General features: G+C 33.0%; 1 protein-coding gene and 1 pseudogene across 3 annotated transcripts; one reads left to right on the forward strand and one right to left on the reverse strand.

Annotated features, from left to right (window-relative positions):
- Positions 1-1,516: 1,516 nt before the first annotated feature.
- Positions 1,517-2,101, forward strand: LOC107841269 (annotated as a pseudogene).
- A 6,402-nt stretch (positions 2,102-8,503) lies between these two features.
- Positions 8,504-35,783, reverse strand: LOC107842363 (tRNA dimethylallyltransferase 9). 3 transcript variants are annotated; one of them, XR_007045164.1, is made up of 12 exons: positions 35,419-35,770; positions 34,916-34,969; positions 34,277-34,319; positions 33,395-33,503; positions 32,846-33,044; positions 32,052-32,274; positions 25,622-25,716; positions 25,451-25,545; positions 17,582-17,657; positions 12,203-12,272; positions 11,654-12,087; positions 9,128-9,238 (listed from the first exon to the last, which is right to left on the reverse strand). XR_007045164.1 is itself a non-coding variant. In XM_016686162.2 (11 exons), the coding sequence occupies exons 1-11, from the start codon at positions 35,680-35,682 to the stop codon at positions 8,933-8,935; spliced, it is 1,392 nt and encodes a 463-aa protein (XP_016541648.2). In that variant the 5' UTR covers positions 35,683-35,783; the 3' UTR covers positions 8,504-8,932. The 3 variants fall into 3 exon arrangements, 2 of the variants coding, with proteins under 2 accessions (XP_016541648.2, XP_047253057.1); XM_016686162.2 differs by lacking the exons at positions 11,654-12,087; positions 12,203-12,272 and adding an exon at positions 8,504-9,026 and having other exon boundaries at positions 9,099-9,238; positions 35,419-35,783; XM_047397101.1 differs by lacking the exons at positions 9,128-9,238; positions 11,654-12,087; positions 12,203-12,272 and adding an exon at positions 12,331-13,672 and having other exon boundaries at positions 35,419-35,768.
- Between the last annotated feature and the right edge of the window lie 36,306 nt (positions 35,784-72,089).

The following is a 72,089-nucleotide window of genomic DNA, read 5'->3' on the forward strand; positions in this document are numbered from 1 at the left end:
CTTTTCTATAGGCTAAACCCCACTAGTAGAAGCTGCTATCTTTTCTTACCTTTATTGTAAACACTGTTTGCAGATTACATACTAACAGCATTACTAATTGTTTAATTTCTCAAGTAAGGTGCAGATGTTTCATGGATGAACAAATGCGAAATATTCTATCTTATATGAAGAGTAATGACTTATAAGAAAGGATTGCATTGTATCATGTTACCAAAGAAATTTTTAGCATCATTGATGATTTTACGTGGATGGCAGTTCTCACATGGCCGGGCTTGTTCAGTTGCTCTTAAATCCAATGTTGCAGGGTCCTTGATTGAGGATTATGCTGCCTACTTAGAGTTGTAATCTGAAGAATGTCAAATCATAGAGGATTGCTGTGGAGATTCAGGTGTTCTCATACTATAAGTAAGTTCCTGGATGTATGACCTTAAGAATTGGAACATGAGAAATTTTACTCCAGCAATTGGAACATGAGAAATTTTACTCTCTAGTGCACAAAAAACAGACACTTACATAATCATATTGAATGGCAAACATTGTTTTTAGAATCCATAGAAAATAAAGCAAATATTTCAAAAATGAACTGAATAACACGAATTTTAAGTCCTTGCACTAAATTTTTTCTCCTGATCCGTAATGATTTTAGTTATGTATATTTGCTTTAGTAATGATGATGGGCCTCGTTATGCGTTTTATGTGTGTCCCTCTGTTGGTGCAAGTGATGGGGACTTCTGGAATTAATACTAGTCATTAGCCAGAGGGTGGTCATTTTTAGGCCCTCAAGTATCATGAACCATATCTTGAGGAAGAAGCTGCAGAGCAGGTCAAACCACTAGAATAATACTATAGAAAACAGAGAAAGCTCTTTTCTTGCCTATTTAAGTCCCCCCCCCCCCTTAGTACTCCTTAATGGTGTAGCTAAGTTCTGTTGCTTCTCTTGTATGACCAGTATTTGAGTTTTTTATTGGACAGATCGCGCTGCACCATCTATACCACAAGGGAGCAATGACAAGTTAGAGTCCACATAATATCTTATATTTAAGGAGACAAAATAAGTGAAAGATGTAATCCAAAATGAACACTACAGAGTGAGTTATGGAGAACCCTGAAAGTTAGTTTGTCTCCAAATACCTCCTGCAGTCACCTTCGTAGTATTAGAAAATCCTTCAATTTCTGCTACCTCTATATTAGTTGGAAAATGGTCATCTCTCTAAATAGGTGATCAGAAATGCAATTGTTTTACTCAAGATATTTGCGTTCTACTCTCTATGGATCTTTTTTTAAAGTACCTACAAAACTTTGTGCTAATTGAATGTGGTAAGTACAAGGTACGGATTATTCAATAATTTGAGAGTTCCAAGGAAAGGTTACTAATAATTGGGTGATAATTGAATGTTTGATTTGCCATTTCCTAGATCACGTTATCATATTTGGCTTTTTTTCTATTTTTATGCACTAATATGTTGGATTTATTCTTTTCTCAAACATCTTCAGATAGCAATTTGGTGATAGGCGAATGGCGTTAGTTTCTGGAGGAAGGTCAATACTGGATCCAAATGCACCTCTATTCATCCCATCTTATGTATAACAAGCGGAGGACTTTTCACCCGAATGGTGGAATTTGGTAACAACTGCAACATAGTTCTGTGACTACTGGACGAACCAACATCAGGATGAGGAAATTGGTGATGATGATTTCGGGTTCGCTGGAAATGATGTTGCTGATTTGCTTCCCGAAAATATTGATCTTGATGTCAATGAGGATATTGTGAACATGGAAGCTCAATTTGAAAAAAAAATTCAATCATCTATAAGTGAGGAACAAGGAATTAAGTCATCACTCTCTGGTGTCAATGGTACGTTTCAATTTGGTATACAAGAAGTTTTTTAGTCCATGATACTTGCGTCGTTGATCCTGACTATTATTTTGTACCATGATACCTACTAAATCACATTCTCTTTCTTGACGACAGGCTTACACAAGGGTTCTGAGGCACTCATAAGGACACAAAGCATGCCAAAGCCAAAATCTCCTATCGAGCCTCCAAAGTACTATGAGAAGCCAGCAAAGATCATTAGCCTAAAGAACAGCTTTATATAGTCAGTCCATTGAGTATTTGTAAAACACAAGGATGCTGAACCACATCACAAAGATATTCTTATTCTCATTTGATTGGACCATACGAAGCACTTAGTTCTTTCGAGACTGCCCAATTTTTTATCGAAGGAAGAAGGCCCAGAAAGTCATGGTTGAAGCTAAAACTCAATTAGATCGGTGGAACTTCTGAATTCCACACCAAAAGTCTTTATTTCTTCCAGGCCGATGTGTCATTTAGCCAGGTATCGTAATTGTCACATCTATGATATGAAGAGTACAGAAAGTTTGGAAATGGAATCGAATAACCTAGACTACTATGTATGATGAAAAGGTAGCAAGTGTCTTTCCCCAAATCCAAGACCCATTAATATTCATGAAAATCGTGTTCCAGGATGAGTTTAAACTTCAAATCATTAGCAAGATTGGATTCTTAACAAACTTATGTAGGTTCTAGATATAAATGTGATTGGTTAGTGTAAACGAGATTAAACAGATGACTATAGTATAAGGGACCAATTGATGTTCAAAACCCATATTTTATAATGAAAGGAGACCTTAAACAATAATATTATGAAAGTTTTCTAGCATTGTGCAGTCTGCAGGAACTGCAGCGGCAAAGAAAATTCCATCAACTTAAGGGACAAAATTGAGAAATTACATTGCACCAGCCACCTTAGTCCATGGAAGAGCTTGTCAATCCTAATCAATTGCATCCCAGCTCCACTTCTTCATATGGGTTGATATATCAATAGTGGATGAGTTAATGCAGCCACTGATGGATGAGGCAATGCTATCGGGTTACAGTTGCAGAGAAGAATGGATCCCAGCATGGTCACTTCACTATCGAGGAAAAACTTGATGTTATATATAATGGTGTACGAGGATGTAAGGAGCAAATTGAGAAGATACGAGAGGTGTTGTTGAGTTCTCATTCATCTGTTGTGTTTCAGATTTTGTTTTTCCCCTTTGGTTGGTTGACAAATTAGGTTGTGCTCCTTTTCTTGCTCAATTTGTCAAACTTGGAATTGATCCCCCTTAGGGTGTTTTCTGCTATGGTCTTCCTGGTACTGGGAAAACATTTCTTGCCAGAGCAGTTGCAAATCATATAGATGTATACTTTATTCGTGTTATTGGTAGTGAGTTTGTTCAGAAATATATTAGTGAGGGGGCTAGAATGGTTCGTGAACTATTCTAGTTTAGCTCTTTTTTTGGCTTCTGTCAATACCGAGAACACTTGTGTTTTCATCATAGTAGTAAAATATGGGTCTTCTTTTACAGGAGCAAGAATCAGTGTGTTATTCCCAACCATTCAGCAAATTCCTCACTTCTGGATAAGACGTGATTTGATTAGAAATTTTTTAGAGTACTTTGACGTGGTTGTTAGTGTTGCAAGATAGTATAATGACCGACATTGGGCAGATTTATTTGTTGTTGTTGGGAGATCGACTAAGTATGTAAAAGAATTATTCTTTAAATTGTACGTTACTACTGAATGAATTTTAACAAATAAGCAGCTTTGATCTATAGCAAAAACCTATTAGTTAGATCATAGATGGTAGAAACTTAATTTTGCTTGTGTCCAAGTCCATTAACAGCTAATTTGTCTCTATGTTTAGGCTATTTAAGGAATGCTTTCAAAGGATATGGTATTGTACTGTCGCTTGCTACATACTAGTAAGAGTTACAGCCTTACAAGCTTTCAGTTTCAAATTTCTTTCTGCAATTTTCATCTTGTCTTTGGCTACAAATTTTATATCTTCTCTAAGTTTCCCTTTCTTTAGGAGGGGTCCGAGTCTACTTTAGTTTGTCTGGCGAGCTTTGTGCAATATCTCTCAAGAAGTTATACCTTCGGATTTTTTTTACTTAACGTTCCCCTGGTATGATCCCAGGGGTGTGGGGTTGGATTACCGTCTGCAAGAATGTTAAAATAAGAAAATGATAACCTTTGTGTTATCAAATCAAAATATTGGTTCTGGAGGCCAATGAATAATGCACTTTGTTTCTAATGCTAGAAGATTGGTTGGCAACTTAAGAGATTAGGTATGAAAAAGTTCAGTATTTTATACTAATCAAAAGAAAATCTAAGACCAGATCTGCATCACTTATGGATCCATAGTGAAGTGAAGTCTTGCTACTTGTAAACTATCTCCTTGAGAATTCCAAATACTGGACAATCGATGGTTCTTTTCCAATAGAACTTACTATTTGCATTGTCATTTGTGTTATCATATCATTTCCTATGTCATATATGTCATTATGAAACACTTATGCCGTTGTGTTTCCAGCCATTTTTTATATCAAGACGGTGCTTGCTCATATGATGAATAGGTTTTCAAACTATACTGCTTTAAGTGCAGAAGTTAGTGCCAAAAATCAAACCTCTCTGCAAGAAGATAATACCTTCTGGTTTCTGAATAATTTCTAACTGCAGGTATTGCCTGAGTTTTTTCGGGTTGAAGTTTTCACAAAACTAAACAGTGCCAATGGCAAGGTATTGAGATGACTATTTTTCTCCTGATCTGTAATGATTTTAGTTCACTTCAACTTCACATTCACACAGTTAGATCAAGTCTTATTTTCTATAGCCATATCGATATACATTTCTATAATCATAAACAAGAATAGTCAAAGATTAATTTATACTTAGCTACAAAAAATTTCGTCGCAAATAGTTAAATTATCCCGCTATAAATTTGAACTCGTCACTATTTAACGATGACATATTTTGTGATAAAATTATGTCGTCACTGAATCACAAATTGATTAGAGATAATAAAATGCTCGTCACTAATTGCTTATAGTATTAGTGACAAAAACTGATGTCACAATTAAATATCAAATTTCGTAGCTAAAACTTATAATATTTAACTACAAATTCTAATTTGTTGCTATTGCAATAATTTATTTTTTATGACGAATTCTTTTTGATCTCTAAAATTATAACTAATTCAAGTAAAAAAATAATTTGTCACAAATTGGATCCATTATTAGCGATAAAAAAAAGGGTGTCACTGAAGACTTAAAATTCATCACTAATGACACTTAATAAAATGGTGTCAAAATATTTTTTGGTGGAAAACTTTAGAGGACAAAACTTTACTGCGAAATTTTATGTTTCGTCACTAAAAGTATGTGCTTCATGTATTTAGATACTAAATTTATTTTTCGTCATAAAAGGTGAGTAATTAGTGACGAATTTCATCTCGTAGGTAATAATTTCGTAGCTATATATCAATTTTGTTGTAGTGTGTATTGCCTCGGGTTTCCCTTGCCATCAAATTGTTGCAAGTTTGGTGGTTGATAGTTCGTTGGCATGGGTAGACAATCAGTTCAACTTGTGTAAGGTTTGGAGTAATACAGCGAACTCTGTGGTGCTCCGTCGTATTGAACCTTGATAGAGTTAGTTATCATGTCTTGCAACTGTTGAACAGACAGAGCTGCAACCGAAGTAGACTGCTTCTCTTTTTGAGATTTAGTCTTGATAGGTGACTCATCGACATTCTTATTTTGTAGAGTAAAGCTGGGTGGAGAAGCAGGATCGTGGCTCGATTCTCCAGGGGCGAAGGACTCCAATTTGTTGATCAGTTAAGCGATTAAAAGATCTTTATCCTCAACAGATTTCTTTAAAACTTCAATGATTTGTTCCATCATTGCAAACTTCTCATCCATATTAGTTGCCTCAAACATCAAGGCGTTGACCTTTGTTGAAACTAGAGAATCATTCGTATCTTTAGATTCACTAAAATTGACGCCATTCTAAGAGAATTCATCACATAGCAAGGGTGTCAAATTGCCCCCAGGAGTTGCAATTTTAGCCACCATATGAGAGTTACTCTTTTTTGCCTTTTCTATAGAAGTGAAGTATTCAGATCCGTCCCAACCACTGCTCTTAAACTTGCGCCGAGTGAGTAGACCAACATGGTTGAGCTCATCAGATGTGGCAGTAGTAGAGTTCTTGCATGAGACATCTTTAGTATTTTCGAATTCCATAGCAGTAGTTGGATTTAATTTACAGGAAGAAGAGATAAAGAGCAGAAATGGTCCTACTAGGCATGCCAAAATTTGTTCGCAATAAATTTTCGTGGTGCTAAAACTTAACTACAAGGAAAGATAACATAAACAAAATGAATAATTTTATTTAAATGAATTTTTTGGGTACAATTCTATTATTCTCTCGATTCTTCTCTCCTAAGCTTTTCCGTGATTCGAGGACCTTCTGTAGCATAATTTTTGAACTTTCGGATGATTTAAGCCTCCTAGAAATGCATTTGGATCTCCAGGAATTGTCGGACAGCACTTCGTCTTGTCGAGTTGATCTCCGGGCAGAACTCTATTAGTCAAATCCTTGAAGAGCTTAGTAGTCAATGCAGAAGCTTTCTTCAATGTTTGCAGGATGGCCTCAGAAAATTATGTAACCCTCCTATTTATTGTTGTAGGGGATAGGCAGTCCAAATGTAAATAATCTTTTCTGCCTCTTCTAATTGGTCCATTCAGTTCTCAAGCTTATCACAAATGTTGTGTGATAAGGTTTTGGCCACAAATATGTCATTTGGGATACTAGGCGATGTTTCATTGGTTGTTGAACTTGACTTGGCTTGCCACATTCTTGAACGGGTGGCCTCGTCTTGTTGGTCTTTAATTTGATTGGGATGCCACGTAACTTGACACGTGGCATGAGTTTGGGATTCAACGTGAGATGAACCTTGATGAGAAATAAAATGGGCTTACTATTTTTACAGCCCAAATAATTTTAGACTCAATAAAATATGAATCAAATTTAAATTTTATATGAATTTGATCTAATAAATTTTACGTGTCTATAGTGTCTTTATTAATTTTATTTTCAGCCCTCTTACAAACTCCCTTTTTCTTGACCTCTTTTGGGGGTTGAATTTGACTCGAGATGGTAGAAGAGAATAAGAAGAGGAAGGGAATATGATTAATAAATTTGAATTGCATGCAGCGAAAACAAGCAGATAACCATTGATACCAGAAAGATGCTGAGCCTTTTGCCTTTCGGTGTAAAGATTAGAACTTGGCCCGCAAGGGAAAGCATGCTCAACGATAAAGGAAAAAACATATGCTTCATTGTGATTGATAAAGAAAAAAGAATATGGTTCATTTGCTGGTGAACTAAGAATACATAAATGATGTACAAGAGCCAAAAGATGAAAATAAAAAAAGCGACTAAATTGTTATAGAAGCTACTGGAGCATGCGTTTGATAACGATTACAAGCGTGACTGCAATTCAATTTTATTGTATAAATAACATAAATACCAACCATTTTGAAAGTAATTACATTCTCTGTCACTTTATTTAATTACTTTACACTCTGTCCCTATTAATATATACAGTTTTTATTTCACAAATTTGTGGGCCCGATTCCTACACTTTGGGCATGATACATGAACTAAACCTTTGACTTGACCTCAATTGATACCAATGTCTTCCAACTTTAAGTGCGCACAAATAAACATTTAAACTATCATAAAGTTAAACAAGCAGATAACCACATCCGACATAGCAAATCTCACTCAATTTCACATGTAAGATGTGTGCATCTCACGTGTACCATGTACAACATGTGTGTTTACTAGTTCAACTTCATAATACTTGTGCCTACTTGTTCATACCAAAGTTGAAAAACATAAATGTCAGCTAATACCAAGTTAAAGACGCGTGTTCATATGTACTGTGCTTTCACGTTTTGGTACAAACTTTGAGTTCAACTTATGAAACAAAAAACAAAATCTCACACAACTTTATCACTGGTGTCGGATACAACGTGAAAATTTTCCGATATCTTATCTTGCTATGGCATTTACGAAGTGACATGGGGCGACCTGTTGGTCCTTGGTTTACCCGCTTACTCCAAAATATCTGCTAGCCAGCGAAATGCAAGTATTTCAATGGAGAAAATAAAAATAAAACCTTTAAGGGGTTTGATAGAATCTGCAAGAATAATATAAAATATGAAGTATTAGTAATATTTGTTTTAGTTATACTTGCATTAGTTATACTTATGTTTTTCTTATGCAATGTTTGATTTGTTGTACTAAAAATAACATGAATTACATAATTTCCAAAGAAAAATAATTTTACAAAAATATCCACCATATATATGTTAAAAAAAAATGCGAAAATTTTTTTGAGGGATGATTGTGTCTTTAGTCATCCTAATGCATGCATTAGATCCATTGCATTACTATTGCCATGGATTTGAGGTATTAGTAATACACATCTAAATACACAATAGAGTGTATAACTAATGCAAAATTAATTATACATAGGCTAAAAAATGTATCAAAAAAGATACTACTGATACCCCAGACTAATGCATGCATTTTTTTTAATACATTCTACCAAACGACGCCTAAGTGCATTATTATATAAAAATTCAACAAGCTGCAAATACATCTCACATATGGGTAGGCCAGCATGAATTTATGTGAGCGTCTGACTGAAAATGAATATACAGAGATCACTTCCTCTCCAAATTCTCACATATGGAAAATGTATGCTTCTCTGGTAAATAGTGTAATTGTATCGTCAAAAAGATATGTATATAGAGTTCTTGTACATAATCCTACATTTACAAAACTTCTCAGATGTAGCTCGATAAATGAAGCATCCCACTTCATGCACAATCAGGGCAAGGGCCGCATCCTAAGGGAGGGTAATGTAGTCAGGCTGCTCTGGCACAAGCAATTTCACAGCTCGAACCAAATCTAAATACTAAAGTTGTAATCATCTCCATAAGCTAACCTCGATAATAATGGGAACAACCTTTGGATGCTTTGACTTTAGACAACTAGAAGTCAAAGACAGCGTTCTAGGTGTTGGTTAACAAAGAGGCAGCCTTTTGGCCATAGATTTCCTTTATCCGGTCCAGAACATCCACGCAATCCTCACGTCCAATGAAATGCCTTCACATACAGAGAGACTTCAGCTGTGGAGAAAATGAGTGAAATCTTTGTTTCTATATGTCAAGTTCATACCTGTTTATTGTACGATAGGATTTCATTTCTTTGTATTGATGGAAGTTAACTTTATCTTTCGGCATACGAAGTGACTCAGGCACCTGGAGATGGCCATCCTGACAGTTATATGAATCACATATGAAGCTAAGCACCTTTTCCTGTAAACAACATTCTTAGATTTCAGCAGGAGAATATTCAAGAGCTTCATGGCTCATGCTATTGAGAGATAAGGCCTATCAAAAGATAAAATTAAATAATTTTTCATAGGCGAAAAAACAGGACTACCTCAGCATATGAAGGCAAAAGATAAAGATATTGTCCTTGATTAAAGGAAAAATATAAATTATCACATGCTTACTGTCGCTGCTTATATTTGCTATCAAGGCATGCTTTTGGAAAAAGAGAAGTCCCAGGCAAGAATAATTGTATAAAGGCGAAATGATCAGATGGACCTTTGTACTTGTTTAAGTTTGTAATATGGACACTTCTACCTACCTTTTTGTCATCTGAACCCTTAAACTCATCATAACATTTTAAATCCTCTTGACGCATATGTGACATTAAATTGCTGAGTTGGAAAAAACGCATATACGGTACACGCGTTTTAAAGAGAGTGAAATCAAAATTTTTTGCCTTGAAAATATTTTAAAAAATGAAAAACAGTAAATTTAAAAAAAAAAAGACAAAACATGGCTTCATTGACCCCTACCCCCTCCCCTCCCCTAACCCTACCCAGCACCAGCCAACCGTCCCCCTCCCCCCTCCCCCCTCCCCCTTCCTGCACCACAATATCGTCCAGCCAACGATTCCCTCCCGCCTCCCCCACCCAGCACCACCATCCCCCCAAACAAAAACCCACTTGGACGCCCTTGCCCCGCCAAATAAATCGCCAACTCCAATATCAATTCCTATAACACAACCACCTATTTTCTTTGTAAATTATGTTATTTCCATGAAAATAGATATATATGTAGAAAATAAATATTTTTTTTAAAATATGAAGGAATAATAATTTTATTTATCAATTGTTTTGATTATAAAATTGTTGTAGAAATTATTTCATCAATTATTTTAGATTAATGGTGGATGAATCTAAGTTATTTGGTTGAGAAAGTATTGTGAGAGGTTGAATGGATTGAGGGTGGGAGTATGAAGAAGACAAGAAAATGAGGGGGAGGAAGGGGGGAGTTTCTTTCGTTTTTTCTTTTATTTTTAAATATTATTTATATTTTATATATATTTTTAATATTTAATTTCTTACATGTCACTTAAAATGACGTGGCATGCTACGTGGAGTCGGTTGTATTACACCCATATTAATCTGATGAGAAAAGAATTTAAAATATTATGTTTTGATGGGTTTAAGGGTTCAGATGACAAAAAGGTAAGTAGAAGTGTCCACATTACAAACTCAGACAAGTACAAGGGTTTATTTGATCATTTCGCCCTACTTAGCCCTTTGTCATCTGAACCCCTCAAATTCATCAAAATACAACATTTTAAACCCTATTTAAGTGAGTGTAATACAACCGCCTCCCCTGTCATTTTTAAATATTGTGTTAAATTCCACATCAATTTTAACTGTCACATAAGAAATTACTTATTAAAATAAATTTAATTGAATAAAAGACTTCTAAAAATTGTAAAAAATTTCAATAATCATGTTATTGATATTTGCTCACAAATTGAACATGTTAAGGATGATTTCTGTTGGTCCCATAACAAGGCGGGTGAGGTATGGGAATCAGACTCAGAACCTGTGAAGAGTCATTTCTCTCCATATCCATCTGGTACAAGGCCTAGATCGAGTTGGAATTTCCAACATATACATATATCTCGTTTGACAAATGGAAAGACATTGAGCAAGTGATTAGGCCCTCCGACTCAATTTACACGTTTGAAGAAGTCCCAAGACTTTCGGAGTAAGGCTTTAACATCAATCAAAGCTGGTCTCTACCATGAGAAACATCAAAAGGCCAGTTTTCAAAACCTATAAGGCCTGATCCGAGTTCTAGGGATCGAAATCTTTGTTGTGATTTTCATGGGACACGTGGTTTATCAAAGGAGAGAATACACGTGCAGCCTACCAGGGGCTTGTAAACAAAGTGTTAGAAAAATAAAAGCAAGCTTCACAAGACCTAAAGTCATGCTTGTCAAGCCCACCATTGTTGATGTGAGAAATAATGGAGAAAAATATTATTGAATTGTGTGTCTACATAATTACATTGACACCCTATTTATAGACACTACATTAAAATTCTTTTCCAACTAGGATTTCGTATATTATTCCTATTCCTACTCATATTCTAACACTGTCCCTCAAGCTGGTGCATACAAGTCATATATACCAAGCTTGTTACAAATGTAGTTAATACGAGGACTGGTGAGGGACTTGGTGAAGATATCTGCAAGTTGATCACTCGACTTTACAAATTTTGTAACAATATCTCCCGAGAGTATCTTTTCTCTGACAAAGTGACAATCAATCTCTATGTGCTTAGTCCTCTCATGGAATGCTGGATTAGATGTAATATGAAGAGCTGCTTGATTATCACATACAAGTTTCATCTTACCAGTTTCTCCAAATTTTAGTTCTCACAGCAATTGCTTGATCCAAGTTGCTGCAGCCATTGCTCGGTATTCTGCTTCGGCACTAGATCGAGCATCCACACTCTGCTTCTTACTCTTCCAGGACACCAAATTACCCCCTACTAAAACACAATATCCAAATGTAGAACGTCTATCAGAGAGTAATCCTGCCCAATCAGCATCGTATATCCAATGATATGCTCATGGTCTCGATCCTCGAAGAGTAATCCTTTACTTGGAGATGACTTTATATATCGCAAAATACGAACAACTGCATCCCAATGACTATCACAAAGAGAAGTCATAAACTGACTTACAACACGCACGGGACAAGAGATGTCAGGTCTAGTCAATGTGAGATAATTCAACTTTCCAACCAACCTCCTATACATTCCAGGATCACTGAGTGGCTCCCCCCCTGTCGTGACAGAAGTTTAGCATTTGGATCCATAGGAGTGTCAACGGATTGACATCCCATATTCCTGTTTCCTCAAAAATGTCTAAAGCATACTTGTGTTGAAAAATAACAATACCTGATCTAGAATGAGCAACCTCAATACCTAGAAAGTATTTCAATCTGCCAAGGTCTTTAGTCTGGAAATGCTGAAAGAGATGTTGCTTCGAGTTAGTGATACCATCTTGATCATTGTCGGTAATAAAATATCGTCAACATAAACCACCAAATAAATACACAGATTTTGTTCAGAATGACGATAACACACTGAATGATCAGCTCTACTACGAATCACGCAAAACTCCTGAATAACTGTGCTAAACTTTCTGAATTAGGCTCGAGGGGACTGTTTCAAGCCATAGAGTGACTTGTGCAATCGACATACAATGCTACTAGACTCCCCCTGAGCAACAAAACCAGATGGTTGCTCCATATAGACTTTTTCCTCAAGATCACCATGCAAAAAAGCATTCTTAATGTCCAACTGATAAAGAGGCCAATGACGAAAGGCAGCCATAGAGAGAAAAAGACGTATTGAAGTTATTTTAGCAACAAGAGAGAAAGTGTCACTATAATCAAGCTCAAATATCTGTGTATATCCTTTGGCAACAAAGCAAGCCTTCAGCCGATCAACCTTACCATCTGAACCAACTTTGACTGTATAAACCCAACGACAACCAATAGTATTTACCTGCAGGACGGGAAACAAGCTCCCAAGTACCACTCATATGTAAAGCAGACATCTCATCAATCATAGTTTGTTTCCATCCTGAATGGGAAAGTGTTTCACCTGTAGTCTTAGGGATGGAAATAGAGGACAAAGATGATATAAAAGCATAATGGGGTGATGACAAACGATGATAACTCAAGAAAGTATAATGTAGGTTAGCATTACGAGTAGATCTTATACCTTTTTGAAGTGCAACTGATTGGCTAAGAAGAGGCAAGTCCGCGGTAGGGGAAGCGCATGACATGAATCATCTGGGACTGATGCTGGACATGGGCGGCGGTGATAAGTCAAAAGTGGTGGCACTGTAGCTGGAGATGGAGAAGTAATCGTAGGTTCCTCAAAGATTGGTGTAGGTAAGACTGGAGGTATAGGTAAAACCTCAGAGATACTAAGATGATCAGAAGATGTATAGTAAGGTTAAGATTAAAAGAATGTGACATCAGCGGACATAATGTAGAGACTCAGATCAGGTGAATAGCATCGATACCCTTTTTTAACTCAAGAGTAACCAAGGAAAACATATTTGAGCGCACGAGGGGCTAATTTATCTTTCCCTAGGGCTAAGTTATGAACAAAACATATGCTCCCAAAAACACGAGTATGTTTCCCAAGTTGACATGACTCGTAATCTAATGTGTATAGAATAGACAAACTAGGCACCGTCTTTTTTAACTTGGATAGACTCGGATGTCCCAAACGTTTATGAATAAGGTCCGGAGGGTCTATAGCGGAGCATGCTGTGAAGGAATTTAAGGAGGTAAGATGGTAAAGGCCTTTTCATTCATGTCCTATGCCAATTGTTTGTCCCGTTTTGCAGTCCTACATTATAAAAGAATCATCAAAAAAAGTTATACTATAATGAAAGGCACGTGTCAAACGACTAACAGATGCAAGACTAAAAGGACAACCAGGGACATAAAGAACAGAATCTAAAGTGACAGAAGATAGGGGTTTGGCTTGTCCAACTCATTTTGGCTCTGTTCGGATTCCATTGGCTAAAGTAATAGCAGGACGAGATTGTATATAAACAATATCAGATAGAAATGATTTGACACCAGAAATATGATCAGAAGCACCTGAGTCCACAACCTATGATCCAAAGGTAGGAAATTGTGCAGTGGTAGAGATAGAGATATATGCTTACTTGCTCGATACTAAAGATACTTATTATATTCTTTGTCGGATAAATACACCCATTGATCACCTATGGTGTTAGACTGAGCAATATGAGCATTTTTAGGTGGTCGACCATGCAAAGAATAGCATATTCCACGAGTATGTCCAAGCCTATTACAATAACTACACTTAGGTCAAGAAAAGCATACGCCACGAGTATGTCCAAGCCTTTTACAATAACTACACCTAGGTCGAGATCTTTCAAATCGATCTTCTCCTAGTTGATTCTTTATAAACTCTGACATCTGAGTTTCTAATCTCCTCATTAAGATTCAGATTTAATCAGGAAAAAGAAATATTGCCGGAATTTGGCTGGAAAAAGAAGGGTCACCGAATATAAAATCTGATATCTGAAAGTTGCTCGGAATCAACAATTAAGTATATGAGCAGCCTCATAACGATGAGGAAAGGCTACAAAAAGAAATTGCCGGAAGACACTGCACTGACGCACTGGCCGGAGAATATCTTCTGGCGGCGCGTGAGGGCTCGTGTGACGCCTATTCTCAGCGAGTCTGACTGGGCTTTGCTCGCCGAGAAGTTCCGAACATGATGGTGGTGTTGGTTTGTTTTGAAATACACCGACTAAATAGATTTATTTGGACAGTAGCTTCTGTCACCGAAAAATGAGGTATTGACGCCGGAATGATATTTTTCTCACGAATGCTCTGATACCATGTGAGAAATAATGGAGAAAAATATTATTGAATTGTGTGTCTACATAATTACATTGACACCCTATTTATAAACACAACATTACAATCCTTTTCCAAGTAGTATTTCGTATATTATTCCTATTCTTACTCATATTCTAACAGTTGCAAAGCCACATAATTGTGAACAACTTCATATGCAACTAGTCATAGCTAAGGACGCGGTAAGTGCCAAATTGGTCAAAGAAAACAAAGGTACACAATGTCCAAATTATTTTATTAGTAAAACTATAGTGAATACTGAAACTCAGTACTTGTGCCTGGAAAAATTAACCCTATTCCATGTAGAAACTGCTCGTAAGCTAAGGTGATATTACGAATGCCACCCCATAGCGGTGGCGATGGAATAACCTTCACAAAATGTCTTCCACAAATCTGAAATCTCAGGAAGATTGGCAAAATGGTTGTGGGGGTAAGTTAATTTGATACCGAGTATAACCGCCAAACTACTGTCAAATCTCAAGTCTCACCAGACTTTGTTGATTTCAATTCGGGGATGATTTCCCAAGTGGAAAAAGAGGCAATTCTTGTCTCTAAGAAACACATTCGACGTCCGAATTCTATTGTGGACTGTCAAAAGAAAGTGGGACCATACTTAGGGTAACTGTGATTACTCTAAACGATGAGAAATTAAGATGAGCTATAAACAGTATATCCTTTACTAACAATAAGGCCAAGTATTAGACCGTTTTGTGCAGGTATCAATATTAACTATTAACTAGGGGACACCACTTCGAGAACACTAAAATCGAAAGGAATCTTCAATTGGTGGTAGATTAGGTTCACTAGATCTATGAAGTAAAGGCGGTAGGATGTGTAGGTACTTGGGTAAATTTTGACATCCCCTTCTCGGTTGAAGAAGTGGAACCGGACGCCACAATCAATGTTAGATGCATCCGATTATGGAAACATAAGCACTAGCCAATCTATTTTGGTCGCCGGCTGGATTACCTAACCGAACATTGAAATCATTCTCAAAATTCTAGCTTTTTCAAAATTATTGCATCAACGGAAGGTTTTGGGGCCTCATCTTTAGTTTTTTTATTTTTCTGGCCACCACCGAAGAAAGAAGACTTGGGAAGAATCGGAGATAGAAGACATTGTTGGTGAAATCTGCAAAAGGATGAAGATAGGAAGTGATACAAGTGCAACAGGATAAGAAGTGGGATTCAAAAGTTAGTTCTGTTAAGTACCGTAGCACACTCTGTTTTTACTGTTGTAATAGAATTACTGTAGCAGAGTCCAAGAGTTAGTTAGGCGGTTATCAATCATTAGGCGGTTATCAATCAATGATTAGCTATAAATACTCATGTGTAATGATTCACGACAATTCAGAAAAATCATAATATAATTCTTCTTCTCTCTTATTTTTTCAACTTAGCTATTCTTCTCGGGTATACCCTGAACTTAGCTCTCTTCTTCCTCGAGGTTAACCTCCAGGAGAGATTTAGTTCTTCGAGGTGCATCAATTGGTATCAAAGCTCGTGATTCTCGGTTGAATAATCATGGTTGTGCATGACAAAAATGTGGATAAATCAACAGAAGAGGTCGATGGGAAATTGTCACAAATCCAAGATCAATTGCAGATCAATTGCAGAAATTGATGGACGGAATGTTGAGCATGAATGATTAAAATGCGCGTACAGATAAGGAATTAATGGAGATTAAACAAGCTTTGGGGAATTGGAATAAGAAGGAAAGAGATGTAAACGAAGGCAGGGTCGTACGAAAATCCCGTGAATAACAAGAGAATAATAGCTGACACGTGTATCGATAATTCTAGATGGAACATTTTTAGAGCTCAAGCGCAGCATTCTTATTGGCTGGTGCATTTCCTTTGCTGCCCATAAATAGTAATGTTCATTCACTTGTAAAGGGTCAGATTTAGACAATATTAAGGAATATATTAATATTCTTGTGCTCCAATTTTTCTATTATTTCACATTCATCACTGAGTCTTTTCTCTCAACACTGGCATTTATACCTTTGATTCTGGAACTCGCAGCACCGAAAGCAACAATATCTGATCATTTCTGTCTCCTTATTCCATTGCATTAGCATTCTTAATAAGCTTACTTAATAACATACACATTTTCTTAAAAATGAACTGACGAGTTAAATCAATCCGCGTGTCCTTGACCCCGTGACGAATTCAACTAATACCAATTTCTGGTTAAACCTTCTCGAACTAGTCTTTCATACTCACGGACTAACACCACACAGAAAATACCAACCATGGCATACAACAACAACAAGAAGAAGCCCAGTGTATTCCCAGTGTATTCCCACACAGTGGGGTCTGAGGAGGGTAAACTATACACAGTCCATACCGCTACCCCGAAGAAGTAGAGAGGTTGTTTCCGATAGAATCCCAGCTCAAGATTAAAAAAAAGGGTAACGAAACGTGAAGCAGGATGGGTGGCTTAACAGAAGTAAAGAATCAGAAATAATAAAATAGAACTCAGAGCAATACAGGATAGAGGAACTAAGAGCCATAAGCTATAAGCTATAAGAAATAAGAAAAACGAAATCTGGAATAGGGTACCCGCCTAGAAGTAACCTACACTCACAGACCAAAGCCAACCACCACACCCAGTCTCTCCTGACTAGCGGCTCCTACCTATCGACACAGTCCTACGATTACTACCCCGGCTAAACAGGGAAACCATGGCAAGAGATAATGAAAATATCCACATAATATAATGCATACACGACTGTATATATATATCACAGTGCCAATAAAAGGAATCATGAGCAAATTCTTAGAAACCAGGAGAAATGCATCCAGGAAGAGAAATGTCTAACTTGATAAAAGCTTTATTTAACAAAAGAAATGACATACCAATGGTTTAGAAGCATTTATCCACTCATAAATTTGTTCGTTGCGAAACCATGACATCTGCCTTCTTGCAAAATGTCTGCGCAAGAATATAAGAATCAACAAACAACTTACAAATTACAGACAATAATATCATAGACAATCCAATTAAATCAAGAAAACCAGCAATGAAAGCTCCCAAATCTATGAAAAGGACCAGACATGAGTAAGAGTGAACCAATTTGGCAGCAATACCAGGAGTTGTTCCTCACATTTGCATCCACAATAATTCATACTGATCTTTTCTCCTCTTGACAAGAAACAATAGTATCAAGAAGTGTAGCTCGCTCAGCAGACAAGTGGGGGTTAAGTAGAAAGTTGTCTTCAACAGTGATGGGGAAGACATGATTAAAATTCTATCAAGAACAGTCGTGGAAATTTCAGCTGATCCATGGTAAATATGCATACAATCACAACATATAAGCATCCAGAACTAAACTGTGACACGAGAGAGAAATTGCAGATAAAACAACAACAACAACAACAACAAACCCAGTGTATTCCCACCTAGTGGGGTCTCGGGGGTAAGATGTACGCAGTCCATACCACTACTTCAGGAGAAGTAGAAAGGCTGTTTCCGATAGACCCCCGGCTCAAGAAAAGGAGCAATAAACAAATACTTAATAAAGCATGGAACAGGATGTCTAGTAAAACGCTACACTCAAATTGCAGATAAAACGCTACATTCAAATGTCAAGAAAGAAAGGTTTTCTTAATATGTGAAATATATAGAGTGTTTGTTATGACGGACGTCATTTTAGGAAGAACATTTTCATAAGAAAGTCATATAATAGTGCTTGGTTACTTGGTTACTGGAGGGGGGTGGGGGTATGACTTCCCTCACTTATGGATGAAAGACATTTTCTTATAACTATCTAAACTTTTAATTTCATATCACTTGCTCCAACTAAATTTGGCCATGAAAACCCAAAAAAAATTCACGTTATTTGGAATTTTCAGAGTTGGAGTTGAGCTCGGCCATACTTTTTGCAATGAAGATTTAGATTTTAAATGTACTTTGTAAAAAACATGAAATATAATTTAAATGGATTATTTTTATAAAAATAAATAATTTAGGGTAAATTTGAAAAAGAAAATTTATAACAACAAAAAACCCAGTATATTCCCATTAAGTGAGGTCTGGGAGAGTAAAGTGTATGAAGTCCATACCACTACCTCAAAGGTGAGGTAGAGAGGCTATTTCCGAAAGACCCCGGCTCAAGACAAAACATTCTACAGAAGGATATCATATAAGACAAGACACAATAGGTAGAAACAAACAACAAATAATAACAAAAAACAAGCCTACCACAGAGTAGTACTATACTCGACCTATCCGAAAAAACAAACATCACCAAAACTCCAAGACCAAGACACTACAAGCACGATGACAACTAGCACGGATAACAAGACAAAGCACACCTACCAACAAGCAAACTCACCGTACCTCCTACCCATCTGCCTTAATTTGCATCCTCCACACCTTTCTATCTAGGGTCACCTCCCTCCAATATTTTTTCAATCTACCTCTACCACGCCTGAATATATCCATAGTCAACCTCTCACACCTACCTACTACCTACTGGGGCATCCGGGCACCACCTCATCACATGCCCAAATAATCTCAAACCTTGCTATCAGAAAATTTATAAAAATGATAAAAATGTAATATATTTCTGTGTATTTTCAAAATACAACTTGAAGTTGTATTTGTAATTTTCATGGTCAAACGTTGACTTTCAAATAAAATAAATTTTCTCGATAAAAGAGAAATTCTCACGGCCAAACAAGTCATTAGACATTATTATTAATCTTTATTACTCAAATTTCAGTAGAATACTATCTGAGTTGTTAAAATTATCATTAGTCTTTGAAATGTTTTTTTTTTATAATTTACTGTCAGGACAAACTTTGGCACACCTCGACTAATTCCATTAGATACCTGCCATCTCCCATCAGCAACAGGTGAACTTTGTTCATCAAGGCTAGGATAAATGAGAAGAAATCACCTAGTGTTTTTGCATCTGCATGGATTTGAACATGGAAAGCTCATGGTTCTCAACCCACTTCATTAACCACTAGATCCCTTGGGTTGATATGTACTTTTCCAAAAGATAATTTTTCACCACCAACTAAACACTAGAAAACATTTACTAGAAAAATAATTTTTCATGAAAAACATTGTCTATAAAATAATATATACCAACCATACTTCAATCAAGAAAACATTTACTGGAAAAATAATTTTTCATGAAAAACATTGTCTATAAAATAATATATACCAACCACACATCAATCAAGAAAACATTTACTGGAAAAATAATTTTTCATGAAAAACATTGTCTATAAAATAATATATACCAACCACACTTCAATCAAGGGGCTCTTGAGAGTTCGTCCTACGCCAACTTACTAAAAGACAGAGTTTTTGACCAAAATTATCCTATATCAACTAACCTTTCATTACATCCTTATAATATCTCGCTTAACCAAAAACAACCCTTATGTTTTTTGAACTTGACCAAAACTATCCCTCGGGTAACTTTTCCATGCATTTTTAAGTGTGCTTTTTTCTCCCATACCATTATCAATTCTTCGGAAAAGGCTCAAAAATACCCCTGAACTATCCAAAATAGCTCAAAAATGCCCTTCGTTAGATTTTTGGCTCAAAAATACCCCTCCGTTAAATATTTGGCTCAAAAATACTCCTCCCTCTAACAAAATTTGAAAAAGGATCAAAAATACCCCTGAACTATCTAAAATGGGTCAAAAATACCCCTCTGTTAAATATTTGGTTCAAAAATACCCCTCCCTTAACAAAATTAAATTATTTTGATTATTTCGTTAATTTATATAAAGTTCATCATTTAATTTATATTTCGTTAATTTCTTTAAGTGAAAATTTATATTTCGTTAATTTATATTTCGTTAATTTCTTTAAAGATAAAAAAGATGTAAAGTGAAAATGCCTTTTTAGAATAAATGTATGTTTATTTTCCAAATCAAATTCAACCAATTTATATTATAATTCAAATACTTTTTTTCATTATCTTATTTTTAAAATTAAAAAAATACTTTTATGTAAAAAAAATTAAAGTATTAGGGTTAAAAAGTTAAAGTTAGGGTTTAATTCAATCGAAATAATTTAATTTCGTTAAGGGGAGGGATATTTTTTAGCCAAATATTTAACAGAGGGGTATTTAACGAAATTAAATTATTTCGATTATTTCGTTAATTTATATGAAGCTCATCATTTAATTTATATTTTGGTAATTTCTTTAAGTGAAAATTTATATTTCGTTAATTTCGTTAATTTCTTTAAAGACTAAAAAGATGTAAAGTGAAAATACCTTTTTAGAATAAATGTATGTTTATTTTCCAAATCAAATTCAACCAATTTATATTATAATTCAAATACTTTTTTTCATTATCTTATTTTAAAATGAAAAAAATATTTTTATGTAAAAAAATTAAAGTATTAGGGTTAAAAAGTTAAAGTTAGGGTTTAATTCAATCGAAATAACTGAATTTCGTTAAGAGGATGGGTATTTTTTAGCCAAATATTTAACAGAGGGTATTTAACGAAATTAAATTATTTCGATTATTTCGTTAATTTATATAAAGTTCATCATTTAATTTTTATTTCGTTAATTTCTTTAAGTGAAGGGAAGAGGACTAGGGCCAGTTTGAGTCGCTAGTGTAGGGAAGTACTTGGACGGGGTTTTATGCCCGTTATGATTCCATGTTTCATGTTTTATTACGAATCTGTGTGTTTTTCTCTGTTTTATATTACTTATGGGTGCGTATTTATGTTATGTAATCTTGTGCTGTGCTTGACTATGTGTTTGTGTGGTATCTCGTGCCTTGAGCCGGGGGTCTATCGGAAACAGCCTTTCTACTTCTTTAGAGGTAGAGGTATGGACTGCGTACATCTTACCCCCCAGACCCCACTAGGTGGGAATATACTGGGTTTGTTGTTGTTGTTGTTGTTGTAATTTCTTTAAGTGAAAATTTCTATTTCATTAATTTCGTTAATTTCTTTAAAGATTAAAAAGATGTAAATTGAAAATACCTTTTTAGAATAAATGTATGTTTATTTTTCAAATCAAATTCAACCAATTTCTATTATAATTCAAATACTTTTTTTCATTATCTTATTTTTAAAATTAAAAAAATACTTTTATGTAAAAAAATTAAAGTATTAGGATTAAAAAGTTAAAAGTTAGGGTTTAATTCAATCGAAATAATTTAATTTCGTTAAGGGGAGGGGTATTTTTGAGCCAAATATTTAACAGAGGGGTATTTTTGACCCATTTCAGATAATTCAGGGGTAATTTTGATCTTTTTCCGAATTCTGTTAGAGGGAGAGGCATTTTTTGACCAAATATTTAACGGAGAGGTATTTTTGAGCCAAAAATCTAACGAAGGGCATTTTTGAGCTATTTCAGATAGTTCAGAGGTATTTTTGAGTCTTTTCCGTCAATTCTTTCTTTTTACCAAATTACCACAATCTCCCTTTGTCCGACGATGTAACAACCTTGATTGTGAAACTTTTTCATATGCTTTGACCATTTGCCCTTTTCCGTAGTTGTTATACACTATTTGTGAGATGTGGGGAGGGTTGGCATGGTCCTCAATGCATTCGGGAGTGGTTTCGGAGAGTTTGAGGCTCTTAGAGGCTTTAAAAATCATGAGTTTGACTTCAGTCAATGTTTTGTGTTTCGAGTGTTGGATGTCTATTTGGATAGTTCCATTAGCCCCTAAAAGTTGATTTTAGGTTAGCCGTGCGGGTAGTTCGGGCATGAGCCTTTATTTTGTATTTTGACCATTTGGACAAAAACTAGTGAATTAAGCCTAAATGGGGTCCGAGGGCTAATTTGTTGTAACGATCTCTTTTCGAAAATCCGACGTTGCCATTGAGTTCGAAACGTCGAAAATAGTCTAGTAGCACATATGGTTTAGTTTTGTGGAGTCCTAAACGAATCCCGAGGGTCCGTTCAGAGACTTAGAGGTTGTAGTTAGAGGTTGTAGTTTTCAGCTAATGCATAGCTGATTTCTGGTGCATAATCCTTCTTCGCGAACGCAAGCCATTGACCGTGGACACAAAGATGCAAATCTTCACTCATCGGGATAAACTATAAAATTGATTTTTCATTGATTTGATCCTCGATTTTAACTCGTTTTTGTGTGGAGTTTTAGTTGTAGACTCCTATAAATATAGGGAAAATTTTGGTTTTATCGCTTTCAATTTCGGACTGATTTTGGACCCAATCTAAGAATAGGCAATCTGGGTATCGTTAGCTTTCTTTCAACGCATAGATTATGTTTTTGCTAGTTTTAGCTGATTATGAGACCGTTCGAAACAGGAAGGCTCCGGGTTGAAAAGTCTACGCTTGGATTTTCAGCACTTTGAAGTAGTTTATGGCTTAATCTTCTTAAGACTTGGTTGGGTAGTTAACGTCTATGTAAAGCATGCTATGGGTTGGGGAATTAGCCATGGGGAGTTATATTTCGAGATTATTATCATCGAGTGCCCGTGGGAGGCTTATATGCATATTGTCGTTGACTTGAGAGATCATATATTACGAGTTGCCCGTGTGGAGGCTTTATTTGACATCATAGGCCTTATTTGTGCGTTAAATGTCATAATTATAGTTATGATGCCCGTGCGGGGGCTTACATAAACATTTTAGGTCTTATTTGAGCATTATTTGCCTTTAGCATAATTAATATACCCGAATGAGGTGTTTGAAATGATATTATCGATGTTTTACATGACTATTCTTTCTAGTGGTGTCGAGCAAGGGCTGATATCATTAATTATTAACGTACTGAGTTGATTTTGAATTCATTTATACCTGTATTGAATTGATTATTATTTTCATATTGTTTGGGTATGAGCATTACATCCTCATTTTATTTATACATATTAATGAGATTGGTACCACTGAGAAACACTTATTTTGACAGAGTTATGAGATATTTTATAAAACACCTATACCAAGGGATGTGCTGGTAAGGTTGGTTGAGAAATACTGATTTTGATGAGACACTTTATGAAATAACTATACCGAGGGATGTGCTGGTAAGGTTGATTAAGACTTAAGATTGAAACTATAATAAGTATATGGGTTGTGAACCCCCATGGGTCCTATCCTTAACCATTGAGGCTTGGAAGGTGTATACAAAAGTCCCACCATCATTGCATTGCATTGGTATCTTCTGTGTTTCCTTTTAATGTACCCTTGATGTGTACTTAGGTTACTTATATATTTCGTGTGTAGTTGTTCTTTTTTCTCTTATATTATAAAACTATTAGTCGAGATGGTGTGAGCTACCATTTGGGAACTTTTCTGTTTGTAGGTGACGTGCTCATAGTATCTTTTACTTGTTTTGTTTTCTACTTTACTCAGTCGGCCCATGATACCCACTGAGTACAAATGGACCATACTCACACCTACTTTTGTGCCCTTTCGATGCAAATCCTACTAAGAGTGCGACCCGTGGTGGCCGATTCGTGCGGAGAGAGAGCTATATCGGAGATCTGGTGAGCTCCCCATCCGAAGCCTTGTTCCAGCTTCCCTCTATCTAAGTCTTTACCTTGTATTTCAGAGGCAGAGTTGTACTTATCAGATTCTAGTATTGTATTAGATGCTCTTTACACTTATTACATTAGATTTTGGGGATTGATGTATTTCTTTGGATATTTTTGTTATTTGAGTATTATTGTTTGACTTCGTTCTAGAAGTCTCGTATTTATTTAATCTCTTTCATATTTTGAATTTCTTTTCTATTGTGGGGTTTTGGCTTACCTACCAAGGCTGGGTCGAGGTAGGTGCCATCATGACCTCAACTTTTGGGTCGTGACAGACTGTGTCTCCCTATTAGTGCCTTTTGTTCTGGAATCAATTTCTTGAATCTGTAACATACTGATTTCAAAAACATGATAAGCACTCATTTTCATTGATAAAATAGTACACATTAATACTTACAGACAAATATCATCTATAACATCATAATTAAGAGTTTCCAACTATTCTAATAAGGAGCAGTAGAAAAGCGAAAGAAGTGGTTTTGCTAATCCTGGAACCCTAAATGACGAAAAAAAAAACCTCAAAATGGACCAAATAATGATTTAAAAGAATAACTTAACTATAGCGTATGAATAGAACTTATGCAAACCTATATACATTTTTTTATTTCCAAGTTATGAAGATGTGGAGAACATTTAAAAAAAAAAAAAAAACACTTAAGAAAAATAATATTAGACACTACTAAAGGCATAAATCTGGAAAAATGTATCATTTCAAAGGGTAACAGAGCAGAAATATAGAAGATTTCACTTCGCTTAACTATAAACGCAAGCAACAGTGAAAATATTATGGCAGGGAAAGTGTACTAAACATTTATTATAAAAATAGGGAGTCATAGATAGTTGACGTTGTCGGACAAGGGGAGACTGTGGAAATTTAACAAAATAAAAAGAAGTGATAAAGTGCATGAGAGGAGAGTACTGTTAGAAATGGATGGAAAAATCAGATTCAAAAAATAATATTTTTTTTTTCAGATTCAGAAGGAAATGGATGAATAAGTTTACTGAGAGATGATATTAGTAGTTTTTGGTAAAGTGAGATATTTTAAGGATGTAATGAAAGTTTAGTTGATACAATAAGGGTGATTTTGGTCAAAAAGATAACATTTTGAAAGATTATAATTTATTACACAATGAAACAATTGTCTTCCCTACATCCACAACATATATACAAGGAAACCGAGAATAACAAAGATCGTCACCATTTGAGACAATTACATAGTGACAGTGAAGTAAAATACCGTGATGCTGTTTGGAATTCAGATAAAAATCCATAGAAATCCCCAGCAGAACTCCATCCTCCATTTTCTCTACATCTTAGAAGGTATTCCATTGCCTGATAGGTTTTGAACAAACACATATTAGGAAACAAACTATTGAATTTTGTTTAAGTTACAGAGATGCAAATATACTTGTCGGTAACCAATTGATCGAGTAGCAGGATTTGAATTCGGCAAAAGACCCAAATCAAGAAGCCACCTTGCCTCAGATAGAAGTTCATCTGTTCCTGCAGTATGCCACCATCACAATGAATTAATTAGGATCCACGTATTCTAACTAAAGTTGTTAAGGAACTAAAACAGAAAGCCCTCATTTGAAAGAAAGATTTTATTTTTGTTGAAGAAATGATTGGTGTCTCAAGGAACTACAAATCAAAGCACGATAGCTAACTCTTATAAGACAAACTTTAACCTCTATTAAGAAAATAATCTTGGTGTCATTGATACTTATTTGAATTGCTCACAGTTCACTATCCAATTTCCAAAGAAAATGTTTTTCCAGTTAATCACAAGTAACTTTTTTGAAATGCATATCCTAAGATGATATCAAGAATATGAAGAAAGAGAAAGAAAGGATCAAATTACTTTTTTTGACAAAGGTACTTTGTATTCACACCAAAAAACTCATCAGGTAAGACTGATGAGGTGAGGTTTACAACCCCCTGAGGGTATCATGCAGAAACAAAACCCAAAAAAACACTTTGCAATTGTCCTATGAAATCCACTAGACTTTCTACCTCCCCCACCATATCTTGTTTACACCTAGAAAATACAGCATACTCAGACTTTTCGTCTTGATCTTCTGAATGCTGCTAGCTTGTCCATCATGGGATCTTTCATTCCTTTCCATCCAAAGTGACCACCAGATGCAAGCTGGAATACATTTCCACCAGTCCTCTTTTGATCTTCTTCTTCTACCCACTCCTCCCATTGTTTCAGCATGTCTGAAGTAGTTCTAGGCTAAGTTGCTCGGATTCGGGTGCGGGTATCCGAGACGGGTGCAGATCCGAGTGTCGGATTCGTCAAAATATAAATTTTAAGATTTGAGGGTGCTATGCTTAGGTCGTGATGTATGTTATTCTCGACCTAAGTGTAGTTATTGTAATAAGCTTGGACATACTCGTGGAATATGCTATGCTTTGCATGGTCTACTACCTAAAAATGTTCATATTGCTCAGTCTAACACCACAAGCGATCAACGGGTATATTTATCTAATAAGGAATATCATGAAGTATAGAGCAAGTAAGCATACATCTTTACCAATAGTCTCAACTGCACAACCTCCTACCTTTGGATCATGGGTTGTGGACTCAGGTGCTTCTAATCATATTTTTAGCAATAAGTCACTTCTATTTGACATTGTTTATTCACGGTCTCTTCCAGCTATTACTTTAGCCAATGGGATCCGAACAAAATCAGAAGGAGTTAGACAAGCCAAACCCCTATCTTCTGCCACTCTAAACTCTGTTCTTTATGTCCCTAGTTGTCCTTTTAATCTTGCATCTGTTAGTCGTTTGAAACGTGCCCTTAATTGTAGTATAACTTTTTTTTATTCTTTTCTAATGCAGGACCGCAGTACGGAACAGACGATTGGCACAGGACATGAATCAAAAGGCCTTTACCATCTTACCTCTTTAAATTCCTTCACATCATGCTCCGTTACAGACCCTCCAGACCTTATTCACAAATGTTTAGGACATTCGGGTCTATCCAAGCTACAGAAGATGGTGCCTAATTAGTCTAGTTTATCCACATTAGATTGTGAGTCGTGTCAACTTGAGAAACACACCGTGCTATATTTTCACATAGTATTGAGAGTCGTTCAGAGTTTTTTTTCTCATTAGTTCATTCTGATATTTGGGATCCTGGAAGAATCAGTTCACCCTTATGAGTTCGTTACTTTGATAACTTCATTGATGATTTTTCACGATGCACTTGGGTTTTCCTAATGAAATATTGTTCTGAGTTATTTTCTATATTCAAAAGTTTTTGTGCTGAAATACAAAATCAATTTGGTCTCTCTATTTGTACTTTTCGTAGTGATAATGCCTTAGAATACGTATCCTCCTAGTTTCAGGAGTTTATGACTCACCAAGGAATTATTCACCAGACATTATGTCCATACACCCCTCAGCAGAACGGTATAGCAAAAAGGAAAAATAAGCATCTCATTGAGACTGCTCGCACTCTTCTCATTTAATCTCGTGTTCCGCTACGTTTTTGGGGCGATGTAGTCCCCGCATCTTGCTATCTCATTAATAGAATGCGTCATCTTCAATTCAGAATCGGATTCTCATTCCATACTATTTCCTCAGTCACATCTCTACTCTTTCCCCCCTCGTGTTTTTGGGAGCACTGTTTTGTTCATAACTTAGCCCTAGTAAAAGATAAATTAGCCCCTCATGCTCTCAAATGTGTCTTTCTTGGTTACTCTCGAGTTCAAAAAGGGTATAGATGCTATTCACCTAATTTGAGTTGCTACCTTATGTTCGCCGATGTCATATTTTTTGAATCTCAACCTTATTATACATCTTTTGATCATCTTGATATCTCTGAAGTTTTACCCATACCTTATGTCCGCCGATGTCACATTCTTTGAATCTCAACCTTATTATACATCTTTTGATCATTTTGATATCTCTGAAGTCTTACCCATACCTCCAGTCTTACCAACATCAACCTTTCAGGAATCTACAGTTACTTCTACATCTCCAGCTGCAGTGCCACCACTTTTGACTTGTGATTCCCGCCCGCATCCATCATTAGTTCCAGATTTGAATCTCAACCTTATTATACATCTTCTGATCATCTTGATATCTCTGAAGTCTTACCCACACCTCCAGTCTTACCAACATCAACCTTTCAGGAATCTACAGTTACTTCTACATCTCCAGCTGCAGTGCCACCACTTTTGACTTGTGATTCCCGTCTGCATCCATCATTAGTTCCAGATGATTCATGTCATGCGCCTGAAGTTTCCCCTACTGCGGACTTGCCTCCTCCTAGCCAATCGGTTACACTTCAAAAAGGTATAACATCCACTCGAAATGCTAACCCACATTATATTTTCTTGAATTACCATCGTCTATCATCACCCCATTATGCTTTTGTATCATCTTTGTCCTTTATTTCCATCCCTAAGACTACAGGTGAAGCACTTTCCATTCAGGTTGGAAATAGGCTATGATTGATAAGATGTTTGCTTTACATACGAGTGGTACTTGAGAGCTTGTTTCCATTCCTACAGGTAAATCTACTATTGGTGCCGTTGGGTTTATGCAGTCAAAGTTGGTCCAGATGGTCAGGTTGATCGGCTTAAGGCTCGCCTTGTTGCCAAAGGATATACACAGATATTTGGGCTTGATTATAGTGACACTTTCTCTCCCGTGGCTAAAATAGCATTTGTCCTTCTTTTTCTACCTATGGTTGTCGTTTGTCATTGGCCCATTTATCAGTTAGACATTAAGAATGTTTTTCTGCCCGGTGATCTTGAGGAGGAAGTTTATATGGAGCAACCACCTGGTTTTGTTGCTCAGGGGGAGTCTAGTAGCCTTGTATATCGATTGCGCAGATCACTCTACGATTTGAAACAGTCCCCTCTAGCCTGGTTCGGAAAGTTTAGCACAGTAATTCAAGAGTTTGGCACGATTCGTAGTGAAGCTGATCATTCAATATTTTATCGTCATTCTAAACCAAATTTGTGTATTTATTTAGTCGTTTATGGTGACGATATCGTGATCACCGACAATGATCAAGATGGTATCACTAATTTGAAGCAACATCTCCAAACTAAAGACCCCAACAGACTGAAATACTTTCTAGCTATTAAGGTTGTTCAGTCCAGATCAGGTATTGTTATTTCTCAATATAAGTATGTCTTAGACATTCTTGAGGAGATAGGAATGATAGGATGTAGACTTATTGACACTCCTATGGATCCAAATGCTAAACTTCTACCACGATAAGGGAGCCACTAAGTGATCCCGGAAGGTATAGGCGGTTAGTTGGAAAGTTGAATTATCTCACAGTGACTAGACCTGACATCTGACATCTCTTTTCCTGTAAGTGTTGTAAGTCAGTTTATGACTTCCCCCTATGATAGTCATTGGGACGCAGTTGCTCGTATTTTGCAAAACATAAAGTCATCTCCGGGTAAAGGACTACTCTTAGAAGATCGAGACCATAAGCATATCATTAGATATACAGATGCTGATTGGGCAGGATCACCTTTTGATAGACGTCCTATATCCGGATATTGTGTTTTAGTAGGAGGTAATTTGGTGTCCTGGAAGAGTAAGAAACAGAGTATGGTTGCTTGATCTAGTGAGGAAGCAGAATATCGAGCAATGGTTGCAGTAACTTGTGAGCTAATTTGGATCAAACAGTTGCTAAGAGAACTAAAATCTAGAGAAAACGGTAAGATAGAACTCGTACGTGAGAATTAAGCAGCCCTTCATATTGCATCTAATCCAGTGTTCCATGAAAGAACTAAGCACATAAAGATCGATTGTCACTTTGTCAGAGAAAAGATACTCTCCGGAGATATTGTAACAAAATTTGTGAAGTCAAGTCAAGTGATCAACTTGCAGATATCTTCACCAAGTCACTCACTAGTCCTCGTATTAATTACATTTGTAACAAGCTAGGTACATATATCTTGTATGCACCAGCTTGAGGGGGAGTGTTAGAATATGAGTAGGAATAGGAATAGGAATAGTACACAAAATCATACTTGAAAAAGGATAGTAATATAGTGTCTATAAATAGGATCTCAATGTAACAATTTAGATACACAATTCAATAATATTTTTCTCCATTATTTCTCACACAGACCTTGAAGAAACTCATAGTATAACCATCAGGCCCAGGGGCCTTATCACCATCACATTGTTTGATAATGTTCAGCACTTCTTCTTCAGCGAAAGGCCTTTGCAACCATTCTTGTTCCTCTTGAGAGATTCTTGGACAATTTACAGGTTCAAAAGTAGGCCTCCACAACTCAAATTCAGTGTAGAGTATCTTATACAACTCGACCATATTTACCTTAATAGTTTCTGGATCTATCACTTCATCCCCATTGATTATCAGTCTATCAATATTATTGTATCTCTTGTGGGTTGTTACCATTTTCTGGAAAAACTTAGTATGTTATCCCCTTGTTTCAGCCATAGGATTCTGGACTTTTGCCTCCACCTGGATTCCTCAATTTTGCCAACTCCTCCATCTCAACCAAAACTGTTGCCCTCACCATTGGCTCATCCTCTAACAAAGTGCTAGCATTTTAAGCAAGATCACTATCAGCTAATTCAATAAAGAGGTTGTTTTTCTTATTACTTTGCTCCCCACACATTGACTTGCTCCATTCTTTGAGTTTCTGCTTCAACATCTTTACTTTCACACGGAGTTTGTAGTCAAGATAACCCACCACTTCAAATGCATTCCACCAGTTGTGAACTAGCCCTTCAAAACCATCAACCTTCAACCACCAATTTTCAAACTTGAAGTACGACTTCCTCTGATCCCAATCTCCACATTGCAACATGATTGGGCTACGGTCGAATGTCACTCTGAACATGATCAATTGCTTAATGTTCTTGAAAGCTTCCTCTCACTCTATCGAATACATGAATCTATCCAGTCTAGCAGCACTATGATGATTCTGATCTAAGTGAAAATCACACTGTTCAGATGAGGTTCGTGTAGTTCCATCTCCTCAATCCAGTTGGAAAAGTCAGACATCACATTTGTGATCCTATTGCATCCTCTCCTTTCTGCCATAACTATAACTGTATTGAAATTCAACAAGTTACCCATGGTCCCTCACATAGTTCTTTAACTGTTGCTACTTCTTCCCAGCAACCAATTTCTCACTTCCAGTGTGAGGCGCATAGATGTCAGTGAGAAACCAGCTAAAAACACTTTGTACTGCCTCAAATTGTAGGTAATAGAGTATTGGCCTATTTCTACCAGACTTCCTGACCATAGTCTGCAATCGCACATGATTAGGATTCCACCCTTACTACCATCCGCTTTTATATATCCACACCTCATCCACCTGCTAGACCACAGTTGTTTGACAATGTTTTCCACCTCCCTACTCACCTTTGTTTCTTGAAAACAGTAAATATCTACTTCTATTTCAGCAATGCACTCTTAACATTATTTCTAGTGGAAATATTGTTAATCCACCCTACATTCCATGAGAGTAGCTTTATCTTCATTTAAACGTCAATTTCAGAACTCTCCCCTTTGAGCTGGCCCCTCTACTTCATCCAATCTTAACAAGATGTTATGAAAAGAAGAAGGCAGGAAGGAAGAGAAGCATATAACTAGCCCTAGGTATCATTGATAAAAGAAAAAATCGTAAGGCAGAAAAGAATGTTGTTCCTAGAATACTTGTGCATTGATACAGAAAAACAGAGCATCATGCAGCATACTTTGAGATGATAAATTTTACAGGTAAATTAATTCAAGAAGTAATATTGTGATTAAGAGTTCTAAGCACTTCAAAAAATATAAAACAAAGCAAATTAATCATTTAAAAGATTGTTAATTTTTTACCTAGGAGCATATCTTCACACCGAAAATCAATTGCTCTATAGAGATCCAGCCTATTGGTGGAAAGGAAATAACAAAGAAAATCATACTCCAAATCCTTTATTTCACTCTGCTGCAGTTTGTCAGCAGAACTCTGAACATCAGCAGCATCTGTCACACCTGAATCGAGCTGTTCTCTGAAAGAATTATATGGTACTTCAAAAGCTGATGGAGGTGACCCAGTAGACTGCAAGCCAAAAAGTATATTTAGTTTTTCATCTAAAGATAAACAGAACAGGCTTCAACACTATGGACTGATAGTTGAGCATATCTCAATCCAGTCTCAACAATTTTATTTTTTGGTAACAGTGGTGTCATGCCAGCTTGCGCACACCCCGACTAATTCCACTGAATACCTGTCACCTCCCACCAAAAATAAATATCAGGTACTTTTGTCCTTCAAAGCTAGAAAAGATGGAAACAAATCACCTAGCGTTTAGTCTCCATTAGGATTTGAACCCGAGACCTCATGGTACTCAACTCACTTCATTGACCACTACACCACACCTTTGAGTGCAATCTAATCTCAACTATTTCATAACCACAAGGAGCTCTAACAAAACCAACAGAAATTCTCTCTAAAAGCACATCAATAGCTGACAAGAAAAACTTGTGATTCTCCTTGCAACCACATTGGTAAGCGACAAACCATAACACAGAAATGTGTAATGTCCAGCAGCTCATGCGACACGTATCTGACTAACAAAGAATGGGTTAAAATCAGAGGGATCACGGGTAAAGACACCTTTCTACAATACCTTGACAATTTCAAGCCTACGATGCAAGCGATACCAATCATTTGCCGATAAACACTGGGCACCAGGATCACCAGCTTTAACCAACAACTGAACAGCAGCATCCCAGTCTTCATCATTCTGTAAACTTGCAAGCTCTGAGTGGACTTCTGCAGCAATGTCTCGAGAGGCTTTTGGAACATCTGGCTTCCCATAAATAAACCTTAAACATTAGACAGAATTATTAAGTGAGTTGGAAGATCATGCCCCTTTAGGTTAAGTGACTCAATCGTAGAAATTGTATGAAAACAAAATTCTTGTACATCCAAGATCCAATTCTATCATCAGGTACAGGATATACGCAAGCTTCATTTCTAAGTATAATAAAGCTTTAAATAGATATCTCTCACCACAACTGATTCGCATTACCTAATTCTTGATCTCTCTCAGTCAGTTTTACAGAATGAATCTTCTTGTTAGACAAGTTGCAACCAAAAAGTTCAGCTTTAGTTTGAATGTGTCCTCAATTAAACCAGAAGCTTTCAAGTATGAGCTGTAATATTCAACACATACCACCGCAAATATAATCCAGTACCACCCGCGACTATTGGAACACGGCCCCTATCAAGGATATCTCTGGTAGTTCGCCTAGCATCCTCAAAAAAATCTCCAACAGAATAATCTGATGACATATCCAAAAGAAAAGGAGAAATTTATGCATTAGAATTAAAGGAATTTTTTTTTAAAAGAGCACATCATATAGGGCATACCAGCAGTTTACTAAACATGAGCAAAGAAGACAACAGAAATTTCACTTCGAATTACAGTCCCACCCCACCCAACTTGCGCAGGTTCCTTGTAAACTGACTCTTGATCACAGTGTGAGTTTAGGATTTTGTGTTATTCTGAAAGTACAAATACCAGTTATTCCTTTAATCTCAACGATTTGTATAAACATCGCAAACGCCTAGAGCATAAATGAGCAATGGTGAAATGTTAGTTCATTGCTGAAAATGATACCAGATCTTTCTAAAAAGAAACTGAGAAGTTATCTCATACTGAATAGGGAATTACACAAAGGCTTTATCTAGTCCGGATGTGAAACAAAATTAGCAAGAGAAGCAAGCAATATTTGTGAACTCTCATTACACTTTTGAGTGGTTTGGAGAGAATTCACATCATTTACAACATAAGTTAGACATTTTATTACTTGGAAATTGATCATCAAAAAGATATAATGGTCAATTTGAGGGTTTCAATAAATTGAGGAATTTTGATGTGTTCCCTTCATTGATTTACGCACAAGCGACAAAAATAAGCACCAAATTACAATTTATGACAATGCAAAGGACATAGATCACGCTTCATTGAGTGAAGGGATGTGCTGCACAGCTATTGAAATTCATGCAAATTATTGTTTCATTGCTTCAGACCATCTAATTTAGACAGAAATACCTTCAAATGGATCCACTAGGTCAACCATATGATGTACTACTTCCTGCAAACCATACAGAAAAACAAGCGTCTGTCATGGCAGCACTCTAACACATGATTCTATCAAAATTCATGAAGTATTTTCCATTCCTCAGACGGAACAACAGGTAGTAATGAAGCTCGAGAAGTTAAGTCACTCAGTACACATTCACAAATGAAACCAAAAGGACCAATATTATGCAGAACCCCAAAAAGGGCAAAACATGTTTCATGTTTAAAGCATGCCTCAAGAAATCAGGCAGTAAAACATGCTACTTCCCCTCTACCAGTTGTCACATTTCTGGTTTACACGACTCTTAAGAAAATGTGTTTTGACTACCCTCATTTATTATCTTTAATCACTTAATATGTTATCTCTTTAATCTCTCTTCAATAAATAAAAACAAAGTTATATAAGCAATCAGAATATTGGAGTGTGTGTATATTCAGTATTTTCAAGAATGATTATTAATAAAGGCAAAATGAAAAGAATGCACTCAATTATATCTTGATTTTCCAAAGTAACAACAATTTTGGACCATATATTATTAGTAAGGATGCCAAGTGGCCCCAAGGAAATAATATTAGCACACTACAATTTCAAATGTGTTGAGGCAATACCTCTCTTTCACTTAGGGAAGGCTTTGCTGAACCGACATCAAGCCCTCGATACACCTATAAAGCCAGAGAACAAATCAATTATGCTACCAAACATGCCTCAAGCATAACACTATGTTTGGATGATTGTTACATATTGTTTCATGATGTATCTTATTGTATTGTATTCTGCACTTAATTTCGACAAACACAACATACCCAATGTAGTACCACGAGAGAGCATAGAGAGAATGATTCCGATAGAGCCCGGCTCAAAATAAAACAGTCCAGAAAAAGACTTAATGGAAATACAAGAGATAATAGATAGTACTCCCTCCGATTCAAAAAGACTGACCTACTTTATGACGCCTTTTCTTTTTTGGCAATACTTTAATTTCAACTTTCCATACGGTATTCATTCTTTTTTAAACGGAAAAGCAGATCAGTTCTACAACAAAATAATACTACAATCGAAGAACACAAAACAATAGTTCAAACAAACTGAATTTCCACAAACATAATCAAACCTGTACAGAGTCAGCGGTGATGATTTCACCATTGAGTCGCTTAGCGAGTTGTAATGCTAGCTTGCTTTTGCCGGCACCGGTAGGTCCAGAAATGACAATAACTTTCTCCTTGGTGGAGGAGGAGGAGGAGGAGGTGAAGAAGCGGCTGTGTCTGCGGCAGCAGCGGCGGAAGAAGTGGCCTGTAAGGAGAAGTGTCTCCGCCGCGTATGGACGCCGGAGATAAGTGCTAATTCGAACGCCTCTAGTTCCGATGGGGCTTATCATTTCCTAGACACAGAAAATTTTTTGCAACTTTTTAACTTTATAGTTTCTTTAAGGCCCGTTTGAAATTTTGTTTCCACTCAGGAATAAAAGTGGGGGAGGGCGGGCCGAGGTGGGTACATATTGATCCCGCTAATATTTTCGATTAGGAAAAATCCTTTTGCCACGAAAATTTGGCTCAAATTTAGCCATAAAAATAAATAGATGTTATAAATGTATATCTATTAATATCTAATAAAATTTAGTTGATATCTATCAGTATTTGAAGTATTTTTGTCCAAGTGTGAGCCTACTAACTAGTTAGTACTTGCATGTTATAGCTAGGGCTATTCATGGTTTGGTTAAAAACCAAACCGAACCGCAATCCAAACCAAACTGATATTTGGTTAGGTTTGGTTTGGTTTGATTTTGGTTTTACTCTAAAATAATCGTCAAAATAATCAAACCGAACCGGTAAAAATTATATATATATATATATATATATATATATATATATATACATACATATCTATATGTATATATATGTATACACACACATAAATATGCATATATAAATTATTTATATATTATTCATAAATAAAATATAAATATTTTTTATATTTTAAATTTTAATCATGAATTTAACTTTAATCAAAGCAATTTTAGTCATATTTCTCCATTTATTTATGTACGTTATGAGATTCTATATAATTTTAGCACTTTGAATGACAAATGATACTAATTGTGAAAATTATCTTGTTGTCTATGGGATTTTATAGGTGAGTTTTATTAGACTATTGATAATCACTAGTTTTGAACTTTCTTTTTGGTCCCTATTGAGCAAAAAAATCATGTGTTTACCTTTTGGGGGTTATCATATCATTCTCTTATATGTAGTTTCTAAATACTTTTGTAGAAGCGTTCACATGATGTTGTTCATAGCTTTGCCTAAGTATAACAATAAATTGACATCTTAGTTTTAAGGTTGAAGAACAACACACGGTTGACATCTCATATATTGGATTGGATTTTTTTAAGAAAAATTTCAACTTTTATCATTAACTAAAGTTATAAACCGAAAAATCAAACCGAACCGAACTAAACCGACAAAAACCAAACCGATGGTTATTTTTTGTGTTGGTTTGGTTTGGTTTTAGAAATTTAAAAACCGATTAAGTTGGTTTGGTTATGGTTTTGACCAATAACCGACCCAAACCGACTCATGAACACCCCTGGTTATAGCTTCATCTTATCCCCAGGAATGGATACACGGAAACCCAATTCCTCGGGCACTCAGCTCATTTCCTTCTTCTAGTGTACTCGTGAGCAGCAAGCATCACAGCAAAGGGCATTCCCCGCCACAACAGTTCCACAGGCACCATCGAATGTCTTTTAGTCAAAAACCATCGAATGTCTTTTAGTCAAAAACTATGAGTATTTTCTCTTATAAATAGAAGGGCTAAATAACAATTACTCTATCTTTTCTCTCTACTCCTGTTCTTTATTCTTTATTATTTTAAACACGTTATCAGCACGAGACGCTATCAAATAAGGTGAGATTATAAATCTAATGGTCAAGGTTAGTAATTCCTTATGTTATTTGTATTTTTCTATTAATGATATAATTATTATTGGATTTGAGGAAAAATAATTAGTTTAGAACCATTTATGTTTTAAATTCATTCCTCAAGAATAATATTATCAAAATGGATGATAATATGTTGGGTTCAAGTTCATTGATTTATGCCTAAGATGCTTTTATATGGATAAGACGTTGAGTTTGAATTTCAATGCACCATATTGATGATATTATGATGGTTAAAGCAAAATAATGAGTATTTGGTGAAACATGTCCCATTAAATATGTTTCATTCCTTGAATTGAATGTGGTAGTAATAAATCATATGTATGCCTCAATTTGCTTTTGTAGCTACCAGAATTTGATACGCTTAAGACATGATTATATTCCATTCCTGGGGAATGAGAAACTTATTAATGCAAACGTGTATTTGATTGTGATGGTATCACAACTCGCCTCCAAAAGAGGCTAAATAATTGAGAAAAGTTATTTTGATATCTACTTTTAAAGTAGTAAATCTGAAATTTATTCATGTAATAGTAAATCTGAAATTTACTAAAGAATAAAGGTACATGTCATGGTAAAGTTGAAGTTACTAATATAAAAGTTCATAAATTGATATGAACTATTGCGACATCTCAAAGATGTGCATACTGAGTATGTAACATATATTGAAGAATTAGAAAATTCTTCATTACTTTTAATGTTGCTTGTTCTCATAATAAGTTGGTTGAACCAACTGATATTGAGATTGGATCCCTTAAAATTTAAAAAGTATAAAAGGTGAATATGGGCCCATTCACCAGTCATGTGATCTATTAAGATGCATCAATATAGATGATCACATGTGCTTTTATTGTCAACTTGCAGTTTGACATTTATAAAGTTGTTTGCTCAATAAAATTGAGTTAAGAACATAACTTTCAGATTATGCAATCAAGACAATTCATCTTGACAATCATGGTTTAGCATTGAATGCCTTCAATAAATAGTTAAACCATTAAGAACAAAAGCTCCATGTGTTGGTTTGAAATATTATATACAAAAGTACTTGTATGCATCAAGCCAATAAATTATGATTAATTTTCCCTTAAAGTTGGTTCTAAGTCAGGAATCACACATTGTCCATCTAATAGTTAATGTGCGGTATATGATTAATGAATATACCATGATGCACAAAGATGGATTCCTCAAAGAAAAGGGAGGATATATGTTAGTTTTCCTAACACAAGGGGGAGATTACAAGCAGCTAAAAAAATTTGTTAGGAATTATCATTAGATCATCATTCAAAAGATAATTCAAGTCAAATACCGAAAACATCTCATATTTAAGCTGCAAGTGCTCCTATTTTGTGTCCCTAAAGGACAAAATGTATCCATGCATGAAGTGAGGTAGATCAATCGGTTCTAAATAAAATAATCCTTGAAAAGGATACAGAGAAAATAATCATACTAAGAAGGCAATGTGCTATTAGAACCTACGACATAACACTTCATAAAACCTTATGAGAGGTTTAGGTACCTGAAAATAATGAAGTGATGAGATCTCAAAATGCTATGTCACATTGTGAATCGATACGAAATGAAATATCATTAATATGTTTGATACAATATTGGCGCAATATTATGAAAGATTATGAGGATCTGAATTCTACGTTAATTTAAGCATGCTGGCGTGGAAATATTTATCAAGTGACATGAAAGGGTGCATCTTGGTAAGTGAAAACTTATTTGATTTGCACTCCACGCACTTGAAGATGTCACATATGAAATGTTGAATATTGTCACTTGACAAAATATATCTTGCCAATACTACAAGGACTGATATAGTCTTTTTGATTAATTTGTTAGCAAGGTATAGTTTTACTCCTTCTAGGAGATATCGAAATGGGATCAAACACATGATCTTATATTATTCTAAAGATTGCAGTCTCGATCTTATTGATTATGCTGATGCTGGGTATTTATTTAACCCACACAAATCTCGATCTCAAACATGCAATGTGTTCATATATGAGGATACTGTCATATCTTGGAGATATATAAAACAATCTATCTAGCCACTTCATTGAACCATGATGAGATAATAGCTATTCATGAAGCTATCCGAGAATGTGTATGGTTGAGGTTCACACTACATCTCATTCGAGAAAAATGTGATTTGAAATGTGACAATGTATTCATATTTTTATACAGAGATAATGCAACATACATAACACATCTTAAGAGAGGATTCATAAAAGGAGATAGAACGAAGCACATTTTGCCAAAGCTTTTCTACATACATGAGTTACAAAAGAATGGTGATATTAACGTGCAACAAATTTGTTCAAGTGACAATGTGACTGATTTATTCACCAAATCTTCTTCAATTGCAACTTTCAAGAAGATGCTACACAAGATTAGGATGCAAAGGTTCAAGGATGTTCTCACTAAGGGGAGTTGATACACGTTGTACACTTTTTCCCTTATGAGTTTTTGTCCCACTGGATTTTCCTTGTAAGGTTTTTAACGAGGCAACCTATATGCATATTGTTAGAGATGTGTACTTTTTTTCGTTCACTAGATTTTTTTTTCCACTGGATTTTTTCTAGTAAGGTTTTAATGAGGCACATTTTCTATCTAGACATTCAAGGGGGAGTATTTTAAATTTATTTACATTATAGTGAATGTCTATCAAGATCTAGTTGATATCTATCAGGATTTGAAGTATCTGTCTTTTAGTCAGAAACTAAGAGTATTTTTTCCTATAAATAGAGGAGTTTTATTCATTGTATTGTCAAATCTGATAATCTCTCATCCCTCAAGAGAAATAAAGAAGTCTCCATCTTCTCTTTCTATTTATTCTTGTTGTTCTTGCTTTATATTTCATAACAATAGACATGTTTTTCCAGTATAAACTAATTATTTTTTTTAGATGTTTTTACCCCTTTCATCTTAAATTTAAAATTCTACTCATTACTTTATTTATTACCATTTTTTAATACATTGAAAACTATCTCAATATATGAACAAATTAGCATGCTTTGTAATTATACTGGAGGCCTTATTTTTCTCACAACATCACTCCCAGAGGATGATCGTTACATAGGTGCATTTTAGGAGTTTTTTCGCTTGTTTGTTGTTTCGAAGTTTTGTTGCTTGTTTGTATTGGTTTTAGTGAAATCCACATTACTTATCAAAAATTAAAATTTTCCAACACGATGATTATCGAACGCATACATACATAATAAATTAATTGAAATGTTCGAAAAGAATGATTGAACTTATATTATCAGGATGAGATAAAGAAATAGTCTAGTATAAAATAACAACATATAACTAATTATATTTTCGTGCGGCGAAAATTAATTTAAATTAAACTTTATATTTATATATTAAATTTATTTAATTATGTATTTGTATTATATATATCATTTTTTATTTTTTTAATCTTTAATTTAAAATTTTGTGATAATGAAATTTTCATCATCACATTATTTCACCTCTTCTATTCTATATAGATAAATAGCCAAATATAGATATAAATCATAAAATTTATTAATATCTAAATAACTCTTTTTTTTTGTGGGTGGGTGGGTGGGGGGGGGGGGGGCTGAAATAGAATTCTTAATTTAGTATTACACAAAATAAAAAATTATTCAAATTTCTAAAAATAATAATAATATTTTTTATGACTTTAATTATGCGATTTTATTTATAACATAATTTTTCTCATGATAATTCAAATGATTTTTTTTCATTTAAAACCTATTCTATCTATATTTATTAACAAATTCTTAGTTGAACTATATAAAAAGTCATAATAGTTAAAACTTCAATATAATTAAAAAGTTACTTTAAGTTAATCTTACACTTCAATTATATATAAATGATAAGAAAAATACATAAAGATAAAGAAAAGAATATAAAATATTTAAGAGTTTTAAAACTAAAATTTTGCATATTTGAATAATTTTTTAAATATAAATTGAAAATATTTTAATTATAACACAAAAAACTTAAAACGCTTTACGCGTGGCAGACATTGGCAAGTTATAAAAATCATATAATTCGTAAATGTCGACTCTAGTTAATAACAACCCAAGAGAGTCATATGTTGATGTTACAGTGTTATGCCACTGTGTTACACCAATTTGATGATGTAGGAACCATTACTTACACTCTCTCCGTTCGTTTTTACTTGTCATTTCTTAGTAATGAATTTCTATTTTTACTTGTCATTTTTGACATATCAAGAAAATACAACTTTTGTTTTTCTATTTTACTCTTAACATTAATTATTTTTTCTCCAAATTAATTCTAAGACACAATAGTAAGCAATATTTAATAGGGGTGATATGGTAAAATAGTGTCTTTAATTATTTTTTAATGGTGTGCAAGTTAAAATATGACAAGTAGAAGCGAACGATGGGAGTATTTGTTATTAATATATATGACCTTTAATTAAGGAATTTTATAAATTGTTAAAATACATATTTAAATAGGTTTCTTAAAAATATAATTTGAAACTATTTTAATAATGATAGTAAAAATTCAAGACTCTTTATACATGATAGACATTGACACATTATATTTAAGGCTGAATACATATACAAGCCCCCCAGTTTTTTGACTTTTTTCGTCTTGACACCTCAATTAGGCCATGTACTTATTGAGCCCTTTTATCATTCACAAACTGTGTTAATTAAGCACAATTGCTGACATGGCATGACAAGTGTGATACACTCTCCATTAGGAGAGTGAGAAGCTATAATTAACTGAATTTTTTTTTACTTCCTCCGTCCCATTTTATGTGTCGCCATTTGACCGGGCACGGAGTTTAAGAAATAAGGGAAGACTTGGTAAAGTTTACCCAATTATCCTTTATAAAAAAATGTGCCAATATTTTTTTTTAATTAAGTGGGACCAATAAGGGTAAAAGAGTAATTGTGCCTTTAAAAAGTTGCCAAATAAGGAAAGACGACACTTATTTTGGGACGGATTAAAAAAAAAATGATGACACATAATTTGAAACGGAGGGAGTAATATTTTTTCCTCGTAAGTTGAGTAAAATTTCCAACATTGAAATTGAATTTTTGTGGAAAAATTCAACATCAAAAAATGATTTTGGTTATGAAAAATGATGATGGGATGTGTAAAAATAGAGAAAATTAATTATTTTCCGATGAAATGAATGGTGGTTTGAAGTTGGTCCTGTCGACAACTCACCGAAAAATGGGTAAAGGCCATTGCAAGAGATTTGGTGGTGATTTAGTGGTGCTGGAGAGTGGATGATTGTGTTGGAATGGATTTTTCGGCGAAATTTCTGTCGGAAAAATCAGATATCACATTGCAATTTGGACATCAACATTACAATTTTTGATGCCATTATGGAGCTTAATTCCTCAAAAGCAAGAAATATTTTTCTTTCTCTAATGGTTGTTGGGTGTTGTTTTGGTGGAAAATGGAGGAGTGAAGGTGAATTTTAATGGTGGAAGATTAGAGGAAGAAGAAGACAAAAAAATGATTATTTTTTTAAAAAGATTGTTATTGTTGCTTGTTATATATGAGCATGTGTTGTTGTTAGTCTTTTTCTTCCTTTAATGGTTGTTGGGTGTTGTTTTGGTGGAAAAATAAATATTGAAAGTGGGGTTTAATGGTGGAAGAGTAGAGGAAGAAGAAGGTAAAAAAATAAAATTATTTTTCTTTTAAAAAAATTATTTTTTTGATATTTTTCTTTGATGACATGTAATTTTACCATTGGTTATAATTTTCATGTCATGGTAAGTGAATTTTACGCGACAGGTTTAATCTAAAATTGTATGATTTGTGCTTAATTGACATATTTTGTGAATGATAAAAGGGTTCAATACATACATGATCTAGTAGAGGTGTCAATACGAGAAAAGTAAAAAAAATAAGGGCATGTATATGTATTCTTCCTATATTTAGAAAATAAAATGAATACTTAAGTGATGGTTGTAGTTAACAACAACCTAAGTGAGCACGAACACATTAATGTTGTAGTCTTGCACCCCTAGCCGATATGATAATTTGCAAATCTCTACTTAATTTATTATTAATATGACCTCTAATCAAGTAATTTTATTATTTATTATATTTAAATAAATTTAAGTTATATATTAAAATAAGTTTTTAAATATAATTTGAAATATTTCAACAAAGGCAATCAAAACTTAAAGCACTTTAGATATGATATACATCAACACATTATAGAAATTATATTTATAAGTGTCGACCTTAATTAATTACACTAAATATTCTTATATTATCACTTCCTCTAATGTGGCTTCTCTCTAATATTGGGTAAGAGTCATGTCTTTTTTCAATATAATTATTAACTTAAAGAATAAATTCTTTTTGCCACAATGATCCAGATTTTATAATAATACCGTCACACTATGAGTTGATCTCTTTATTGACATATATTAATTATTATTATTTTTAAAAAAATTAAACTACATAATTTGAAAAATTTTCTAAATGTAATTTAAAAATATTTTACAAAAATCAGATTGTTCATGAGTATCGACTCTACTTAACAACAACTCAAGTAAGTCATACATTAGTATTATAGTTTTGCTCTCATATGTTATGCTGATTTGGTCACTTGAGAATCATTACTTATTTTTGTTATTATTATGAACTCTAATTAATAATTTTATAAATTATTATGTTTAAATAAATATTTAAACATAATTTTAAAATATTATAGTAACGATAGTAAAAATTCCAAACACTTTAGACATCATAGGCATCGATACTTTAAATAAATCAAAATAATCATATGATTCATAAGTGTCGATCATATTTATAACAACCCAAGGGAGTCACCTATTAATGTTGAAGTTTTACATATTTATTAATCATCATCTTTTAAAAAATAAATTAAATATTTATTATGAACTCTAATTAATAATTTTTAATTAAAATAGAATTACATTATTGAATGGTTATAGACTCATATTTTCTTGTCTTTTGAATTATATTTTATTAAGTTACTTAATTCTTTAAATATTTACACACATAATTTTATTATGACAGAGACATGTCAAGTTATACTTATGCGAGGGCATCTTTTTACTAATAAAGAATAAGAGTAGATTCTACTTTCAAGCAGTTAATGGTTAATGTGTATAATTTTTCTATACCACTTTTACTCCTCTTATGTCTTTTTTTTTTAAATTATTCTGAAATTGAACCAATATTTTTTATGAGTAATCAATTCTCATTTTTATTTTTATAAAAAACAATTGACGTATGAAAAATTGTGGCATTAAGCATGTTATAGGTGAAAATTAAAAAGAATTGAAAAATTGAATAATTGAAATCAAAGATAGATAAAATTTATCTGCTATTACCTAACATTAATTCTATCACATAAAAATTGGTTTCAATTTTATTAAAACATGAACGTTATTTAACTTGAGAAAATTGAAGGAAAAGTGTGTTTTAAGTCTTGAATGAAGGATTGGTGACATTGACCAACTTAGAGGGTCAAACATCATTAGGAAACTTGATTAAGTTAATTATGGACTTGATTAATATTTTCAAAACTTTCTAATCTTTTCAAAAATACAAATCAACCCAACCCACACCCCTCTTCAATCCAAATCAATCATTCTCTCATCTCTCTCGACAACTTTTCTCAACTCTCTCCCAACTAACAGTTCTGCAAAATTTCTCCCTTCAACCCCCGGCGAATTCTACTTCCGACGATAAATAGTTGAACTTCGAGTTCCTCTCTTCAATTCAAGTCAACCTATCTCTCATCCCACTCTCAACAGTTTCTCTCAACTCTCTCCTAACCAACTATTCTGCAACTTTCTCATTTTAATCCTCGGCCACTTCAATATCCGACTACAAATAGTTGGGCTTTGAGTTCTTTTTAGACTTCAACCTTCAATCGATGTTATAGCCTTGCTCTCCGGCCACAACAGCTTTGAATTCTTCATCGTTTCTTTTCTTCTTTCACGGATAACAATTTATGGCCTTTTTAGTTTTGAAGAAAACGTGGAACTTGAGCCAACTCTCTTATAATATTGATTAACAATTTCAATATTTATTGCATTAATTTGAAATGCGGTCTGAATAAAACCTTAATTTCTAGTATTTTTTCTCTTCTTTTTTTGAAGTGAATTATGATATTTTGTTGTTTGTTGCATTTTTTTGAAGTTTGATTTTTATTGTTTGTATTTATAAAAACAAAACAATAATTTGAGTTGATTTGTTCTATTCTTGTTCTTAGTAAAAATGGTGAAATTGCTATTTTTTTGTTGAACAAAATCGTGCTACTATTTTTTGTTTCCTCCAACAGATTACCCATCTGGTGCAATATATTAACTATCTGATGCAACAGATTTATCATATAATACAACAAATCAACCATCTGATGCACCAGAGAAATCATTAAATTATAATTCTGATGCAACAGATTAATTATCTGATGCAACATATTAACTATCTGATGCAACAGATTAACCCTATGTTGCAACAGATTAAGCATCGGATAAAAAATCTGATGCAACTAGTTAACCATTTGATGCAATGGAAGAACCATCAGACTAATGATTTGATGCAATCGATGAACCTCCCGTTGGATAAAATCCTATCAACTCTTCCAACAGGAAATGTCCAAGACTTGATTTTTCCAACTGATCATTCATGTAACATGATAGACGGCCTTATATTGGAATAAATCTAAACAATATTGACCGTTGATAACTATTCCAACAGATCACTCATGTGTTACAACAGATGTGTGACCTGCTGCACAGACCATTCATCTTTCTCAATAGATGAGTGATATATTTTCTATTGTCACAACAGATAACTCTGCCGTTGCTGCAGGTTAGTTAACTGCTCTGACAGATCACTTATATGTTGCAACAGATGTGTGATCTGTTGCACAAACTATTCATCTTTCTCAATAGATGAGTGATATATTTTGTATTGTCATAGATTACTTAGCCATTTCTACGTGTTATTTAACTGTTCCAACAGATCATTCATATGTTGCAACAAATGATGTCACAATAGATGTGTGATCTATTGCACAGATTATTCATCTTTCTCAACAGATAAGTGATATGTTTTATATTATTGTAATAAATTACTCAGCCGTTGCTATAGGTTATTTAACTGTTCCAATAGATTACTTACATGTTGCAATAGATGATGTTGCAAAAGATGTATGATCTGCTGCACAGACCATTTATTTTTCTCAACAGATGAGTGATTTGTTTTGTATTGTCATAACAGATTACTCATCCATTGTAACAGGTTATTTAACTGTCTCAATAGATCACTTATATATCACAACAATGTGTGATCTGTTGCACAGACCATTTATCTGTCTTAAAAGATGAGTGATATATTTTGTAATCCACTGCAACAAGTTGGTTATATGCTGCAACAAATATACTACTTGGTGTAACAGATCGGTGATCTATTGTAACTGTTATTTTACTATTTTGCTTGTTTGATTTACTGTTATCCCTTTTTAATGATGCATTAATCAACTATATTATATTTTTTATGTTCCTATTAATTTTACATAATATGGTTCCCAAAAGAACAGAAACTGAATCAAGTCTAAGTAAAGGAACAAGTGAAGCAGCTAGGCTACATCCACCATTCTATGAGCTTGCTTTACAAGCGTTATCTCAATCAGGAGCAGAATATAATGAACACAGGGATGAAGAATATTTCAAAAGAGATAATGCAAATGCTAATAGCCCTTCCACAGAAGACTTGGTCAAAGCCTTTAACATTGATCGTTATCTTGTGAGAATGCAGTGCGATGGTGCCATAGAGTTAACGAGTGATTTCGTGGTTAAGTCAGCCATGGAAAAATCTTTCGATGCCTTCAGAAAAATACTTTGAGAACAAAAATTGGATGCTTATTTTAGGGACAACTGCTTTGGAAAATATCTTGATTTGTCGGAGGACAACAATGCTCGTTTCTAAATGAAAATAGTATATGAATTTATCAAGCGTAGGTTTATGTATGAAAACAAAGATAAGATGGATGAGGTATGAATAAATTACTGTGGCATGCTTGTTTGTTTTGGTTGGAAGGAGTTTGTCATAGTTACTAGACTAAAATGTTATCCTCTTTCTCAAGTTATACCTATTCTAACCCAAAAACGCACCCCGCACACCCCAAAAAGGCAAAGGCAAGTCGTATGATCGTGATGACCTGGTGTCCATTGTTAGTCCAAACTTCAAAAATAAAAATTTGATAGAAGCGTTGAAAGGTAAAGGACTTTCAAAGAAGCACAAACAGTCATTATGGTTGGTTTGGTCTGTACACAATATTCTTTGGGCGAGAGGTGTTAACAACAACATAAGCCTCGGTTTAATAAAGCTCTTCGAGGATCTTGAGGCATTTAACAGCTATCCTTGGGGTTATGAAAGCTTCAAAATGACTGTCAAATATTTGTTCACTCGTTAGCGCCAAAGACAATCAACTTATATGGCTTCCCACGAGCTTTCATGGTAAATGTTTCTTCTATTATGATATCATTTATTTTTTTACTCAATAATGATTTTGATTTATTGACGTTATTTTATAGGCTTGAGCGTTTGAAGCCATTCCTTATTTGTGACAACAAGTGAACTACCAGGAAGGAGTTTCCTGTCCAAGAATCTTGAGATGATTGTCGGCCAAAACTGATAAAAATGTAAAATTTATTGATTTTTTCAACCCCCCGAAGGATGCAGTAAGTATAATTAATGATTTTTTTGAATGATCTAATCATCATTCTAATATATGTAATGATTTATATTAGATTGTGTATCTGTCGCTAGTTTTGACCAATCGAGAGTTGAAGATGCCATTTTTTCTTACTTTACGGTTTGTGCAAACTTTATCGGACCCTAAGGTCATTGACAAAATAAAAATAGAATTGTTTGGAGCAACAACCATTATAAGAAAATAATTTTGGAGGGTGGGCATGTTGTTGTTGATGGTCTTAGTGGTGATGGAGCTGTTGGTGGTGGTAGTGGTGCTGCTGTTGATGCTAATGATGCTCCTCTTATAGTATTTAAAGCAAAAATATTATGAGTATGATCATACTGGTTGTACAGATTTTGCCTCTCCCAAAGAATGTTCTGCATGCAAATGTCAAGACTGCAGGGCGAAACATGATGTAGTGATTAATTCTATTAATGCATTAACTGCTTCTGTAAAGGAATTGACATCTAAAAGGGGTCTCATTCCATCAAAAAGGATTTTATTTCCATCCGCTCTATTAGAGATTAGGGCTAAAATAAGACGGAGAGTGATTTCCAGGGCATTATCAAGCATCCAAAAAAATAAAATTGTAACTCCTCTGTCTATGTGTTGCACTGAGCAATGTACAATGTCCAAAGAAGAGTAGCACAAGCTGAAGAAGGTGAATATATATGTCTTCCAACTGACAAAACAAATAGACACATATCTGTTTCTACAGATGACACATCTGCTGAAAATTATTTAACAGATTTATACATCTGTTACAACAATTGACTAACTTGTTACACCAAATAAAGTATCTATTGTGACATATATGTCGTCTATTTTTACAAATCAAATAGCTCTTCGTACCACTTTTATTTGTACCAACAGACGACCTATTTCCTGCAACAGATGATTCATATGTTGCAACGGATGGTTCATCCGTTGGAAATTATCATACAGGGTCTTCCTCATGTAGAAATTTGTCCCAACAGTTAATTCATTATTGCAACAGAAATATACTCTATTTGGGATAATTTAAAACAGGAGGAAGACCTGTTTGATTTGCTAGAAGAGATGAGTTATCCTTTTTTATTTTGTTGTATCTCCGTGATTAGCATTGACCAATTTTGGATTTCCAGGTGGATGTAGAAGAAGCTACTGCTAAACATCATTGATAATATGCTACTCTTTTTATGGAAATATAGAGAATAGAAAGTGCAAAAACCGTACATAAGCGACAATAAAGATCCCGGACGAGCAAAGCCAAATTCTATAACATCGGATGAAGAACAACTTTTCCATACTGAGTAGATCTTTATAGCTTGATCCTGCCAAAGTAATCCTTGGCATCATACTTAAATTGTTGTTGATGTATTTGTTGAGATTTGTACCCATAATAATTTTTTTACATTTCATTTATTTGTTGACTAATTTCAGCTAATTTTTGAAGGCTTCAATTTATTTTATTTTGTCTATGAATTTTATTTATTCCTTAGATGTGAACTTATCAATTGAAAAGGAATACTAGATTCAAATATTGCAACAGATAATGTATCTATTGCAACAAGCGACACATCTATTGGAAAAATCAAACAGATTTAGACATATGTTCAACAGGTAGGTAATCTGTTGAAATTTATCAAATAGGTCTTCCCACTGTTGTAACAGATGGACTTAGATAGAAACATTGAGATAATGCAATAGATGACCAACCTATTGCAACATATAAACTATATGTCAGAACAGGTAGAATAATTGTTATAACGAATGGAGAATCTGTTGCATTATAAAAATTTAACTTTCGTTGGACATAAAAAATTGCTACTACGTGTAAAAAGGTTAAAGTGAATTGAAATAAAAAAGGCGGAACCCATCAACGGTGTTCAGTTCAAACACCTAAAATAAAATAGGCATCAAGTAGACAGTGTTCATTTTAAACACGTAAAATAAAATAGGCATCAAATGTGTCAGTTTGGCATATTTTGCCGACTTGCCGTCACTTGACCCCCAACGGTCATTCCCCCTGTTGTCTTATATATTCATCTTCCTCCTAAAATTTAACCCTAAATTTCTAAATCTTCTTCTTCATCGTTATCTTCTTTTATCTATCCAGATTCTTCAAATTATTTCTTTTATTTTTTCCAACCGAGTTTGACAATGTTGAGCGCATCTTCCACTATTTTTTGTGATAAAGATTTTCGATATTGTAAGTCTGGTCATGAAGCTTTGTTAAAGACTTCTTGAACTCAACAAAATTCGTGTCGTAGGTTTTTTACCTATAAGATTTCAAAGGTAATATTTTTTTATTTAATTAGTTGATTAATTATTGACTTGTAATTATTTTGTAATTGTGTTCTTTTTTTTTATAGAAATTGGGTGGATGCGATTACTTTGATTGGTATAAAGAACGACACCCTTCACAAGCAAATCGTGTAATCTGGGGTTTGTTAAACAAAGTCAAGGCTTCTGAAGAGAAATAAAATTGAGCAAGAAGATACTACATTATTGTCGTTATTGCTACTGGTTTGGTGTTATTGGGCTCATGGATATTCAAATCTAATTGCTGAAATTTTCATTGTGGTGTGTGTATTTGCTACTGGTTTTGTGTTGTCGAGCACATGGATTTTAAAGCGTAACTGTTGGAAAATATCAAAAAGATTTAAGCATATGTTGTAAAATTTAGGTCATCTGTTGGAAATTATCAAACAGATCTTCCTACTGTTGCAACAGATTAGACTTAGATTATTAGATTATTCATAGAAATAACATCGACGTAATGCAACAGATGACCAACCTATTGCAACAGATAAACTATCTGCCAGAACAGATTATATATATTTTACAATAGATTGACAATCTATTACATTATAAAAAACTCAACTTTCATCAGAAAAAATTATTGCCACTACATACATGTAATAAAGTGAAGGTGACTTGAAATTAAAAATTGCTATTTCACAGGCTCTTCGATATACACAAGCTTCAAGCGTCCAGTTAGTACCCTATAAGCCCAGACCTCTTGCAGGTTTGCCACAACGTTGTCACACAAAAAATTCATTGGCTCAGCCATTTTTGTGTTGATCAGCAAACATTCGATGTGTGCAAGAGTGTGCGAGCCGCTCGCTTTAGCGGCATCATCTTTTGGAAGGATCATTCCCTTGTTTCGACCTTTAAAATCCTATGATTTCTTCATCAACTCTTCCTTTGACAAATGATTCATCAGTTTACTCTTCCTCAACAAGATAGGCAACAACACCATCAGTGGCTCCATGAGGAGAAGAAGATCGAAATCGTCGACGAGAGGTATGTTGGAGTCATAAACATTGATCTTTTCCTCCTTGAGTAGTATCTTAATAACCCAATAATGCATGCCGTTCTCGCTAATGACTGCAAGAATCTTCTTTGCCTTGGTCCAGCTTTTGCCATGTGGATTTGACCTCTCCCCTCTAACATATTTTATCATTTATTCTTCATCCAAGACCAACGTAGGAACTAGAAAATCAAGTCCCACGCCAAAGGATAATGCTTCCCCATTGAGTTGATCGTATCTGTCCTTGAGCTTCTTGCAGAAGTCGAGGTTCATTATCCTATCGGCAGTGTCACTAGCTTCCCGGTACGTTAATTGTTTTTTCCTCATAAGGTAGAGAATTATGTCAACATGTTGTGATATAAAAAGTCAATTTTTAAATAGGTTAGTAATTTTAAAGATGCAACGGATGGTCCATCTATTGTATAGGGTTCTTTGAATTAATAATCCAACGCAAATTATGCAATAGATAGATAATAAGTTGCAACAGAACCAAAACCAGTTGCACCAGTATACCCAGCTATTGCAACAGATGTGAAATTTGTTGCAGAGCTTCTTCTTTATGGGGTATATTAGAAGGTCTAGGTTAGGAAAAGTAAACTTGTCTTGTCCTCGTACGGCATGCGCATAGTCTGCAGGCCTGGGGTAATCTGGTGCGCCTGGCTTGGCATTCTTGGCATGTCGCAGATCCCTCTTCTCTTTGGCACCAAGTTCTGCATATTTGTCCACCTTCTTGACTGGCCCCTGAACTTCAATAGCTTTTGAAAAGGGAGGAATTGCTATTTCGGGTAATCCATTAACTGCTTTTGGAGGGGAGAAATGGCTTCAAATGCCCAAGCCTAAAAATGTAAACAGGAAACAAGCACAAAAAAAGTCATAATAACTATATTCAATATAAATTAATGGATGAGTAAAATTAGTGATTAATTTTCTTTAAAAGCCCAACGAAAACCGTATAATGTGGTCATCCCTGAGGATAGCTTTGTCAATAAATATTGGACAGTCAAGTAGAAGCTGTTATATCCCTGAGATAATGATTGAATTTATAAAAATCCTCAGCACGCGCTAACAAATCATCTTCTATGAACTTGTTGACGTCTTTTTCCAATATAACCTAATGGGCAAACCAAACCAAGCACAATTGCTCCCTGTACTGCTCTGGTATGGTTTTATCCTCGAGATCTGTCAATAAATCCGTTGCTTTGTAGCTACGTTGAGAAATGTCAAACAACCCATCTATGGTTTTATGTTTTGCGGGGTGGTGGTTCTTCTGGACGATGGCATCTCAAGCTCGTCACTATGGCAAACTCTTGCAAGCCAAAACAAACAGGCATGCCACAGTAGTTGATCCAAATTTCATCCATCTTCTTTTTCCCCCTCATCCGGATCTTTATCATCCCCCACATACTTGATCCTGCGCTTGAGAAGACCATATACCATTGTCATAGGGAAACAAATACGGGCAGAGGGGTCCTCAGGCAGCTCAAGAAAGCGTCCAAAGAAGCTCTTTTTAAAAAGTCCGCCTATGTTTTCGTTCTTCATAATTTTCATAAAATGTTCAAAATTTTCCCCCATCTGACATTTAGTACAATTTGACCAGTTAGTTGTTTTGCTTCTGGGTCATTTATCGGCATCGCAACTTGAAACCGTTCAATACTAAAAGTTTTGACAGGATCATCCTGGGATGTCGATATTAATTCATGCCCCATTAGTGATCCATCATCATCATGTTGATGATCATTCTCTTTTTCTTTCTCACTCTCCAATTCCTCCTCTTTCCCACTTTTATTTTCTTCATCACCATATACAGACCCTTGTCCACCTCCTCAACATTGTTTTCACGTCTCTCCTCAGCTTCACTTTTTCCTGACTAAGATTGTTCAGGAAGCTCCTCCGAATCCCTCTGTATTGTAGCCTATTTTTTGGTGGTCAGACATTGATCCACTTTCACTTTTTTTTCTTTTGGGAGACATGTTTTCCCTACAAACAACAGAAAAACAAAAATTACATTACAATTGATGTATGCATACATTTTAAAAAATACATTACAAACACCACGAATACCGACACATCAACAACCACCACCACAAACACTACCAACCAATGCCACAAACAAACACCATGAATACAGCCACCATGGACAACCACCACAAATACCACCAACTAATGCCACCACCAATGCCACTATGGCGACCACAAACACCACCACCACCGTCACCACCACAAACACCATCCAATAATACCACGATAATCAATGGAACACTGCGATGAAAACTAGGAATTTCTCGAGTTCTTCCTACGATTTTACCATCAAAACTCAAAATTATAAACCCATTCTCGAAGATAATATAACTAAAAGTTTTATTTTTCATCATTAACTTAAAAACCCTTATTTTTTAGAAAAAAATAACAAATATAGAAATCTTCTCGAACTCTGTTGCCTATGAAGACAAAGAAAATAACTGATACAAGCAAGAATAAAGTCAAAAATAACGCCTATGTGGTAAAAAATGAGAAGAAAAACAATCTGTTGTGGAGAGTTGAGCAAATTTGTTGAGTAGTTGTTGTCTGTATTGTATTGATGAGTGAGAATGAGAGAGAAAGAGAGAGAGAGCTCAAGATTTGAAATGATAAAACATTTTGTATGAGTTGATTTGTATTTTGAAAAAGAATGATAAGTTTTGAAAATGTTAATTTGGTCCGAATTGAACTTAATTATTTTTAAAATCATAAAATATATGCGTAATTTTTAACCCTCTCATCATGCACTTGCCAAAAGGGTAACTCAATTAAAATTATATAAAAATAATTGAAGTTGTAGTTGACCGAGTACTCTAGTTGACCCTATGAACTCACCCCTGGTCCTAGATTAATCAATTTAAGTATGGTTAGTCTAACATATGAACTCAATTGAAATTGTATAAAAACAAATGTTTAACATATTACATCAAATTTTGCATTTATTGTAAATTATCAATCAGATTAGCTAACAACAGATTATGAATCTGTTATAAATTATCAAACAGATTAAGTCATTTGTTGCGATAGATTACCCATCTGTTGTAAATTATCAAATGGATTATCATATATTGCAACAGATTACCCATATGTTGTAAATTATTAAATAGGCGCTGCCATCTATTGTGGCTGACCCTATGATAACTGACCCCTTGTCCTAGATTAATCAATAGTTGACCCTAGGAGAACTCACCCCTAGTCCCAGATTATTTAATTAAGGTATTATTACCCTGTCCTAGATTAATCAATTAAGGTATTAGTTGAACATATGATATAGTAAGAATTTGTTTGGCTCAGAGTTATAGATCGACGACTCTGGTCGGGAGAAACGTAGTACCGTCTCATCATGCAATTGCCAGAATACTCAATTAAAGTTGTAGTTGACCCTATGAGAAATCACCCCTAGTCCTAGATTATTCAATTAAGATATTAGTACCCTAGTCCTAAATTAATCAATTAAGGTATTACTCTAACATATGAGGTAGTAAGAATTGGTTCGTTTTAGAGTGATCAATCGATGACTCTGGTCAGGACGAATGCAATACCGTCTCATCATGAAATTGCCAAAAGACTCAATTAAAGTTGTAGTTGACCCTATGAGAACTCACATTCAATTAAGGTATCAGTTTAATATATGAACTCAATTAAAATTATATATAAACAAATGTTCAACTTGTTACAACAGATGTCTTTCCTGTTGGATTAAATCAAACAGATTAGGTAATCTGTTGCAACATATTACGCATCTGTTGTAAACTATCAAATAAATTCAGTCATTTGTTGCAACATATCACGAATCTATTATAAAATATCAAACAGATTAAGTCATCTATTATGATAGATTATCCATCTGTTGTAAATTATCAAATGGATTAAGTCATATGTCGCAATAGATTACCCATCTCTTGTAAATTATCAAATAGGCGTTGTCATCTATTGTAGTTGACATTATGAGAACTCACCCCTAGTCCTAGAGTAATCAATTAAGGTATTAGTTGAACATATGAGGTAGTAAGAATCGGTTCGGCTCAAAGTGATCTATCGACGACTCTGGTTGGGAGGAACGCAGTACCGTCTCATCATGCAATTGCCAAAAACTCAATTAAAGTTGTAGTTGACCCTATGAGAACTCACCCCTAGTCCTAGATTATTCAATTAAGGTATTAGTTGAACATATGAGGTAGTAAGAATCGGTTCGGCTCAGAGTGATTGATCGACGACTTTGGTCGAGAGGAACACAATATCGTCTCATCATACAATTGCCAAAAAACTCAATTGAAGTTGTAGTTGACCCTCATTCATTCATCCCTAGTTCCACCTAGATCGATGTAGGTACTATTATTAATCTTAACATTAAGTTAATGAGAACTCATTTCAACTCAGAGTGATCGATCGACGACTCAGGTCGGGATGAACGCAATACTAACTCCATGCAAATGGAACGACTCAATTGTATTTGTAGTTGACCTTGTGAGCTCATTCATTCATCCCTCATTCCACCTAGATCAATGTAGGTACTATTATTAATCTTAACATTAAGTTAATGAGAACTTATTTCAACTTAGAGTGATCAATCGACGACTCGGGTATGGATGAATGCAATACTGCAAAGACTCAGTTGGATTTATTATTGACCCTGTGAGCTCATTTATTCATCCCTAGTTCCACCTAAATCAATTGCAATGAAATCTATTGTAACAAACGACTGAGCTGTTGGAAAATTTCAAACAGATAATAATATTTGTAGCAACAGATGACAAATCTGATTTAATTATCAAATAGACATTTGCATCTGTTGTGATGGATGACTGAGTTGTTGGACATTTTCAAACAGATACTGATATCTGTTGTAACAGAAGACATTTTTTATTTAGTTATCAAATGAACATTTCCATCTATTGTCACAGATGACTGAGCTATTGAGATTTTTCAAATAGATATTTATATTTATTGCAACAAATGACATATCTATTTGAAAATCTTTTTTTTCTTTTAATTTTAAAGCAAACTTCTGTCTGAGTAGATAAAGTAGTACTACTGAAGGCGGTAAAAAATATTTCTTGAATAACTCAAAAATCTCATTGAGTAGTCTTGTCTTTTCTTTTCAATGTCATCCTTTTTCTTCCTCGTGCTTCTCAATTATTAATGAATATTGAAACCCCTAATACTTCTTCCATTTCATATTATATTAGTTGGTCCCTATTGACTTGACACACCCATTAAGAAAATATTAATTAGGAGTTTATTTTACCAAATTAGCCTTATTAATTATGCTTTGAAAATATAAATTTGAATAAATACACTTTGTTTAGTCATTTAATATTAAGGGTAGTATATCTAGAAATTAGAATTAAGAAATTAGAATTATCTCATCTCTCCTTCAGCCCTAAATTTATTTTATTCGTCTCTCATCTTTTTCTTTCTATCCTCTTTAGGGTTATCACAATCTTTTTTTTCTCTCCTCTTTCTTATAAATTTCCTTTCGGATCTAAACCGGTCTATATCTTAGATTCCTCGACTGAAATTGCTGTTTTGATTCCCTTTTGACATTAAGGTATGATTCACTATTGCTCTTTCATTCTCGTCTTTTTCTTTGCAAGTTATTTACATCTTTTTTTTATTTAATTACCATTTACCCATATCATATTTATTTAAAAATTTTGAAGGAACTTTTAATTGTTGAATAAATGAACCGAGAATTTTTATTACAAGATGCAAAAAAAAGTCATTTGTTGGGAGAAGTTTAAAAGTCTTGTTGGCAGTATTAATTTTTTTATGTATTTTATTTGTTTCTTTATTATTGATGTTGTTATTGATGTTGTTGGTGGGATTGACGTTGTTGAAACTTGTGGTGTGGTGTTGTTGACAGTGGTGGATCTAGGTTTTTTTAGACAGTGGGTGATTCTTAGATTAAAAATAGTGGAGTCCGAACAATCAACACAAGGAATAAGGGAAAAAAATAAAAGAAAGTTTAAAGTGAATAAGGAGAGAAGAGTTGGTTACCAAAATTAAAAAAATATGTGCTGAGTCGGAATTGAACTCAAGACCAAAAGAAATAAATAGCCTTAAGCACCCATAAACAACCACTAGGCTAACCAAACAACTTTTACTATGGGTGATCACTGATTAGATTATATACGTTTTTTTCTTAATTTCCATATACATATATAAAGTTCGATACGAGTTCAGTCTGTGTTCGCGCACCCGGAGGATTCCATGTAGGTCCGCCCCTGGTTGTTGATGGTGTTGGAATATAGGATGTATGCTTCTTTGTTTTGATGATGTTGTTGGAACAAATATTGTTGTTTTCTTTGGTGTTGATGTTTTTTATTTATTATTTATAGTTTATGCTGTTGTTGATGTTGCAACAGACGGAGCAACTGTTGGAACAAATCAAACCACCAGCAAGGTTGGTATGTATTCTAACAGACTTCACATTTGTTGCATCAGACTCCACATCTGACATAACAGACTCCACATCTGATGCAACAGACTCCACATCTGATGCAAAAGACTCTACATTTATTGCAACAGATGGATAATGTTCTTTCTGTGACATTAATTTTTTCCTTATTCTTTGTAGATATATAAGGAACTGAAAGTTGATCAAGTTTTGCTTGACCATCACAAGAGGATGCAGTAAAGATAAGTTCGGAGGAATAAGCTGGATGCAGATGGAATCACTTCATATGTGAGAGGTATGTATTACTGATAATGTTATCGTAGAAACACACATAAAGTACACTGATTTTGTGAATGCTATTTTTATTGATTAGTCATAGCTCATTCAAACAAGATATTTACAATTTTACAGATAAGTTTGGTAGGTTCGAACTGATAAGGCCGAGGGACCATGAATATGATTTTGATACCTTGTTAAGATTTAATGTCGGATGTTGCTCATGTTTATTTGTCATGCCTTTTATAGAATTTTGTTGTGGCAAGCATTTTCTGCTTACGGTGTCAACTTTTGCATGATGGATATGTTGTCCTCTATATGGGAGAAGAATGATCAATCTTGCCCCTCCTTGCTTATCTTGGGCATGCAACTGTGAAGAGTGCAAGGCAAAACATGATGGAGTAATTAATATTGTTAATGCATTAACTGTTGATGTAAAGGAATTGATATCTAACAGTAGTGTTAGAATTTCAGTTTCATTCACTCCATTAGAGATTAAGTCTAAGAGGAGAAAGAAAGCAATTTCTAAGGCATTATCAAGTATCCGAAAAAATAAAAATTTTGAATTTGGAAAAAGTGAGAAGATAAAAAGGGGAGGAATAGAAAGGAAAAACTGAATGCTAGATTTAGTTCATCTTGTGTCGTTACGTAGAGATACTCCATCTAATTTTGAGTATTTTTTCTTTTCAGGATGGCGAGGAAGGCAAAATCTCCTCATCATTAGCTAATACTGGAAACAAGATATCTGATGTTATGAACCACCTGACTGCCCTATAAAGTTTGATAACCCATAAGAAGTCTTTGCTCGAGTTAGTCAATAGATTAAACAATCTCAATCACTTGGTTTTTCTGCTGATCAATCTTCTCCCGTAGAAGACAAGATATCAATAGAACTGCTTGACACAGCCAAAACTGATATCGAGAGATTACTGATTATGTCTTCTCAAGACTTACTTCTACCAGAAAACTATTCTGCATTGAGTGCTGCACTATCCATATATGCTGCAACACCAGATTTATCAGCCGAGAGAGCGCTTGCCTTGGAAAAACTCAAAGAGAACCTTCCATACTTTTTCTTGACCTTGTGTAGAGCTAATAAGGACCAAGATGAGTGTTATAAGAAAACTGCCAAGAAAGAAAGCGGTCCTCGTTGACAAACTCACAAAAGATCAAGAGCTCTATACTGAGCTTAACGACCACAATGACAAAATGATTGAATCGGAAGTGGTGACTTGACTTAGTCAAATAAAAAACCATGACTGTTCATATCCCTTAATTAAATAAAATTGGTGACTTTTTGAATATGTAAATTAAAAAAAAATGGATCTAAATACAACATTTTATCTTTTTATTGTATTTTGGAAAGAGACAGATTGATAATCTGTTGCAAAATATATTCCACCTGTCAGATAATTTACAATATATTGGCAATCTGTTGCAACAAATGGATATGTTAGTTTGCTTTTCCATCAGCTGTGGTGTTTGTTGCAACTTGCTAGTCATCTGTTTATTCAATTTCATCGAGAGCAATAGATTTTTCTAAACACTTCTTGGCCAAACTCAATTTTCGCTCTTGGATTGCTTCTATTTTTTTCTTTGCATCCTTCAAGCTGGCCTCCAAATTCAATTTTCGCCTCCAATTTAACTTTAAATATGATATATTTATGACATAAAAGTATTCTATCTTTAAAATTTAGTACACAAAAATTATTTTATTTATTTGCTTAAAAGGTGTTTACAAAATTTACTATTCAAGTACATATATTGGTGCAAAAAATAATCAAATACTTCAATATTAACAATATTAAATTAAAATTATAAGCAAGTGTAATATTGTATACCCCAGCAAGTTGTGTTAAGAAGTAAAACATTAAAGATGTTTCTAATATTATTCTGAATCTATAATATATTAAAAGTGTGAAAAGTCTTCCAAATATTGTTTGAATTTTTTGTCCTTCATTAAAAGTCTTTGTTTTAGACAAAATCATTTTTTTACTATTTTTTTCTAATATTTAAGAGTTGAAAATTAATTAAATATATTTATGATAAAACATTTCCTTATATAGAAGTCATCAGAATTAATGACAACTAATATTAGTTTAAGAATTCTAAATCAACTAAATTTGATTTTCAAAAGATTTGAAAAAACTAGAAATAAATATAAAAGCGTCAAAATAAGAAAAAAATTAAGAAGTACTAAAATTTTAAAAGTTTTATGTACACAATAAGAATAAAATCAATGATTTTGTAAAGATTTGACTTTAAAAATAAGAAAATATTTTAAATATAGAAAAAAAAAGAATTATACCACAAATATGGTTAAAATTGATGCATTTCTTTTACCCTTTGATAACAAGGGAAAAGGTACTGCGTTGAAAATGCAAAAGTGATGATCTATCAATCATTTGGAACTTCTGGTAGTAAAATAACTATGTGTCTATACTAAAATATTTGTTTATATTTACACTATTATATTAATGTATGAAGGATCTTTGAAAAATGATTTGAATCTCTTACACTTTATTAGAAATCCCGCAATACATAAAACTATAAAACTATATTTTAAATAAGCAAATGTTATATGTGCAAGACATGTACAGTAACACTAGTATAATTAATTTGTTTTGGACCTCTGTTATATTTTCGATATGATTTAGCAACATACAGATTAAATTTACTTGTTAATTAACTTGATATCATCCATTTTATTTCTTTTTATGTCTTAGTATTTACTTCTTGTAATTTTATGTAATTGCTCGTATTTTTATTTGCATATCTTTTATTCATTTAGCAAAACTGATTAACTGCATTACTATTTTAATTTTTGAATTAAATAAGAATTACATTGTTGAATGAGGTTATAGACTCATATCTCCTTGTCTTTTGAATTATATTTAATTAATTTACGTGAATTTATTGAATAATATGTATTAATTATTTTTAAAATTAGTTACAAATGTTAGAAGATAATCTAATGTTTTGTTTGTAAAATTCAACAAACAGAATACTCGAATATAATAATATTGTTTGAAAGGATAATTTTTCAAGGACCATATTTGCATTAGAATAAGGATAAAATCTAAATAATAGCTTAAAAAGGATATTTGAATAAATCGGCCCTTTGATTTTTTACTTGGTATACCAAGTTGGAAAAATCTCTTGCGTTTAGAAAATTTTCAAATGACATTTATTCTGTCCATAATAATAAATAATAAATGTACCTTAAATTTATTTCTTATTCTTGTATAAATAAATTTTAGTTGTTCAATAAGTTTAGGGAATAAGAAAAAGTTACTATATTTATTAAGAAAATTTGGAGGGAATTTATTTGAGAAAATATGATAAAATTTAAAACAAGGCTATGAAAGTCTTTTCACAATTGTGGCTAAATTTGGGCCAAAAAATTGTGGCCATTTAGCATTTCCCAAATAAAAAAATTTGATTCAAAAAGAAATGGATGGAAAAGTTTAATGAGAGATGATTTTGTCAAGTTCTAAAAACTTGAAGGATTGTTTAGGTTTTGTGAGATATTTTACGAATGTAATGGAAGTTTAGTTGATACAGTAAGGATGATTTTGGTAAAAAAAAAAAACATTTTGGAAAATTGTATTTTATTACACAGTGAAACAATTGTTTTTACTACATCCACATCATACATACAAGGAAACCGAGAACAACAAAGATCATCACCATGTGAGACTATTACATAGTCGCAGTAAAGTAAAGTACCATGATGTCGTTTGAAATTCAAATAAAATCGATAGAAATCCCCAGCAGAACTACATCCTCCATTTTCTTTACATCTTAGAAGGTATTTCATTGCCTGATAGGTTTTGAACCAACACATATTAGGAAACACACATACATACCCATTAAGTTTTTATGAGATTTCTATTAGAATTTCTCGATCCTAAAGACTTGCAACAATAAAAGAAAGTAGTATATTGATCCACTCATATTTATAACTTATCAAAATCTTCTAATTTAACCAAAAAGAATTGTGCAGAGCATGTGCTTACTCGTTGAATACTAAAATAAATTTTGCATAAGTAACTGATTTGTTATATTCTGATATGTATGATGTACATAATAGATGAGATTTATTTTATGAGCAAATAATGAATATTTTACTAAATATTGGTGATGTGATGTGATAATTGAGATTTATTTTATTAACTTTATGTGTGACCCAATTAATGTAAAAGTCATGATTAATATTTAATGAAGAAGAAATGTCACTTGTTAGATCAGTTACTTTGGAAGAACCAAATTAAGAATCGACCATTTGTAGGGGTGCGCGGATTTAATAGGTATAATAGATTTAGTAGGTTTCTAGTGAATCTATTTTTATTAGTGCGTGGATATTTTTTAAATTTTGTTTCAATATCTTTTAATAATTTACTTTTTTCGTAAGATATATTCATTAATTATTTTATCCTGTAGTAATTGCAGAGTTACAAATTTCTGTATAATAATTTATCCTATCTGTGCTATAATGTATATCTAATTCTAGATTTTCAATGTTATTTATTATCTTGTGTTGTTCTTCTCGTAGTGAGTTTTTTAAATTATATAAACTATCACATGTACTTTTATCTAAATTTTCTAAGGTTTTTTCTATCCATACTAATTTTTCTTTTAGGTTTTCCATTATTTTTCTAATTCGGTTTCTATAATTAATTTCATTATTTAGATTTTCTTGATTTTCTCTAGTTTTTCTAATGTATTCTAACATTTTTTAATCTAAATAATATCCTTCTGGGTAAATTTCTTCATATAACTGTTCTAGACAATTTGTAGTTTCAATTTCGTAATCTATTACTTTTTCTAATATTATTTTCTTAATATCTATAATTTCTATGTTTTTAAGTATATATAAGATTAAAATTTTAAGATAATCTAAATGATCTATTTTCTAAAATTGGTATTTTGTAGTTCTTTGTTTTAGCCTTAGTAGTTTTTGCATATTTTTATTAAGAAATTTTATATCTTTATTTTTCATGTATTTATCTATATTTATTTTATCTGTTTTTCTAGTAACTGTATGGTTTTTTTTTTTTATATCTTTTTCTAAAAATTCTATGTAACTTATCATCGTAAGTATTTATAAGAGTAGTTAGGTAGATGTGGTATATAATTTACTCTTGTCATGTAGTATTTACCAAAAGCTTTTTCTAATATGATCTTTCTTATATCTGCTACTTTTATATTTCTAAGTGCATACAAAATAAGTATTTTGAATTTATCTACCATCACATCAGATAAATTATCATTCATTTTCATAAAATTGCTTTTTTTAAAATATTCCCTTCAACCATGTACATAACAAAATATGGTCATCTTAGCTTACTATATACTAGATTATTCTTAAATAATATGTTCTTCCGTCACTATTAACATGGTAGTCCGGATACTTTTTCCCTTAAATAACGCCTCTACTCTGGTTACTCCCCGCCACGGCTTCTTGCCTCATTGGTTTCACCTTTAGTATGACATAGTCCTTAGGGATTTTTCTCCGTTTCCTCTTTGTTAATAAACTTCTTAACATATTATTCTTCGAATAATTCTACTATAAAGTAACTAATATGAATTTATTTTATCATATCATGATTGTTGGGAATTATGAATTTAGCTATTCATAATCATAAATAAATATACCTGTTCGGGTAGCTTTGATATTTCTGAAGTTTGTTGCTCCATAGCTTTTTCCATTGAAATATGTTTATCTAATTAACTGAGTAAAGTATTTGTTGTGGAAGTGGAGAAAAAAGTTGCTTCAACGCATGAAGGCTTGCTTTTGCAATGCCTTCTGCCTTCTTCATTTATAGAACGAAAAAGTAAACTTTACAATCTATCTTTTACACATGTTTCTAAAACTAAACTAAAGAAAGAAGAAAAAAGTCAAATAAAGGGGCCTATGGCCTATCCTATTTTCCTATTCTTACGTAAAAGTCCAATAATCTAATTAATGTACAATAACTCAATCAAGACTTTTTATACAATAATATACAATAATTCAGATTTTGTACAGTATCTTGTCTCCGTTGATTTTGTCGTATCTGCTCCATTATTGCTCCTTATCTTATCTTTTCGGCTGGCATTTTGTCTTCTTTATTCTAGATGTACCTCTGAAATAATATTATCTTCTCCATTGCACCTCGAACATTGGTGGTCTGGATATTTGTGTCCAATTATTTTACAGTATCTTGTTAGTAGTTCGTCTGAAATAAATCCTTTTTTTATTGCTCTTGCGGTAGATTGTTTTTCTGGGTTGAGTAGCGTCATTATCCATTGTCTTACGTCTTCCATATCTGCTTGTCGTAGCTCTTTTGAATTTGAGTAAATCATTTGATGATCTCTCGAATAGTAGCTCCATATTGGGTTTCCGTTAGTATAGTTATTTGCTAATTCTTGAATGATCGTAGCTAGTCCAATAAGTCGTTTATTTGCATAAAAATCTGGTATCTCAATTTTGGGTATCTCCGATTGTTGCGTAATATCTTCTGGTATAATCATATCTCTTGTTAGTCCTATCTTTACAACTTGTATAACTGGTTTTATTTCATCATATAATATCTCTGCTGGTGCAGTATAACACTTTATATAAAATAAATTTTCTTTTGTTATTCTTTTGTAGGTAGTGAATATCTTGTATAATTCTTCCATAGCTGTTAGCTCTTCTCCGTCTTGGGTATATATGGTATTTAGTAGTCCATAGTCAAAATAGGTTTTAACTAGGCTTGGGTTAGTTTTGGGTAGTGCAATTAATTTATTATATCCTTGTAATTTTTGGGTTATATAATTGGTATTTGGTTCTTTGATATTTGTAGCTCTGGGGTTGTGGTTCAGAAAGGTTTGTACTCTGTATATATTTTCTATGTATTTCTGGGCGGTGTAGTTGTATACTTTTTTGTCTTGGTTTAGGCTATCTCGGTATGTGTTAACTTGTGGGGGTATGAATAAATGGTCTTTTTGTGTTTTTGGTGTAAATGGTTTTTCAAATATTTTATTCATATTTATATTCTGGTATCTTGGTCTATTAACTCCTTTGCTTGTACCTGCAGAAGTAGATTGATAAATGTTATGGGTTTTATGGAGTGTCCCAACGTCTCCTTCTAGCTCTGGATTTTTAATGTCTTCCGATCGACATAGCTCTGCACACTGCTGAGTTAGCTGATTTGTAGCTATAGACTTCAGTTTATCTTCATTAGTCTTTAGCTTTTCTATCTCATTACCCATACTGTCCACTTTCATTGAAAGCGTAGTTAGGGTGTTAAGTATTTTTTCTAGAATATCTTCCTCTACTATTTCAGTCTGTGTAGCTTTGTCTTGATATGTAATTTGCAATAACATTTTTGTTAGTACTGATCACTTCAATTGTAAATGTGAAATTTAATATATTTAAAACTAGTCTCCGAATCTCTTTTGTTGTAACTGAATTTTGTATTTTCTTTGTTAGCCACCAGCGTACCTGTGTATTATCTGTTCGTACAATAAATTTATTATATACAATATATGGCTCAAATGCTAATAAACATTTATATAATGAACATAATTCTTTCCTATTTATTTACCATTTTATTTCTGTCTCGTTGAACGTACCTGAGTAGTATCTACAATGGTGTTCTATTTTTTCTGCTTCATATCGATATTTAAGTACTCCTCCGTAACTGTATTCACTAGCATCTGCTTCTACTATATATATAAATTTTTTATTTTCATCTGGAAATTGTAATTTTTGTAATTCTCTACAAAGTAATTTTATTTTTTGAACTTGTTTTTTTATCTTTTTCATCATAGTTATATTCTATATCCTTTTTTAATTTTTTCTGTAGTGGTTTTAAAGTTTCTGCTAATTTTGGAATATATTCTCTTACTTGGTTTACTAGTCCTAAAAATGATTGTAATTTCTTTTTTGTATCTAATTCTTCTTTCGAATTTATTATTTTTTGTACTATATGTTGTTGCATTTTTACTCCACTTTTATCTATTTGTATTCCTAAAAATTCTATCTGGTTTTTCATAATTTCAGCTTTCTTTTTGCTTAGACTTATTCCCGATTTTTCTATTATATCTGTAAACTGTTCTAATAATTTTAAATGTTCTTCTTTGTTTTTTGTGTATAATAATATATTATCTATGTATACTATACAATTAGATAATTGTTTAAAATAATTATCCATAAAATGTTGGTATCTACCTGGTGCATTTTTATATCCAAATGGTAACACGTTTCATTCATAAAATCCTTGTGGTACCGTAAATGCGGTTAATTCTTTAGATTCTTCTTCTAGCTTTAGGTGGTAAAATCCTGATTTACAATCAAATTTGCTAAAATAATTATATCCTTGGATTTGTCTTATTTTTAATATCTTATTTTGTATTGGATAATTATATGTTATAGTTTTTGCATTTAAATTTCTATAGTCAATAACCATCCTACTTTTTCCTCTTTTTTGTTCACTATGTTTATTTACTATAAATGCTGGACTATTATATTTACTATTACTTTTTTGTATATATTGTTTTTCTAATAATTCATCTATGTGCATTTTAAATTCTTTTAAATCATCAAAATTATATGTTAATGGTTTTTGTGTTATTATGCTATTTTTATCTATTAACTCAATTTTTATAGTAGTTTTATGTTTTTTCCATCCTTTTAATGGATCTTCACTATATAATTGTTCTAATTTTTTCTGAATTATTTCTATTTTATTTATTGAAAATATAGTTATTTCTGTTTTATTTATTGAAAATACTACTAGTTCTACTGTATCTTCGGTATTTTTTATATTTTCTAACTTTTGTGTAATTTTTTCACTTCCTTTTATCCAATCATTTTCTTTCTTATTTTATTATTAACTCTTTTTGCTCTTACTTTTTGTTTACATGGTGTTGTAAACCACCAGTCTGTTTTGGTTATTATATGTGGGTATAATTTATCTAAGAATGACATTCCTAAAAGTATATCTTTTGATGTTAATTCATAATTATAAATTTCTTCTATTGTTAATATCTTATCCCATACTTGTATTTTTACATTCCTAGCTTTATAAGTAATTAAGTTTCCTTCATTATTAAATCCTTTAACTATTATTAGTGTTTTTAATTTATCCCATTTACTTTTTGGTAAGCAATTATATCTACATAAATTAGCTTCTGCTCCTGTATCTATCATTGGCGTATAATATCTACTATAATATCCTTCTACTACTATCTTCATTAATACATATATCTTCATTTCATGTTAAGGCTCTTTTTAAGAATAACTTTTCTTTGTTATATGTTAAGGTTAATTGTGTATGTTCTATATTATATGGTTTTACTTGTTCTAACTATTTTATTCCTAATATTATATCTGCTTTTTGCATTTCTCCCTTTACTTCGAATTCTATTTTTATTTTTCTAACTCCTATTATTATTTTTTTTTCTGCTATATTTTTATTATTTATTAAACTTCTTGGTAGATCTGGGCACATATCATTGTCGATATTTATTTCTTCATTTTTTACTAGATATTTTGCTATATAATTTTCTTCTTGTCCTGTATTTAAAAGTATTAAATATTCTTTTTCATTTATTTTTCCTGTTATGTAATATTGGTTTAAATTACTTATTGAATTTGTTTCATAACTTGTTCTTTTTGATGAGCTTGATGATTCTGGTTTTTCATTAGCTATTCTTTTTGTTGTACTTAATCTATCATTTACTATTTCTAAATTTTCTTCTGTATCTATGTCTCTATAGGTATAATCATTATAATCTATTGTTTTTACTATTTGTTCGAATGGGCTTTCTATTTGTATTTTGTTAATCTTATTTTTTCCTGTTATTTTATGTTTGTTGTTAATACATATAGATTTTTGCATCTTGCTGTAAATATTTTACTTCCTGGGGTTAATTCTACTCCTGATATTTTCCAATATAATACTAATGATTTATCTATATTTCTATCTGTTACTGCTACTGAATAATTTGCACTTATTATAAATTTAAATTTTTGATATATTATCTCGATGACCCGAAGCAATGACCAACTCAATTCTCTCCACCCGAGTTTCTTTTTCTTCAAAAGTCCTGTCTCGATCCTTTTTCTTTCTGATTTTGCTTTCCCTCCGCCAGTCCTTTGATCGCTCTCGCTCGGGAGGAAGTCAAAGCTGAAGTCCTTTTACGACAGTTATTATGCTTTTTTCTATAGGTTTTATAATTCTATCGTCTGCTAAATATAATTCTATTGGTGTATCTATTCCTTCTCTAAAACATGCTTTTATTAATATCTCTGTACCTCCAAGGTGTACATATTTTATTGGATCTCCTTTACTTTTTATATCATTTATCTCTTTATTAATTATTCTTTTTGTTACCAGTAGTATACTAGCTTTTCCTTTTGCATATCTGCAGTCTATTACATGTTCTTTTTGGCACACTACATAATATTCATCCTTTTTCCTAGTAAAAATATTTTTTATTGTTGGTATTTTAAATATTTTCTCTACACTTAAATCTAATTCTTTTCCTTTTATTTCATCAAATATGTTACTATCAAATATTATTTTTTTTTGTTCCGTTCCTTCATCATTTAAATATTCTTCCTTTGTTATTATTTTTATATCTTTTTCAGTCATTTGATTCATCTATTTCGCTATCTATTTCATTATCTGTTTCGTTTTCTGAAATTTCATATATACTATCTTCACTTTCTAATTCATAATCTATATAATCTATCTGCATATATTCTGTATTATCTATTCTTATTTCTGATATTTGTTTATTTTTTGGATTTTTAGGTAATTTACAATCTCTAGCTAAATGTCCTAACTTTCCACAATTATAACAAGTACATTCTTTTATAGATTTCTTCTTTCTGTATGTTCTTTTATGTTTATAATTTCTTACATAATATCTTTTTCTTGGTTTCTTATATTTATATTTTGATTTTTTATATTTTTTATATTTCTTATGTCTTTTTCTTTTCTTATAATATCTTTCTTCGCATCCAAATTGGGGTGCTATTTTATTTTTGCAATAAGCTAAATTTCTTATTAATGTTTTTTCCATTTTTAATTCTTCTCTATATTTTTCACATAAGTTTCTATACCATTGTTGTAAATATTTTATTCTTGCTCCTAACGTATCTACTATTTTTGCTTCTTCCCAACTTTTTATTATTTTCGAACTAAATGGCTCGGGTAATTTATTAAAATATAATTTTCTTATTTCTTTACTTTCTTCTATACTATATGCTCCTTTGTAATAATATTCTTTAAATGCGCAAGTATATTCATCTATATAACACATATTACATATTGCTAATTTTAACATTAAATTTCTATTTGTATCTTTTTCTTCATTTTGTTCTTCTTCGATTGTTGTCGTACTACCAAATTCATCTTTTATAGCTGTTTCATATTTTTTTAATAATTCTATAGGTGTTAGTTTAGTTGTTGTCGATGATGTTCCTTCTATAGGTTTATTAGTTCTTAATACTTTTTGGCTATTTTCAGTTAAATTTGCAAACCGTAGTTTTACTGATCCTATTAGGGTTTTTTCTATATATTCAGGTGCATCTGTTATATTTATATTATTATCTAATAATTGTTTTGTCATATATCCTATCCATAATTGTATTGTTTTTTCTGTATCTATTACACAGTCTAGATCTAAAAAGTTATAATTTTTATTAATTATTTATTTTGGTATCCATTTGTCATAGTCATTATATTTTTTAAACTTATTCTTATAATATATAGGTTTTCTTATTTCTGTTGTTTTAGGTATTATATTTTTATTTTCTTTTTTATCAAGAGTATTTATTTCTGTGTGGGTATTTTCTAAGTTTTCTTCATTAATTTCGTTTTGTTCTCCATTGATTTCTAGATTTTTTGTATTTGTTAATATTTCTGTATATGTTTCACTATCTTCGGACTCATAATTATCTGTCTCTGTCTCTTCAATATCTATATTATTTATTTCTAATTCTTCATTTTTTATTTCTAATTTTTCCTTAAATTGATTTATCTCGTTTATTAATTTCTGTTCTCTATCTTTTTCTTGTTTTTCTTTCTGTCGTTGTTCATACAATTCTTTTAATATTTGTAGTTCTTTTTCTAATTCAGCAATCCTACTATTTTTAGTTTCTTCTATTTTTCGTATTTCTTCTGTAGTTTGTTGTTTTATTTTTTCTATTTCTTTTTTCCTATCTATCTCTTCATTTTCTTTTTCTATTCTTTCCATTGCTGTTAATTTATCTTCTAATTTTAATTCTTCTTTTTCTAACATTAGATATAAATGTTCACCTATTTTCTTATATCTTCGTCCTAGATTAAAAAATACTATTTTTATTTTTGATCCTTCGTAGTTTTCATATATTTTTTCATCTATTATAAATTCTTCTTTATTCATTTTATTGTGAATAGGTCATGTTGATATACATATTCTAAACTATCTATTTGTGATTCTAATTTTGATATTTCATCTTTTTGTGTATCTATTGAATTTTTACTAACTCCGGCAAATATATTATAATGTAGTCTTTTTATTCTTATTTTTAATTCTTTACGTTTTTCAGAGATAATTTGTTTTAATTCTTTATATTGTTGTATTTTATTCATTTTAAATTATATTTATAATATCTTGGTGGATATCTAAATCTAATTTTATCATAATTAGGTGGTATATGTTTCATTCTTCTGGATTTTAAATGTGTTATTAATTTTGATTCAATACTAGATATTAATGTAATTAAGTAGGCTAATTTTTGTGGATTTTCTTTTGTTTTATTTAGACTTATATATTTTGAATAATTACTAATTAAAGATTCTTTAATTTTTCTAAAAGCTTTTCTATTTTTGAATGGTCTTCGCATAATTAATTTAATAATTTTGTAGGTAAATTTTTTAACTCTAACTCTAAATTTTTTAACTCTAACTCTAGATCTAATTCTAATATATATTTCTCTTCCGTACTTTTTAAATTGCTGAGCTCTGATACCATTTGTAGGGGGTGCGCGGATTTAATAGGTATAATAGATTTAGTAGGTTTTGGTCCTCCGTCCACCTACTAGAGAAATCATATATTTCTACACTTTTTCTTCATCGACAATAATGTAAGGCTAGAGAAAAAGAGGTAGAAATCAATTTGAATCAATGATTTTGCTCACAATAATGCTTTCCTCCTTATGTATGTTTTCAATGATGTTTTTCTATAAGATTGTTATGTTCAAGATCCTAATATGCATTATGTGTGTATATATGTTGGACCTATTAAGTTACTAAGTGAATTTTATTAGAATTACTCGATCCTCAAGACTTGCAAAAATAAAAGAAAGATTATTGATCAGTTGTCATATATAGAAATTATCAACATGTTCTAATTTAACCAAAACATGTGTAGAGCATGTGCAGATTGGTTGAATACTAAAATAAATCTTGCATAAGCAACTAGTTTGTCATATTATTGTCATGACCCAATTTGTAGGTGAGTGACACCCACCCCATTCTATGATGGGAGAACCAATTACCTTAAAACACTAACCAACACTCAAAGAAGATAACTATCCTGTCAATAGTTCAAAAATATATTCAAAGTCTAAAAACAAAACTAAAAAGAAATGCGAGACATTATCCTTAGTAATTACCCATCCCTAGGAACTGAAAGTCGATGTACCAAAACTACTAAAGATTGTCAAGAAGGAGATGCAACCACACATCTAAAAGAAAGTGCATAAGTTCAGAGTAATGGACTATAACATCAAGAAGGATTCATGGTAGTCGAGAAGATGCTGCTCACCCTTGAATCTAAATCATATGCTAGAATCACAACTTAGGTCTTGCAGGATACTGGAATATGTATTGAACTCAACAAAAGTAAGAGCAGATGTGATAACGCTCACCTATACCATTGCATTTGGTAGAGAAAAATTATTGTCAATAGCTCAAATTATATTGAGGTCGAATCCACGAGGAGTGAAATTAGCTTTCTAGTCCTATGGGTGTTAATAGTTACTACAAAGATACCCGTAATGTAAACAAAGTGAAATACAAGACTTAAAAGAGGGGGATGGGGTAGTGGTGGTGGTTGGTTGGTTTGGAATGTGGTTTTATCAACGTCTAATCAAATT

The sequence above is a fragment of the Capsicum annuum genome, chromosome 9 (assembly GCF_002878395.1).
Source record: "Capsicum annuum cultivar UCD-10X-F1 chromosome 9, UCD10Xv1.1, whole genome shotgun sequence".
NCBI classification, from domain to species: Eukaryota; Viridiplantae; Streptophyta; class Magnoliopsida; order Solanales; family Solanaceae; genus Capsicum; species Capsicum annuum.

Coding starts and splice junctions, on each gene's coding strand:
- LOC107842363 (XM_016686162.2), bottom strand. CDS start 35,682: ATGATAAGCCCCATCGGAACTAGAGGCGTTCGAATTAGCACTTATCTC. Junction 33,045..33,394: donor ACTGGATTATATTTGCGGTG/GTATGTGTTGAA, acceptor CTAATGTTTAAG/GTTTATTTATGGGAAGCCAG. Junction 32,275..32,845: donor GTAGGCTTGAAATTGTCAAG/GTATTGTAGAAA, acceptor TTTGGCTTGCAG/TCTACTGGGTCACCTCCATC.